We start from the raw sequence: 62649 nt of genomic DNA, 5'->3' as shown, positions 1-62649 counted from the left end.
TTATTTTTACTTTAAATAGGCAAAGAAAAATAAAATGGACAAGACAACCAGAGTGGGTAATTACTTCAATGTAAAATTGAATCAAAATGTTTATAGAAATTAAAAAGGGGAGAGGGTCCACCTAGAGCGTGCTCTGGGAGGAAATTATAGCTGGGGCATCCTTGGTTACTGCTACTTGAGATGGTGGGTCTGGGGGATTGTGGATAGTCCCATGGCAGGCAAGACGTTGATGTTTTGGCCTCCCAGCCACAGAGGGGTTTCTTCTCTTCTCCTTCGACTCTAGAGATTAGCACTAAACCTCTGCCGGTATCCATGGTGACCCACTGGGAACTCAGATTCCTCAAAGTAGCTCGCCAGATGATTCAGGAGGGAGCAGGAGTGAGTGGTAAACTGGAAAGGAAAAGTGATGGTTTATGCTGTCAATCCAGTATAGTGAACTGTTTGCAGAGATGTGATGTTTAAGTTCCAGTCACATATTACTATGCCAGTTTACTATTACGCATTAAGCTTGTTAATAATTTGGAACTAAAGGTTGCATCTGACAGATGCACTGAGCCTCAAGCTCTTTATTGTCATTCACACAGGGTGGTGAGTTACACTAGCTACAATGAAACTCCCTTGACGCTTAGCTCAAATTGCATACAGAAGAGAGAAATAAATATTGAGAGTTAGAAAATAAAAAAAATGAATTAGGAATAATTCATAAATATATATGTACTTGATATTTTTTTGTCTTATAAATTAAGTATGGAAGTGTGTTGCAGTGCAAATATTTTTCTGAATATGATGAGATGTGCAGTATGTGCCATATTTCAGTTCTCGTGGTGCTGTTAATTGCAATATTGCAGTTGTGCAAAGTCTATGTTCTGCAACAGGAGGATGGCCTTAGGGTGGGAAGCTTTCACAGTGTTTAGTAGAGGAGAAAAGGTCACGGAAATATATACAGTAAGCTACACTACTTTTGTATTTAAGGAAATAATATTTTAATTCATGCATTAATTTGAATGCATTTATGCATTGATTAAAGTTTGTAAATTGATTAAAAGTAAGGTACAAAGCCATCATTGCAGTACTGTAAAAAGTGAAAAAGTAGGCCTACATATTTGTACCTTATTTACCCCTAAATTATAAATAATGGTAGTTCTTCAAAACTACATACTCCCTTAAGTATACATATAGTGCTTTAGGTGTACATATTAGTGTGTTATATCTTTTGTACCTTTTACTGCCCCAGTGATAGATTTATACCTTTTTTTTCTGAGAGTCTTAAAGACACATAAAGAATTTTAAACAAATTCAGTTCTGATGAATATTCATTTGAGAATGATGAAAGCCATGTATCATGGTTTTTACAAAAGTATTAAGCAGCACAACTGTTTCAACATTGATAATATTAGGACATGTTTCATGAGCAGCAAATCAGCATATAAAAATTTCATACGAATCATGTGACATTGAAAACTGGAGAAATGGTGCTGAAAATTCAGCTTTGCCATTAAAGGATTTTAAACAAATATGTGTGTTAAAATAAAAAAGTTATTTTATATTGCAATACTATTTCTCAATACTGTTTTAACTGTAGCCTTAATCAAATAAATGCATCCTCTAAGCATAAGACCCGAAACATTATTCTGAAAGTAATAAAGAGATAACTGACAATAATAAGAATCAAATTTCTAACCTCCCGCCTTGAATTTGAAAAAAAAAAAAAAAAAAAAAAAAAAAACTGGTCTCCCAGACCGACTGTCTGTTGCTGTTTAAATAGTTTTGGGCACTTTTCAACTGGTTAGGCTGGGAGAACAGCTAGGTCTAAACCAGCTGAGATCTTAAAACCGTTTTAGGCTGGTTTTGATGTGTTTCAGCAGACCAAAGAAACCAGTTTCAAATGTTCAAAGGACGCCACCCTGCGGATCACATAAGAAATGCACTAGTCTGAAAAAAAACATTAACAACAGACAACATATAACCTGTCTAATAACGGGGTAGCATATTGCATTTTTAACATCTCAAAATAAATAAATAATAATAATAATAATAAAATAATAATAATACATATACATAGGCTGCTAGTGCTCATGCTTTTACCCTCACACCGTGGACTATTTTACAATATCCTTTCATTGAAACGGCCTCTCTCTCTAATCTCTCATTATAGGTCTCCTAACAAATGCACTCAAGATCTCTCTGTTATTATGACACATTTGTCATGCAAAGAGCAGATGAATGCAGTCCACATGCAAAGCAGGATCCGAAGCAGACTGGTCACAAACAGCTGTCTGTGCTGTGATGTCATCTGCCGGAAGATGCAGGTTTTTGTGCGCTGACTGTATTCCAGTGAAAGGCGTTTGACAGCTTGTCGTAAAGGAAATGGGAGCGAAGCGATAGCACTCATCTCCATGGAGCGCCATATAATGCGCCATCTCACAAATAAAACGTTTTAGAGAAAATGGTTCCCAGTTCAACGACTGGTTGGTAATAGACAGCCTACCCCCCCCCCCCCCCCCCCCCAATTACAATCATATTTCTAAGAGCATCGACCTTGCTGGTGTGGCCATGAATCCAGCGGAACAAACGGTTACTTGGCTCATTACGCTCGGGGTTTTGGAATCACCAAAAAAGACCATTTCGGACCCCGATGGATTTCTGCAGTCTTCGCTAAAGGATGGGGTTGTCCTGTGTAGGCTGCTGGAGCGGCTACGTCCAGGCACTACTGATAAAGTAAGCGCGCATCCTCCCTTTGGCGCACCGTGTTTCAGTGTTCATTTTACCTGTAATCTTCACTCTACACACGCGTGGATATGTGTTATCGCACAAGTGGCCAATATAGTGTATATTTTGTAAGCCAAAACAGATTTATGAATGTAATATATGAATGTAAACGCATCCCATGCAGCAGGTCGGTTGTGGCGTTCAGGGCGCTAGTGCTGCTGTTGCTCCGGGCAACAACATTGTCAGTCGTCGATTTTATTGTGAGATTTATACTAAACTAAACGTTTGCCTTTGACTGTCATATTTCACTGGAAATCAGTAAAACATTAACCGACTGTGTGTAAGAACACAGTCTGTAATGGAAATCTGAGGATAAGCGCGTGCAAATCGCATTATATGGCTGTGAATAGCATCTAGTGTTATCAAGGCTAGCTATGAATCCCTGTTTATATTGCTTATACGGGAAATTGGCCGCCATTGACAGTTAATTGACATAGAGTAGTAGGTTATATTTGAAGAAGCAGTGTTTTTTTTTTATTTATTTTTTTTATTCACATAAGCGTCTGCTTCTTTCCAATGCAATGCAATTCAGAAAACCAAATGGTACCAAATGCCATTCATTCAACTATAGTTCAACACACGTTTTTTTTTTCTTATCTCAAATAAAGTGCACAAAAGTAAAAATAATGCAATGACATTAAATCACACAATTAATTAAAAACAGTTCATAGTATCAGAGAGTAAAAACAAAATATTCCACTAAATAAAATGGGGGCAAATGCAAATATATAGTGATTTAATATGCCTGTAAGGCCTCTCAGAAGGTACAGATTTCAAATGTATTCTTTTTTTTTTTTATAATTAATCTTAGGTAGTCAGGACATAAGGACTCAAGTAGCCTATAATTATATTCATCTTGTTTTCTAAAGCAGTTCATCTTATCCATAAATAATGCATGGACTCTGTCCTTCTTGGTTTGGTATACAGAGGGGGGTGCGTTTTAAGAAATCAGTCATATTCAGGGTCAGCTCTCTGACAATGACTATGACAGCAGCAATAACCTCTTTTGAAGCTCCATCTGGTTTGCTTACCAAATTTTACACTCTGACTGTGAGCATAATAGGATGTTTATAGCAGGTGTATTTCCTGGCAAGAGGGAATAAAATAAAATCTAAAGTTTGTATATTTAAAGTGGAAAAATAAATATTAGTGCACTTGACTCTTCGCTAGTGTGCAGGCAACATTATCATGTTTCTGTAGGGACTTTCCAGCTAGTAATCTCTATGCGAGTAAACCTCACTCCTCTCTCACTCTGAGGGGTTACATATACATATATTTATATTACTTGTGTTATTCATGTCACTGCCTTTATTATCATCAGTACATAATGATCCAAATATCTATCACAGTATTTGCGACTATCAAAATATAAAACTGATCAATAATTGAACAAAATTATCTTAGACACTTGGTTCTTCTGGTCAATCCTCTGAGCAATAATGAGAACAAGACTGTTTAACTCTTTCAGGGCAGATTTGTCTCAGACTTGGACTGCAATGATCATGCAGTTACTGCCATTTCTAGATTTGTTACTCCATTTTGTAGCTCTAAAGAACATAAACCTTTTTAAAGAACACTTGAAGGTATTCAAACATAAATTATCTATACAATTCACTACAACACATAAATATATCCTTGCTTCAGCTGTTAGGCTCCCTGATTTAAAAGTATCCATTACCGTCTTAGGTATCCTTTGCAGCTCTTAATAGGATGACACTGCAAAGAAGGAAAGATTTATAGACATTGCAATTTGATTTGCTGATTGTGAACATCTTTCAGTAAATCAACTTGCAATCTAGACAGTTGCCTTAACAATAACTTAAAACTCTTACTGTTGCTCTTTGCCGTCTAAGGCCCTGGTATTAAGATGTGTTTTAACCTGGCATTAAAATGTGTTTTGGTCGATCGGTTCACAAGTATATGAGGGACACATACCTGGTTACATAATCCGTCTCTTTTGTCCACTTTCAACCACTTCTGTCCTGATGGGAGGGTACTGGTAAATGTATGTTTTTTTTTTTTTTTTTTTTTTCACTATAACTTCTACTTCCAATGTTGTGGAACATGTCGCCAAATGTTGTGGCACCTCCAGTGACTGACAGATGAGTTGAGGAGTTATACTGTCATAATTGTGGCACAAAATCTTAAATAAATATCCAAATTATATATATATATATATATATATATATATATATATATATATATACTGTATATATACTGTATATATACTGTATATAAATAAATAAACTAAACATATTTACAAATCAGTAATGTTTTAAAAAATGTAGTCAGTTTGTGGCACACCTGTATTTTAGTGGCACATGCATGGTGCTGAATTTTATGTAATATACCAGTAGTATGATATTTTGTTGATCACGCAATCTGTCCATAGAAAAAACACAGAATAAATATATCATGGGTCACTACGAATACCGCATTAACAGTCACATCCATTACTGTAAACCTTTATTTTTGCATGCTGCTGTATGCACGCCGGTAGGTGTCAGTATAAGTAACATTGGTCAGAGCAAGATAAACCAAAACTTATGACAGTTGAGGAAGATCCACAGATGTGTATTTAGTATTTGTTTGTGACTGTAGCAAAAAAAAAAAAAAAAAGTAATAAGAGTCTAATAAGAGACACTGATCTAAATAGATAGGCCTATAATTTAATGTGTGCTTAGTGGCTATATAATCTATGACATTTGTAATGTTCCACAATGAATTTTATGGAATTATATTATAAGAAATACAACTTTTTAATTTTAAACAGTGGCAACATGCATTCCTTCTGGAGATGCCTGAATGTTTGCTGTAGGGAAATTAAAATAGACATCCAGAAAAAGTTGTCTATTAACAAAAAATGTTTGTTTATATTATTATGCGAGTTATCAAATCAACTGTGTATTTACAATGCAATATGTACAGGTGAAACTCGAACAATTTGAATATTGTGCAAGTTCATGTATTTCAGTAATTCAACTTAAAAGGTGAAACTAATAAATTAAATAGACTCATTACGTGCATAGTGAGATAAGCCTTTATTTGTTATTTTTGATGATTAAGGCTTACAGCTAATGAAATCCCCAAATTCAAAATTAGAATATTGTGAAAAGGTTTTCATATAGCTGTAAGCCATAATCATCATTATCATCATCAATTGAAATATTTCACTTTGAATGTAATGAGTCTATATAATATATTAGTTGTACCTTTTAAGTTGAATTACACACTACGCACCGTGTCTTAAGAATTCTTTGGTTTAAAAAAATATATCTTAATTTGTGTTTTGAAGGTACGAGGGTTAGTAAGTCTAACTGTAAATTCACATGTAATTGTTAAATAAAACTACAATTTGTTATAAAGAAATAAATGTGTTATTTGCATGCTAATCGATTTAGGGAAACAAAATAAAACACAAAGAAAGGGCCCTAAAAGAGGGTTTAGACACTACAGGCTTAAACTAAAGATATTGCACTGCATTCTTCTGTAGGCTATTCATATCATTATTATTTCACATAAATAATGGGTGGGTTGGCAGACGCTTTCCATGAAAAATATTAACAAGGATTGCGTCCACTCCCTGTGGCCCAATCTGATAAATTTGCACTGTACAAATGAAAAGAAACAGATTGCCACACTGGTGGAACCCTCTGGAGAACCTCTGGGCATAAGGTCTCCAGGGAACTTACAAAATGGAGCGAAAGAACTCGAAAAACAGTAACACCAGGAGAAATGTTTTGAGGTAACACATTCAAGCTATTTTCAAAAGGGTACCTATTGTCAAGAAGGTCTCAACAACATGGTGACAACCAGTCAGTGCAAAAATGGTCCTTCGAGTATTTTATTCAACCATTTTTACAATTACAGAACATATTGACTTCATTCCATCTGGTTTGACCCCAGTCCAGACACATTTCAGTGGCAATCCACCACGTGTATCCCTTTTGCAACTTATGCTGGTCTAGTGAGTTGCTCACAACACTTGACAACATGCTTTCTTGCTGCTGTATACACATCCCATGACTGACATTAATTCTGAATTTCTGAGGTTTCGTTGATTTTGAATCAACCACCCGCCCCGAACCCAACCAAAAATGTGATGTTTTAACTGTTGTAAGAATGTTTTGATTTACATTATCCTCTTTTACCTCTCAAAATACCTGATCTGAACGACGGATCGGTTTTGATTTCCCCCGCCAAAGTAGGAGACAGGGGTGTGTTGTTCACGTCCCGTTTGTCCCATTGTGTTCGTTCGGTGTCCATCTGAAAACGTCACTTCCTTCTCCTGCTGTCCAAGCCTCCACGGTGCTAACTCGCGATGTAGTTGTAGTCAGTCAGACTCAGTTAGCCCGTGGATTCTCGTGCCGGATAGCTACCTGAGCCAATCCTTCACTCTCAAAGCGTTCACACTTTGCCACCACTCTTTCCGTTTTCCTCAGATCTTTCAAGATCCCAAGAACAACAGCGAGTGCTTGAGCAACATCACGGAGTTTCTGAAGGGCTGCGCGGTGTTTCGCGTCGAGGTAAGTTTGTTTTTCTATGGTATTTTGACTGTACTGTATGTTGCTGCATTGGCGCCACAATGAAAACAATCAACAAAAGAAACGTGCATTAGACAGAGGAGACGCAACTCTGGACCGGTGTGAATGAGATCATGCCTCCCTGCACATAGATTCTTTGCCGTAGTCTGATGGGACAAAAGCTTTGTAATGTTCTGAAAATGTCCCTAGGGTTTATTTTGGGGTTATTGTACGGGTTATTGTACCGCATTGTCAACAAAATATCTAGATTTTGTGGGCGATGTTGTGCACTACAGCATCGATAGTGTTCGCTCTGTCAGATATGAATGGCGTTGCTTTGTCCATTCATGTAACGGCAGTTTGTCGTACAGTTTCAATTGAGTGTATGAATTTGAGTTATTGCTATAAATTCTTTGATAGAAGCTTTGTTTTCTGCTTGGTTAAGTTTAGCAGAAATGACTTTTATAATGCGTTTAAAAAACTTTTTAACGCCAAGTAACGTTAGGCCTAACCCCCAATATATTGAAGACGCATATTAATGTACAGATTTTTTTGGCCCATGCTCTATATTCAGTTAATTTAAATTATTTTGTTGTATTTGTTTATTCTAAAGCTGTTTATAATATGTAGTATTGATTGTATTATAATGTGAATAAAAATAGGCTATATCTGAAATACTGTCTTTTTTTTCCTACTAAATGTTTTTTTTTTTTTCTGTCCACAATGGGTAGACGGTTTATGGCTTGATTAGTTAAAATGGCTATTAACATGCCAGTTCTGACACAGATATGCACAGAAAGACATACAAAGGGCTAGTAGGATTTTGATCTATGCGCATTTATTAAGGAACAGATGGTTCAGGGCAACACTAATGTATTGTCAAGTGTATCTAGATGTGGTGAGGTTGAGGCCCACGTCACATATGGAGCTCTTGGTAGACGCATAATGTCAAAAGCATTATCTAACCATGTAGCCTGCTGACAATTTCTTATAACCTTTTCTCAAACTCAGTATCATGCTCCATCTTTGTGAATAATGTTTGTGTCTTGTGTGTCATTGTGATTGTAAATCTAAGATCGCTTCTGCACCATTATCTAGGTATGAAAATGTCTAGAGATGTAAATATACTGCCAGTGATTGTGTTAATGAATTAATCTAAGGGTTTGTTTGCATACATATTCTTCAAAATAAAGGTTATTGGCATCCATTGTTTCATGAAGAACCTTTAACATCCATGGAATCAATTTCACCTTAATCAATAATCACCTTGTGCTTAATTGAGTTTTCTCATATTGAGTGTTCTTGCTTTTTGTGTTTGTTGTTACACCCCTGTAAAAGTAATTTGCTTCTCTCTGACCTGTTAAAAGGTGTCCGGTTGACATTCCAATGCCCAAGGCTCTATTGGGGATCAACCCTGTCATCACAGCATCACAGTGCAGCGTCACAAGCAAATTTTGGAATAGAAATAAGCTGTTAGTAAACACTTATTTATAGGATTTTATGTGAAACTATTACATCTGTGAGCACTTGTCACAGAAATTGCAAGGACATGTTATTGTCATTATGCCTCAGGAATGTCTGCCATTCCAGCCATGATTTGTGTGCACATTCCCAGATGACATCCCTCATCCCATGATTTACATCATTTACATGATATGATTCAACTATAGGCCTGATTGAAAAAAGGCTTTTTTAATCTTCTGAGAGTTTGATTGGCACTTTTTAGTATCAAAGTAGGACTATTTTGACCTCACGGGATGAAAGCTTATTACCTTTGCTCTAAATTTGTTGTTTGGGGGATTTTCACTAACTTGCTCAGTGTCCAGTTTACTCTGAACAGCCTCTTCTGAAGCTGCTTCACCGAGCATTGCCTGAGCCCATTCAGATGTGATGTGATCTCAAGCTTAACTACATGATGACATTTTCAGATCTGCAGTCTATTTTCTTAGGAGTCCATCATGCAACTCCTATTGTTTTTTTGTTTTTTTTAAATATTTGATTTCACATATTGAATCACTCCACATAAGTATTGTATTCGTATTGATCGTATTGTTTTCACTGGAATTATAAATCGTAGTGTTTTCACTGGAATTATATTTATGTACAGCCTAAACCAATTTTATTGTGGTGGTTGTGTCCACACACTGCAAAGACACATTTATATGCAAACACCATATAAAAATGAATTTTACATCCGATGACCTCTTTAAGTTAAATATGAAAGATTTTAATACATTTTCTGTATTCATTTGTATTTGTTTATTTTGCATTATGATAGAATGATAGAATAGATTTTTTTATTATCATAGTTTTTTGGAAACAGTGATATATTTCAGGATTTCAAAAGAACATAGAGTTTACTTTCAAAAGAGTTTATTTGAAATATAAATCTTTTGTAACATTAAAAATGTCACTTTTGATATATTGAATCCTTGCTGAATAAGATTTAGTTTCTCTTTTTTTTTTTTCATCTTACTGTCCCCAAACTTCGTAAACTTGTTTCTGAAACTGCTTTTTAAGTCTGGTCCAGGTGTGATTTGTTTTTTAATTTAATTCTGAAATGACATTTTCCATGGAATTTTAGGAGAACATAAAATAATTTCCATAAAACCATTTGGATATCCTTATATGTTAGGTTTAGAAGTAGGACATTATTTTCCAAAGAGATAGTGATGTATTAAAGCACTGAAGGAGCAGCATTGCTTTGAAAGCCAATGCGCTCAAGATGATGCATTGTCGATGTCCACTCATACACATACACACACACACACACACACACACACACACACACACACACACACACACACACACACACACACACACACACACACACACACACACACACACACACACACACACACACACATTTGTTTTTACTTCTCTCAGGGCATAAACTGTAATCAGAGCGGAAAGTAAAGTGGAAGCTGAAATTTTACTCCCACTGAAGTTCACATGCACACAGCCACTGTCCATTCACAGAAGTACACATAACTGTCAATCAAACAGTTCTAATGCTGCAAAATGCGGACACTAAATTGCATAGGGTTAAAGTTGCATCATCAGTGCCCCTAGCTGTCTTATAAGCAAACTGCAGGGGGTCTAAATTATATAAGCAATATAAGCAAACTGCAGGGGGTCTAAATTATGCACATTATATATACAACCTGTCACTCCCATAAGATCATGGTAAGCAAAGCCTGATGTATTGGACTAGAGAGCAAACATGCCAGTTGCCCACTGCCTAAGTCATGCAGGTCGGCACAAATACAATCTACGTAATTGCTGTGGTTTAAAGACAGGCTACAGATCCTTTGGATTCAAATTGGGAACCTTTCTGTTGTTGCTACAGTGTAGCACATAATGATGTTTACCATTTCACCCAACGTAACATGCGCATTGTGAGCTACTGGAGATCAAGAATGAGAGACAAAAGAAGGTTCACCCAAAAATGAAAATTGTCATTATTTACTCACCCTCATGTTGTTCCAAACCCATAAGACATACAGAATTTACATTTTTGAATGATTGAAATAGGCTAGAGTCCTATATGGCTCTTTCACTGTTTTAACTGACTTGTAGGTGGTCTAGATTAATGATGTTTTATATTGTTTTTCTCTCTCTATAGCCATTTGAGGCTGGTGACCTGCTTCAGGGCTACAACTTCAGTAGAGTCCTCACGACACTGGTTGCCCTCAATAAAGTGACTGCAGGTAAGTCTAGTATCTTAAAACATTATTCTTATAAAGGTACACTATGTAATTTTTGGCCCACTAGTGGTTAAAAAATAAAACCATATGCATTTTGCTGAAGAACATTGTTTTGGTTGTGCTTTGGCTCTGCATGACTGCGGATGAATATGGTAATCCTACTGCTCATAAAACATTTACTACTAAGCTTAAGAGATATAACCAGTTTAGATGGAAGGGATCTCAAGGTGACTAGCTGGAGACGTTACTGTAGCTTTACCTATTATTAGACACGCGATACTTCCTGGAAAATAAACTCCAGCACTGTGCTACAAAAACCATAATAAAATTACACTTCACAATATATAATGCTTGACATTGAACTCTGAACTTTTCCTAATAAACCATTAATCAGGGTAAGAAACAAATACGTTTTGTAAGAGGTTTTGATGTATAACTTTGTTAATTTTGAACAAAAAGTTACATAGTGTTTCTTAAAAAAAAAAACATTTTAAATGTAAATCCCAAAGTACAGAGTTATTAACAGTTTGAAATGTGTTCAAAGTTCTGAATTTGCTCCTATAATAATGTGTGGCACTGTTACAGATGTTCCCAGTGGTTGTTACTCTCTTTTGTGTTCTCTGTGTTGGTGTAGATATTGGCATTGGCAGCGACTCTGTATGTACGCGACACTCTTCCGCCCACCGGATCAAATCCTTCGAATCGCTGGCCTCCCAGTCTTCACTGGGACGATCTTCTAAATTGCTCCATAACCAGTTCTGCAGCCTTGTGAGTAACTTTGGGGTGAGACTTCTCAACCAACCTTACCAGATCACAATGGAAATATCTGCATAACATCTGCACCACTGTTCCAAAGTTTTTCAATGCTTTTTTAAAGAAGTCTCTTAAGGCTCTCATACTGAGCGTGACACTTTAAAGCTAAATGAATCGCAGACAAACGGAGCTTTCATACTGAACACAAAATGTTTTTTCTTGTAGGTTTTCCCATTTGGCTTTAACCTCATCTGCTGCACAACATACAACAGTAAATTAATATAAATAAAGTTTGGTACTACACAGAAACCATCATCGATTGCGTGTAATAACTTCAGACTGTGATCTAAAGTGTATTTTGATTGAGTAATGAGCAGATGTGCATTATTTGTAGTGTTTCATAGTAAACTAAACTGCTTAGCATTTCTCATGTTAGCATTTCTCATTCTTTATTGTTATCAAATACTCCAAGCATTTATTTAAAAAATATTTCACTTTTGATACATTTAATGCATCCTTGCTGAATAAAAGTATTAATTTCTTTAATAAAAATTCTTACTGACACACCAAACTTTTGACCAGTAGTGTATAAAACTGTCCATGTGAGAAGCTTGTTATGTTGGCATATATTTTAGATGAGTTTCAAAGGCAAAGATATCTTTCTTTTGATGTTTGTAACTTAACATATTGGTTTTAGAAGCAGTGCCCTGAAACTCTGTCTTGTGCAAACATTTATTAATGTAAATGGGTCAGTTTTGATTTTCTGATTCATGAAGCTGTATGTAAACACAAGTACTCTCTCTCTCTCTCTTATAGGACATGACAGAGAACAGTAACGCTCAGTTAGTGGTTAAAGCTCGCTTCAATTTCCAGCAGACCAATGAGGATGAGCTTTCTTTCAGCAAGGGTGACATTATCAATGTTACCCGCACAGAAGAGGGGGGCTGGTGGGAAGGATCCTTCAATGGCAAGACAGGCTGGTTTCCAAGCAATTATGTCAAAGAGATCAAAGGGTCAGGTATGTCTCAGTTTGCCAGTTTGCTGTAGACCATTATATATATATATATATATATATATATATATTATATTATATATATATATAAACACGGTCTTCTCTAGCACATCACTCCACAGTGCACATTTATTAAAACATCCATGTGGCCTTACAGACAAACCAGTGTCCCCTAAATCTGGAACTCTTAAAAGCCCCCCCAAAGGTTTTGATACCACAGCCATCAGTAAAACCTACTACAACCTGGTAAGTACATTTTAATCAAATATCCTTTTGTAGTGTCATCACCAGGTTGATTATCATAATTTAGTAGGTTTTGTGCATAAACAACAGTAATCAGACTCAGTTGATTTGTGAATGAGCGCAGCTGATTAGTTATCATTGTGTTAAAAATATCTGTTTGTTTGTCTTCAGGTGCTACAGAACATTTTAGAAACTGAAACAGAGTATTCAAAGGAGCTCCAGAACCTTTTGGCCAACTACCTGAGACCTTTACAGATGACAGAAAAGTAAAACACTTGCTATCCTACAAATAACACAATCAATTTAGGTTTAAAATGAACATTATTCTTTCTTCTCTGACTAGGGCTGCCAATTTTACGGCTAGTTTTGAAGATAAAATTAGGACATTTAAATAGCTTTTATAAACATGGCTTAGACATAAAACATTACTGATGTGCATTTTGAGTTAAAACAATGGTACTGACATATTTTAAGATATATCAGTGCAAGTTAAGCCTTGTTTTTGAAACCGAGCATTAGTGTGTTAATCAACTGTGATTAAGAAAATATTTGTGATTAAAACATTTAACCAATCCCATTGAAGTTTTTTTCATTATTCGATTGAAGTACAGACTTAATGTTTAAGCATTGACTTTTCTCATCGTTTCTCATAGACTGAGCACCTCAGATGTGAGTGTCATTCTTGGGAACCTAGAGGAAATCAGCACTTTCCAGCAGACTCTGGTCCAGTCATTGGAGGACTGCACCAAGTGAGTTTCATTCTAACCGTGAACAGCCGTGTGATTCCTGGACTCTCTTAATAGCCACTGAGTCATTTACGACAGGAGGGACTAAGCACTTAGTGAAACTGAGAGTCAATCAAATGTATTGAGTTTCGTCTTCTAGATGATGAAAATAGTCCTGGGCGGTAACGTAAACCTGAGGTCCATTAAAGGGAAGGTTGACCCAAAAATATTTTTTTGTCATCATTTACTCACCCTCAATTTGTTCCAAAACCATATGAGTGGCTTTCTTCTGTTGAACACAAAAGAAGATATTTTAAAGAATGACGGTAGCCATCGACTTCCATAGTATTTTTTCCCCCCCCTATGGAAGTCAATGGGTTCCTTCAACTGTCTGGTTACCAACATGGGACAACATGAGGGTGAGTAAATGATGACAAAATATTAATTTTTGGGTGACTATCCCTTTAAGAGGATTTGAGTATCACTAGAGTTGTCTAATGTTTACATTGACTTCTAGTGTTTAAGAGCTCAAACAGGAATAAGTCGAAACTTATGCACAATGGTTTAACACTTTAACACAATACACATTGTGTGATAATGAACACAAACATACTCAAAAGACTCCTTCACTTTTCCTTCTCCACTTACCACAAGCCCCAAGCCCCTGCACAACGGCCTGTCGCTCGACCTAATAGAACCTCTTGCCACTCAGGCCAATGCCTGGGAGGCCATCCCCTGAGTGTCAGAATGGGTTTTGGGGATAGTAAAACAAGGTTATGATCTACAATTCGCTCACAGATCCCCCCGCTCTTCAGCGGTATGGTTCCCACCTCAGTAAGATGAATACCCAGGTGATGAATTTACTGATGAAAGGAGCCATAGAAACAGTGTCGCAAGGACAGAGCGAGTTAGGCTTTTACAGCCTTTATTTCCTCGTCCCCAAAAAAAAGATGGTGGACTCAGACCCATCTTTGGGCTCAGATGCCTGAATTGCGTTCAGGATGATTACCTGAAAGACACATACTTTCACATCCAGATAGCCTCCCATCACAGTCGGTTCTTCAGATTCGCCTTCAGGTGAGTGGCATTTCCGTATACGGTCCTGCTGTTCGGTCTGTCTGCTGTTCGGCCTTTCATGAGTGCATGGATGCGGCCCTCTCCCCTCTGAGACAGATGGGAATCCGCATTTTGAACTATCTTGACAATCTGGCTTGTTTAGGCCCAGTCGGAGGCAGAGTTAAACGATCACAGATCTGCGCTCCTTAGCCACTTGGAGTGCCTTGGAGTACTGGAGGCAAGGTCAATTGACTCTGGGTCAATTTCGCCATGAGCTCACTGTCCCCCAGTGAGGAATCCTGATTGCCGGGCGAACCAAGGGGCAGACATGCTATCTCGAAGCAATGTCCCCTCAGAGGAGTGGATGCTTCACCCCCACATGGTTCACAAAATATGAGAGATCTTCGGGAAGGCAGAGATTATTCCTCTTCGCTCTCAGTTTGTCGCTTTAGTTGAATTTAATCTGAGTATCCTATGCCAGATCACCTGCTTTATAGCCAGATTCCACGCCCAAATTGGCGCACTCTGGCGGGCTTCTCTGCCATAGGGTCGTGCAACTCTGCTGTCTCGCCATTGGTTCGTTTTATTACTCTGTACGAACCAATGGCGTACAGTTTCACTGTGTGATTAAAAAGGCTTCAGAATTCGGAGAAAAAAGAGTTTTCCCCATAACATAAAGTATCAAAAGGAAACCCAAACATTTTTGCTGAAAAACTCGTGTAGTATTTTCCAGTCTTGTTATCTCTACATCTGTTGTGTGTAAGTTTTGACTTATTCCTGTTTGAGTACTCGTTCCCGTATTTCAGGAAACCAAGGTTACGCAAGTAACGGAGTACGTTTATACCTGTTAAGGAAAGTAAGTGGTTTATTTTTTTTTGTAAAGAATACATATCTGAGATCTAAGAATAAAAACATACTGCTACATATTACTAGTTTAATAAAATAGTGAAAATTTTAAATATAAAGTTTGCGAAAAACAAAAATGAGTAGTGAAGACTTTGAACACTACTGTTCAAAAATATGCAGTGGTAGGATTTTAAAAATAGTTTGTTTTTTTCATTCTAATTTATTCCTGTTGTGATAAAGCTGAATTTTCAGCATCATTGCATCAGTGTCACATGAACCTTCAAAGTTCTCCTCTGGCCAATGAACAGAACAAACATGGTGGTGTGATTATTTTTCAGGCTGCATCACAAGTAAAATTCAGATTGTGGAATATTTTGTTTCATTAAAATATTTCATCCGGTTCCTTTTGCTTCATGATTGGGTTCATCACTTCAGTATGGATAAGCTGGTCATAGGTCTGTGCAGATAACTTGTCGGTTTCTTGTGGTCTTTGCTGAGGATATGTACCAATCAGTGGTGTTCTGACATGAGGCCTCAGTCCTCACCCAAGTCCTCAGTTTTTAATGTTTATATACATATAAACACCACTGATTGGTATAGAGAGAAAATTCTGTTTAATTCTTTCTAAAAATTCGTTTTAATAGTCAACTCATTTTCATCGGTTATCATGCTCGGTAAACACTGATCACAGACAAAGATGTACCTTAAATTTCACAAAGCTGATCGCTTACTAAAAAAATCCCTACATCATGCTTTCAGTCCAGTCAAATTTCAATTTTGATTTTGATGTGACATTAAGCGGTGATATCTAAGTGGATGAGTTGTTTACTTGCTGTTTAATTAGTCTTGTTCATTCAGACAGATTCGCAAATGGGTTTGAAAACAAGAGGCGGGATTTATCGCATCAACCTACCATAACCAATCAACCAATCTACCTAATAATAGCGCGATGGAGGCATTGCCTCCTTTCACGTGACTTTCCCCCATTCATTCTTAATTACCCCTATCAGCCCCACCACACGCTTTAGGAGTGTGTTAAAACTCAATGGGCTCAGGGGAGGCACAAGAGGATTTACTGTCATTGTCACTGTTGGACAGTGGTACTTTCTATGATTCGATTTCTATGATTTTTAATGACACTTTTAGTAAGATTTGCGTTGTTTTATTTTTATAATATGGATTATTAGGATTTCTCATCCAATTTTTTGAGGAGACTCTGCCTCCCTTGCCTCCTCAGAGGAAACGCCCCTAGTGCCGATGGCTGTCATGTTGGCGAGGTCTTCACAGGGGATTGTCTAGTTGGCAGGATCTCTGCTGACAATCAGGGCTGCATTGTGGTCGTGTCTAGGTGCAGGTCCACCATCTTATCTGGATATCGACAGGATACGTCTGACTACGGTAACCTCGGCATAAACGGAGAGATTAATATTAGCATAGTCTGCTTACGATGTAACAAGTAGTGATGGGCGATTTCAAAACACTGCTTCATGAAGCTAAAAAAACCTTATGAATCTTTTTTTTTTTTTTTTTGTGGGGGTTATTGTGGGTGATGATCTGTGAACCCATGAATCATGCGAATTCCCTGAGATCGCCCTCCAGCGGCAAAACATTGAACAAGCGTCTATGGTGTTTTCCTGATCTCTGATCAGTTTTATACATTTGTAGCTGTTTTAATGAGACATGAGTATAATTAAAAGGACTACTAGTAGTTAATAGTCTCTTATTGGCATGTTTAGCTGAGCCATCTATGGAACATACAAAACAAACCATGAAAACTGATAAAAGAACACTTAATATTAAATCTTAGTAGATGATTAGTTAATTGCATTTGAAAAATGTTACTTTCAATAAAACATTTCATATGGCTTTGTAATAGCTTTTTTATGCATGTTTGGCCTAATGATTTTGTTGCATTTACACTGTTCTGACCAGCAAGGGTAACAAGCGTTTTGAAATCATTTCGCGAAGCAATTAGTTCGTTTCTCCCATCACTAGTAATGGAAGTGTTCTTGTTGACCTCGTTTATGCAGCCTAACAGTCCTTTAATGGATGTGAATTATAGAAATATGAAAATGTGTTTGTGTATGCCAGGTTAAAGAGATGTGTTTTTAGTGTAGATTTAAACTGACAGAGTGTGTTTGTGTCCTGAACAAGGCTAGGAAGACTATTCTAGAGTTTGGTTCTAGGTATTATTAATGGTCAGAATTTTGAGATTGCAATAGACATGAAGGTCTATAATGTGCTAAGAGCTCGTTCAAGTACTGAGATCAAGTACTGATTTGTAAGTAATTAGCAAAATTTTAAAAATGTTTTATAGGCAGCCAATGCAGTCTTGACAGAACCGGGCTGATATTGTCATACTTCTTAGTTCTAGTAAGAACACATTTGTTTTGTTTATTAATTGTGCAGGGCAACCACCCAGTAGAGTATTACAATAATCTAGGTTTGAGGTCACGAACGACTTAACCAACTTTTCTGCGTTTTTCATTGTTTAATAATTTAGATATTATTACGGTTTTACAGATGCTAAAAACGTGACTTTTCAAAGAGAAAAAGACTTTTAAAAAAGACTGAGCAGCCATCAAGTGTTTGACAGTATTCTAGCTTATTTCATGCTGAGGTTTTTGGTCCAATAATTAAAACATTTGTTTTTTTCAAAATTAAGTTTTAAGAAATTACTAGTCATCCATTTTTTGCTGGAACTGCATTCCTTTGATATGTCCTTGCTGAATAAAATTATTAATTTCTTTCTTAAAAAAACAAACAAATCTTACTGTATCCGAACTTTTGAATGGTAGTGTATCTACTAAATAAGGTTTGAAATTAAATCTGTGAATTTAAATGTTTTGGGCTGAATTAATTACAGAATGTGTTTTTAATATTGGAAATTAAGGATTTATGTCCTAGATTGAACCCTGAGCAGAATATTTGAGGAACATCAGTACAGTGTGTGTAATAATTCTTCCCAATGTTCTGTGATTAAGGCTTCCAGAGCTTCAGCAGAAGGTCGGGGGGTTCTTCCTGAATCTCATGCCCCAGATGAGGTCTCTTTATGTGTCTTACTGCTCCAACCACCCGTCGGCAGTCAGTATTCTCACTGATCACAGGTACTGTGACTCATCTATACTGTGTTTTGATTTCACAGAGAACCTATTCACTGGTTTGATAGATGAAAACTGGTGATGACTTCTCATTTCTGTGCCTGCAGTGAGGAACTTGGAGAGTTCATGGAGGGAAGGGGTGCATCCATACCAGGTATTCTCACACTAACCTCTGGCCTCAGCAAACCCTTCATGAGACTGGACAAATATCCCACATTACTGAAAGAACTGGAGAGACACATGGAGGTAGAAGAGAGAGTGTTTGTTTGATTTCTGTTGAGGTTTTTATCGTCCTCAATGTGACACTGTCGTATTTCCCTTTCAGGAGGGTCATCCAGACAGGATAGAAATTCAGAAATGTATGACAGCTTTCAAGAATCTCTCTGTGAGTGTTAACTTGCCACTGCAGTTAGGTGTGGATCATTCCCATGACAACCAGCCTTCTTAATGTATTGTGTTGTCATGGTTACAGGCACAGTGTCAGGAGGTGCGGAAGCGTAAGGAGCTTGAGCTTCAGATCCTGACTGAGGCGATTCGTCTCTGGGAGGGGGAGGACATCAAGACCCTGGGGTCAGTGCTGTATATGAGCCAGGCCATGGTCCAGAACCATCGTTGTGAGGTGAGACAGCACAAAGATCTCAATAGCTGACAGACCTGATGAATATTAGGGTAGGCGTAATAAGCCACGGCTTCAGCCTACACCTGTTCGGTTACCTTTTTTGTTTTGTTTGTAATGAATTTGATGTATATGTATTCTGTTTTATGTTTAGTAACCGAATAAACCTTTATTCATTCATTCATTCATTCATTCAATATATTCTCCCCTAATAGTGTGAATTTGATTTATGTGAAAAGAAATAGTTTTTAAAGAAATAGTTCACCCAAAAATTGAATTTATCCCATATTTTTTGCTCACCCTCAATCCATCCTAGGTGTATATGACTTTCTTCTTTCAGCCGAACACAATTGGAGTTATAGTAAATAATTTCGGATTTCGATATAAGAGAAGAGGATCGGACTTGAACAGAACTCGACTTGTGAATACGGCTACGGCCATTGCAAAAACACAGTGATTATAGTTTAAAAAGTTTTAAATATGGAAATTTTTCCTACTAAAACCCACCACTTCACTTCAGAAGGTATTTATTTAACCCACTGAAGTTCAATGGATTATTTTATAATGGATGCGCTTTTTGGATACTATTCAATGTCATTACAAAGTTATGAACTTTGATTGTATTCGGCTATAAGAATAAAGTCATATACACCCAGGATAGCTTGAGCGTTTTAACAATTTGTGATAAAATTAAATTAAAAATATTGTTGGTGCAAACACGACTATTGGTAGTGTTCAGGAAACCTTTTATTATTACAGTTATTTAAGAGATTAGAGTAAGTAGTGATGTGTTTATCAAGTGGGTTAATAATCTTTTGAATTGTTACAAGAAAAATCAAGATTTTTGAAAAAAAAAAACAACAACAAAAAAACAAGATGCCAATAGTTTTTCTACTGTGAATTCAGTTCTTCAGTTACAATGGCTGTGTTGTTATTATTTTTTTATTTTTTATTTTTTAGGAGAAGCAAGAGCGTTACCTTCTGCTTTTTCCTCATATTTTGCTCATCCTATCTGCCAGTCCAAGGATGAGTGGCTTCATCTACCAGGTCAGAAACCAGCTGCTGTCAGAGCTGATTAATGCACAGTCAAATAAATCTCATTGTTTCACTCCACCACTCCACCCTAAAATACCATCAAGCTTTTCAACACGCACATTAATAACCCTGACATGGGGTTATTGTATTATTTTATAATGTTTCCTGGGTTGCCCTTATAATCTTAGTATGTTTTTTAGATCACAAATAGTCATAATTTAGAAATAAAAGGCATTTTTCCTAGCCTGATTTTTAGCCTCTGATTTGAACGCTCTGTTTGAAAGGGCGTGTCTGCTGTGAGATTCAGTGTAGCTGCCCACTGCTGTGATTGGCTGACATGCATATGCATGACTTGCATATGAAATAGCTACAAATCACATGTGAAACTCAATGGAATACTTTTACTACAGCTATTATACATTTTTACTATTACTGCTATCGAGATTAACAAATCGTGAGAAGTTTTTAAAATATTTAGATCCATTCCCATCACATAAAATGTTGCTGTGATGAGCATTGAGCAAGCAGAGGACAGTCTGTTGATCGCAAAAATGAAGATCTTTTTGCAATGCAGTTTCTGCACTCTCTCTAAGGCTTTCACCAATGAAAATATGTTGATACAGTAAGAGCTTTGTTACTTTCTAGCTCATTTTCTCATGGGCGAGCCAAATTCTCTTCGCGATAAAGCAGAGAAAGGGGAGGTTACCTTTCCTCCGTATGACATCATACGGAGGGGATTCAAGATCAGTCTGTCTGAGCTTTCATTTTCTCAAAGGCTGAGAAAGATAGCCAAAGCTCGGTTTACACCGACTGAAAATTCTAGCCACTGGAAGACCATAGAAAAGCAAGGGGACTCATATTAATGTAAAAAAAAAAAAAACTCAGAAAGTGAAAATTTCATGTCATGGGACCTTTAAATGGATACTCCCCCCAAAGATTAGAATTCGGTCATCCTTTACTCACCCTCAAGTTGTTGCAAACCTGTATGAATTGAATTTCTTCTGCTGAACACAAAGGAAGATATTTTGAAGAAAGATTGGAACCAAACAGCTGTTTGGTACCATTGACTTCCATTTGGAAGTCAATGGTGGCAAAGTTCCAATCGTTCTTCAAAATATCTTCCTTTGTGTTCAGCAGTAGAAAGAAACTCATACAGGTTTGCAGCAACTTGAGGGTGAGTAAATGATGAAAGAATTTTTATTTTTGGGTGGAGTATCCCTTTAAAATAGAACTTGCAGCTCTAGCACAAAAAGAATACACCTGCTTTGTTTCTCTTAGGGCAAGTTGCCTTTGAGTGGGATGACGGTGACCCCATTAGATGACTGTGAAACTCATAAAAATGCTTTTGAGCTTTCGGGTAAGGACAAACTGACTCACATTTCTTTGAGTTCAAGACACAATCAAGTGTTTTTATCATTCTTAGTCATTCATTGACTGTGCTTGTGTGTGTCCATCCCAATAGGAAGCATGTTTGAGAGGCTTCAGGTGATCTGCTATAACAAACAGGATCTGCAGGACTGGCTCGAGCATCTGAACCGACAGACCAAACACACCACCATGGCGGCTCCTAGCATGAAACCCCTCGCTGTTCCCTGCCATACAGTGAGTCACCTGTTCAAAGTCACATCTTTGAAAACCAAACATATAGTATTTAAATATTCATAAATATAAATATTAAAGTTTTTAAATATCTAAAAGTATACAGTTTACATTATTTATTTATTTATTTATTAAAAGGCTTTTATATCCACTGTGCATAAAAGGCTGTACAAAATCTTAAAAACACACAATTTGTAAAACTGGCAAACAGCTTTACACAAGGTAGTCAAGAGCAAAATAACACAATGTATTTTATTTACATATATTTGTATTTACTTATGTTTTTATTTATTTTACTAAATTTATTTAGCACTTTTATAGCTGCTATGCAGAAGAGTTTTCCCAAAAAAGTAAAAACAACACACACTTGTGTTTCTTTTTGAAAAGTCACACTTGTGTTTTGTTAGTCCACCCAAAAAATTCTGTCATCATTTATTCAACCACATTGTTCAAAACATGTAAGACTTACGTTTATTTTTGGAACACATATAAAGATATTTTTATAAGCAAATTAATTTAGATTTTTTTTTATTCATTTTAAAACTAATCCAAATGAATTAAGTGGTTTAGTCCAAATTTGGTGAGAAAAGACCTTGTTGGTTCTTGCAGAAGCTAAACAGTTCTTCGTAATACGGGAAAGAACCTCATTGGTTCTCACACGTCAAGTGAACATGCTTGAGATTTATGAAGGTAAATTAGTAGCAAAACTCGAGAGCACGTTGATGTGAATTTGAGAACTTGTATAATAAATATTTGTTCGTGTATGCACAGCTCCAATGTAAAAACCTTTAAATTAAAAATCTGAACACTGAGATTTGCACTCGCAGACAACAGTCACAAACCTGTATTCTGAATTTGGAACTGCAGGTATATACTGCAGAAATATAAAGTCTGAAACGCTCAACTCTGAAACATCTCAGCGTTCAAGTTCAGGTTTTTATTTTACAGGTTTTCACATCGGAGCTATGAATATTCATTGTACAAGTTCTCAAATTCACATCTACGTACTCTCAAGTATTGCTACTCTTTTACCTTCATAGAGATTCCGTTGACCACAACTGATGTGTGAGTTGGTGAATGTTTATTTGTGAATATAAAAGTGATTGTCTCTTCATAATAAATTGAGTAAACTGCTCAATTCATATGGATTAGTTTTACAATCTCTCTTTTAACTTTTTGAAGCATCAAATTGGTGGTTACAAAGTTGTCTATGGAAAGACTGAAAGCGCTTAGATTTCATTAAAAATATATTTCAGGGTTTGGAAATACCAGAGTAAATAATGACAGAATTTTCATTTTTGGGTGAACTAGCCCTTTAAGAGCTTTACACAATATAAAGTCAAGCGTAATGTAACACAAACATTTATATTTTTATTTTGGGTTGAAATGCGACCTGTCAATTATCTTCAGCTTAAATGTCAGCTTAAATTTTACCCCCCCAGCTCCCGTCTCACCCTTTGACGCCATCCAGACATGCAGAAAGCCGGGGCCTGACAGTTGCTCCTGCCTACCACACCTTACCACATCCCTCCTCTCATGGGGCCCCACACAGCACCATGATGTGGGGCCCCCTGGAGCCCCCCAAAACCCAGAAGCCCTGGAGCCTGAGCTGCTTGCGTCCAGCACCCCCACTCAGGCCCTCAGCAGCTCTCTGCTATAAAGAGGTATGCAGCATACTGGACCTCCTGTTACAAATATTGTGGAAATATTATATTATTACATACATCATACATCATAATTGTTGATTATTTCCCTTGATATTGTAGTCAGTATTATTTTGAGTGTTATGGCTCTGTAAGTCTCCTCTTCACCTCTCATATTCTTTCCATTCCTCTTCCATTTTCAGGACCTCAGTAAAAGTCCCAAGACAATGAAAAAGCTGCTGCCCAAAAGAAAGCCGGAGAGGAAGCCGTCCGATGAGGAGTTTGCACTGAGGAAGAGTAAGTCGGCAGGTTTGATATGGTTATTGAAATCGAGAGATTCTAAAGATCATGTGTCTGATGTAACCTCTGACCTGTGCAGGTACTGTAGCTCTGGAGGAAGACGCTCAGATTCTGAAAGTGATTGAGGCCTACTGTACTAGTGCCAAAACCAGGCAGACTCTGAACTCAAGTAAGTCTTGTATGCGACCCCGTCCACCTCCGTCTCTTTTCTTTTAAAACTTTCCTCATTCATATCAACTTCTCGTGTGTAACATAGAACCGCAGTCCTTTATAAACTAAAGTCTGTTGATCTTAACATGTTTATTCTTGGATCTCTTATAACAATATCCTCTCTCTTTTTTCCTCATCATACTTAATGTTCATTTGTTTATCCCCCTCCCCCCTTTCATTTTTATTTAATCATTTCTTTATAAAACTTATTTACTATGTCGGTATTATTGGTTCTCCCACCCATGTCCATTCTTTTGGTCGGCCCTCTTGTTTTATTCTCTTCCCCTTCCGTTTGCGATTCTCCCTGCCTCCCCCCTTCCCTTCATTCATATGATTTGATCCCCTTCTCATCATCTGTGACTGGACGGATTCTTCAGCATGGCAAGGCACTGATCTCATGCATAACCATGTCTTGGATCAATCCAGTGTGGACTCTCTGGGCCGCCGTAGCAGTATCTCAAGGCCCGAGGCCACCTCAGACCTCTCTGAGGACTCTGACTATGACAGTATATGGACGGCCCACAGTTACAGGATGGGCTCTGTTTCCCGTAAGAGCTCCTACATCTCCCACCAAAATTAATCTCCCCTCACTCCTCTTATTTTAAATGACTTTATATTTATTTGAAACTATTTATGTATTTAATGATGTCACTCTAATACATATTTATTTTATTCATTTTTATTTATTTATTTCTCAGTGTTGTATTAATCACACCTCATCGTTTTCTCCATATATATGCACTTTCCCAAAGCAGTTCCCTGTTGCCTTGACATTTAAACTCCACCTAAAACCACCAACCTCCCTTAACTCAATGTTTTTTTTTTTTTTTTTAACGTTGTTTGCCTCGCATTCAAAATTGATTTAAGTGTCCTTTAAAAAAAAATGTTGTTCTTATTCCCTCATTCCCAGATGTATTTAATTATTAATGCTGTTGAAGGTACAATGCACTCCAAAGGCAACAAGGACAGGTTCTGCTGTAAAAGAAAAAATATGCTAGCATCTAACATGTCTGTAAATAGAGTATTGTCATTCACCTGAAATGTTTGGTATTACCTTGGACTTTGTTTACTGAATGTGAACATTCGAATTCCGCTCTGTTGACAGGAGGAGTTGGGTCTTTATCAGAGAACTTCATGAATAAGTGTTCATGAAATTCATAACTATGATTCTCAGATGGCACCACGGACAGTATTATTGGTGACGTTTTGTTCATACTTATGTGATATAAATGTATTTATTTTCAATTTGTAAATGTATTTTGAATGATTTTGGACTTTTTGTATGCTTGTATCTAACATGTAAGTTTATAGTGGTGTCTATAGTGAAAAGTATGAAAATTTACAGAAAAAAAGTTGAATTTAATGTTGATTGAAATTCTATTAGAATCCATTTAAATCAGGTGTGTGGATGGTAATAGTCAAGAGTTCTTCACCATTCATTCGAGACTGTCAAAGCCTCAGTGTTTGATGCTTTTCCTCTTTTATGTATGACGTGTTTGAGACAAACAAGAAAACCAACTTGCCAATTATTTCAATAATGACAGAGTACAATTCCTCATGTAATGTGATTTCTTGTGACCAAGTTCTATTCTGTGGTTAAAAAAAAGAATGAGAAGAAAATATGTATTTACTACCTTTTTGTTGGTCGTTTACGGCAGATATTCTTAAAACTGTTCAACAGAGATGCTTCAGTGCCGTTTCCGTGATTTGAAACCAAGACATTATTAATGTGATTGTTATATATATATATGCAGAGTCAAATATATGACAAAATACCACAAATGTTGTAATATAAATTTTGAATAAATCTTGGGTTGTTTTGTACTGTATGCTTTCAGGAATTGATCTCTTACAACAAAAGTTTTTTTTGCAAGTTTGTTTCTTATTTTCGTTTAGTGGGTTGTTTGTTGTTTACGGCTGTTTTGTATGTGTGTGGTTTTACCGTCCTTCAGGAAACCCTTGGTGCTCTTTTTGTTTTTTTTGAATGCTTTTATTTATTTATTTTGGATGATCCGATCCCTCTCTGCATGACTAATTCCTGTCTCACTCTCTCACAGTCCTGTGTAAGTTTGATCTAGTCCAAACCATTCTTTGAGGCAGAGTGGTCCTGTACTGAGCCAATCAATAAATCCAACTGAACTAAACCTCCTGAAATCAATATGCGGGGCTTCTCTTTTGGAACAGGACAGTGGAAAGATGCCAGTCCAGCACTGATAGTTCCTGGGGAGGAGAAGTTCAGTGTAGACGAGTTGAAGAGTAATGGTCAGACTCTTCTGGAGGAGAAGTAAGACTGCATATTTGGCCATTCTTATGAAGAGCGTTTATAACAATTGTTAAAAAAGGTTGTTGTCAAGAGCACATTAATTGAATAGAGCTTCAGCATTATGGTATTATTATTGAAGTATGCACTGATTTATTTAATGATGTCCAATGTTTCCTATAGGAGCCTTGTGGATGTTGTTTATGCTCTGAAAGATGAGGTACAAGAACTTAAACGGGTGAGTGAGGCATGAGGAAGCTTTTCTTAATATTTTAATTAATCTTGTAGAAAATAATAATATTTAGTAGTTTACATTGCCTGGTTACATGATTTTACCATTCCAACAGGACTATAAAAAAATGAAGAAATCCTTGGAGGAAGAACAGAGAGCCAGAAAAGATCTGGAGAGGATAGTTAGAAAAATGCTAAAGAATATAAATGATCTTTCTTGGGATGAGACCAATTTATGATATGCCCCCTTATTATGAAGTCCCTAAAGTGGCAAGGTGGTGGAACAATTATGTGATGGGAGGTAAAATTAATACATTTTTCTTCCATCTAATTTATTTATTTTTCTATCACCAGGTACCTTTAGGGGCACCATACCTTACTCGTATTGTTACGCTATGGTTAGGTGACCTGGAAGTTCAAGTTCAACATTGAAATTTCAGATGTTGTCTTAGCTTGAAAGCACCATGGACATCCAGGAAGTCTGTAATAACATAATGAAACATAATTGGCCTAAAATGGCTCATTCCAATGTTTAAACTCTAAAAGACTTTAGGTCTTAGGTCTTTTAGTGCATCTTTACCAAGCAGAGTTTTTTATTTAGTTTGAAAAACACAAATTTTATAGCTGAACAATCATGACGTGACTTGTTTGCTCGAAGTCGTAGCTAAATCAGGTGCATCTTCATCTCTTCTGATGGCGTTAATGTTAGTGTGAATGTCCCTGACAAGTTCGCCTTTCACCTAATGTTATGGTGTTTCGACAGACAGTACCTCACTCTTCGCATTCCACCGATGTCTGGGGTTGTGAGCATCCTGTTTTTCTACAAATCACTTTTGTCATTACAAAGGTTCAAGAGATTATTGTATTTTTTAGTTACATTTTTTTTTAGATAACTTTTATGAAGATGCTCTCAGATTTAAAATGCTGAATCTGTGAATATTTACATTATGTGGTACCATGCACCTTTTCATTCCATTTAATTATTTTTTACGAATGATTTAGATGTTTATACTTAAACATCAATTCAACACTCATACAGACAAAAAGGTATGCTGTTAAATGAGGAACATTAAGCTAATGCTCATATATGTTGTTATGTTTAATACTTGTTTTAGGTGCCATTGTAACTCAAGCTGTGACGGGACATTATTTTAATAGCTTCTTTATCACAATACGATACACATCATGCCTTCATGCGAGACGAGTTAAGACTATTCATTTCAGTGTCACTTAGTGTGACCAAAGTGAAAGCCAAAGTGAAGTTATCTATGGACTTCACTATCTGTGACTAATTACTGAACTTGACATTTATTCCTATAGCTCTTACACAACACTTGTAGAATAATCTCATTTGAATTCATGTAGAATATTTATTTAGTGTTCATCTCAGATCCATGTTACTGTAAATTAGTTCTGTAAATAAAGAAATTTGTTTATTTGCTTTAATTCAATGGCATCAGTTGGGTTTAAACAAAAAAAAAAAAGAAAGAAATACTCACTTTTTTCCTCACTTTTTTCCTCACTTTTTTTAAAGAATCTTATTGTGATACACACTCACTTAAAGGTGCAATGTGTAAAGTACAGAAAAAGTGACAATGTTACACACTCTTGGCTTACTCTGGCTATTCTCTGCTGTCTCAGCCGACGAGATGTTTGTCCCGTTTTAGCAACCGTAGCTTCTTCGAAAGGGAGGGGTGAGCAGTGGGCTGAGCCCTTAGTGCAAACCTGGTACAAACTCACAACCGAACCGCTAGATATCGCTAAAAATCCCACATGGCACCTTTAAAGGATTATTAGGAACACCATACTGATACTGTGTTTGACCCCCTTTCGCTTTCAGAACTGCCTTAATTCTACGTGACATTGATTCAACAAGGTGCTGAAAGCATTAAATGTTGGCCCATGTTGATAGGATAGATCTTGCAGTTAACCATTACACCACAACCACCAGCCTGCACAGTGGTAACAAGGCATGATGGATTCATGTTCTCATTCTGTTTACGCCAAATTCTGACTCTACACTGTAAAAAATATTTTCAAGATTTGTTCTCACAACATATTTTCTTTTGTCAAATCAACTTTATAATAATTTATTTAGTTAAGATAACTTATTATTTTGAGTTTCTGATGGTTAAATTAATCTACTTCATTGTATTAACTCACTTTTTCCAGTTCAATCAACTTAAAATGTTAAGGCAACCCAGGTTACTTACTTTTTTTTAAGTAAAACAATCAATATTTTTTTTACAGTGTACCAACTGAATGTTTCAACAGAAACCGAGACTCATCAGACCAGGCAACATATTTTCAGTTTTCAACTGTCCAATTTTGGGAGCTCTTGCAAATTTTAACCTCTTTTTTCTATTTGTAGTGGAGATGGTTGGTACCCGGTGGGGTCTTCTGCTGTTGTAGCCCATCCGCCTCAAGGTTGTGTGTGTTGTGGCTTCACAAATGCTTTACTGAATACATCAGTTCTCTGTAAAACCCTATAAATGGTTGTGCGTGAAAATCCCAGTAACTGAGCAGATTGTGAAATATTTAGATCAGCCTGTCTGGCACCAACAACCATGCCACGCTCAAAATTACTTAAATCACCTTTCTTTCCCCTTCTGACATTCAGTTTGGAGTTGAGGAGATTGTCTTGACCAGGACCACACCCCTAAATGCATTGAAGCAACTGCTATGTGATTGGTTAATTAAATAATTGCATTAATGAGAAATTGAAAAGGTGTTCCTAATAATACTTTAGGTGAGTTCACACTGGCTGGCTAAAAAATGTCACTTGACTTTCTTTTACAGGCAGAGTATATATCATGTTGATTATATCACTACCGTTCAAAAGTTTTGGGTTAAGATGTTTTTGTAAGAAACCATTTTATGCTCACATGCATTTATTTGGGAAGTAAAAAATGGTAATATTGTGAAAAATTATTACAATTTAAAACAACTTTCTATTTTATTATATATATTATTTTAATGTAATTTATTCCTGTGATTTACAGAGCTGAATTTTCAGTATCATTACTCCAGTCTTCAGTCACAGTGTCAAATGATCCTTCAGAAATCATTCTCCCGTAATATGCTGATTTGCTGCTCAAAAGAGTTGCTTAATATTTTTTTTTCAGGATTCTTTGATGAATAGAATGTTCAAAAGAACAGCATTTATTTAAAATGTAAAATTAATTCAAATTAAAATGTTATTTTAAATGTCTTTTAATGTCAGTTTTGATCTATCCTTGTTGAATAAAAAAATATATATTTTTATTTAAAAAAATAAAATAAAAACAGACCCCAAACCTTTGAGGAGAAATATGTCATTATATAAATATCATTTATATATATATATATATATATATATATATATTCCATTAAAATTATAAATGTACAGGGCATTTTCCCACTGTAAAAACCATGAACCTACAACCCTCAAACTGAACTCCTCATATTTATTTACCACATGATCAATATGATAACACGTCTTAACTGTGTATGAACAGCCATTTGGGGTGCTCAACTCAGAAGTTTAAGCTTTAAGTTTCTGTACTCTGTCAAAGGGAAGGGCATGACAAGGATGACTTTATGCCCTTGTCTTTCGTCTGCACACAACAGTTCTGGTGAAGGTTGTGCATGCACCAGGCTCTATTACAGTGACAAGGCAATCTAGTTCCTTTGTGGGCGATGATTCTACTTCATTGATTTACAATGGAAAGGATATAATTTTGCTGGTGTTGGCAAAAAGCTCAAATGTCAGGCTTTTCAGAATGCCAGCATTGCCTTGTTCACAGATGAATAAGGAGAAAGTCACCTTTTGTCTCCTGTTAAATATTCCTGCATAAATACAAAGGAGCATAATGCCCTCCTGATAAAAGGAAGCCCTGATTTATCCTGATTTATCCTTTAGTGTATAGATAAAACCTGCAGATAAATGCCAGGTTGGCCTTTTCATTTTTGTTCTCTGTGGGTTCGCTTCTCTTTTTACAGCATATTGAGTTTGGAAGATGGGTGCCGCTTTCAGTGACGCTTTGTGAAAAAGGCTACAACTTGCACTGCCTTGCTATTATCAGTAAAATATATCACAGTTTATCACCAAAGATGCTTCAAACCTGCACTAATGGTGTTTACATTGGTTTGAAGTCTGAGTTTAGGACATAATGGGTAGTAATCGGTTTAACAATCTGTTATTGTTGACAAAAAGTTGACATTTTCCAGAGACTCCCAGTCTTTTCATGGTAACAGTTAAAGTGCACTACCTGTCGTTGAAATGCAAAAGGAACGGCAGGACTCTGTGGACATGGAATCAATTAGCTTTTGACCAGACTACACACACACACACACACACTCGCTTGTCTAAGACCCTGTCTTTCCCTTTCTCTCTCTCTTTTTTTCTATTCAGTAGCCTGTGATCATTTAGATTTGACATGCATTGTGACTGAGCTGGTCTCTCTCTCTCCCTTTTTTTGCTACTGTCATTAATTTCCAGGCTTTACAATTTGCCAAAAAAGAAAGAGAAAAGAGTGAGTGGTGGAAGGATAAGAGCTCAGTGTCCTTTTGAAGGGGTTTGTTATTGCACAAAAACAGCCGCCCAATAATTTTTCGTCAATGTTTAACTCTAAAAGCTTTTCCCCGTCAGCTTTTGAAAAGAAGAGCAATAAAGCCCTATTCATACGGACTGAATAAAAACAGTCCTCTGGGGGCTATGACCGAAGGGCTTCTTTTCTTCTGCCTCTAATCAAATAGGAACTGAAATGAATTAGAATTTTCTTATGAAAATAGCCTTTGTTGTCAGGCAGGCCAGTAATTCATAAACAATAAGCAACGTCATTGTGTGGCAAGTAATATATTCATGCTGTGGAAAGAAGGTAGTGCAGGACTATGGCTCTGTGAATGAGGGGAGGGAAGGATTGGTCCAGGACTCTTCATTTGCAGTCTGCACAGTGGGTGGTTCTGGTAACCACCAGTTTCTCTCTGTCTCTCTCTATTTCACTCATGCTCCTGACATGGTCTCCTCATTTTCCTCAAGCTCTTCCTTTAATGATGCTTTCTTTTTCATCTGTCTTCTTCCAACAATTCCTGGGTGAGTTCAACCTTATTTGAAGGCCTCCGCTCTTCCCTTGTGTTTTGACCTGTCAGGTTTTTCATTTGCTTTCACATTCCCCTCCCCTCTTCTTTCCTCTGAGCAAAGCTATATATTCTTGAGAACTTCGGGACGCCGTTGGATTTTGCTCCCAAACTCGTCTGTCTTGGAAAAAGTAGTGGATTATCTGATGTAGGACGGTGTGCGTATGAAGGTATGTGGTCTGAGGGCAAGTCGGATCTTGAACTTCAGGACAGGATTGTCACTCAACACAAGTGTCTTCTAGATCATTAAGGATTAGCGTTACTCTTTTAGTGGACCTGGAGGTCTGTCATGTTCGTTTTCCAACTTAATATGTGAACATTTGCTGTCATCGCTGGTTAGAGTTCATCACTTTTTTTCTTGCTGTTCTACTTCGGAACTAACAATGGAGATAAATGTCTATGACAGATTTGTCAATCTAGCTTTTTCCAAATAATCAAGAACTTAATATTAAAAAAGATATCCTTTTGGCATTAAGTTTTCAACTGCCATGTTCGAAAACTAGAGGAGCTCCTGCAACTGGTGCTATGAAGACTTGGGTCATTTTCATCAGTGGATTTTTTATAGCCTATAAGAACTTGAAACCTGCTTGATGACACTCAAATAAATCACCAGCTATCAACAGTACGTGAGTCTTTCTGCCTTTCTTCCTGATAATATTGAGTTTTGTCGGGCGTATAGCCTAGCTAGCCTTTAGCCTACTTGACAAACTAATTTGAGTTAGACAACTTCTTGAGAGATTTAGAGTCAATGATTGAAGAAAACCTGTTAAGTTCACTTTACTTCTAATGAAAAACGCTATTTAATTAACGCGATTAAGTAGCCTATTATGGCGCTAAGGCACTGACATAAGCGCCAGCTCAACTCTTTCTTTGACAACATGCTTCTACCAAAAGATAATTTCTCCGCCCACTCGTCTAGTTTCATATATTTCACAACGTAGCAGACACAGTGACATTAGTAAAACATTCAATCGTTTGAAAACTGAAGATATTTAACATTCAAATGTAGATCAGAATGCGTGTAGCATTTAAGAACAGATATTTACCACCGAAATGTAATTTTCCTGTCATAGCTTAAATATGTCAGACAGACGATCACAGTTTTGTACTCATTAAATATGTAAGCTGGAGTCAATGTCCACGGTCAAATCATTTGTTCTACAGTGTTAATAAGTCACAAGCTTATTAACACTGTAGTCAGTACTGGAGCTCAACAGCAGGTGGCAGTGTTGCTCCATGAGAAATTCGAGGACGTATTTAGCCAAGCGCTGCAGGTTGGAAAATGACCGGTGTCATAAAAACAACTTGAGACGTTTTTACACAGACAAGTTACTGCTGTCGAGCAGGCTTTTTACCCTCTCCAAGTTGTGCAGGCGGAATTTCATTAATCATAATATTTTATAATCATTCATTCCTGCAGTTTCTGTGTTCTATAACAATAAACAACAATGGTTGTCGGCGATTAAACCCAACCTTACGAAAATGAATCATGCTTGTTTTATAGTATAATTTTTGTTATATTTGTTACCATTTAAACAACCACGGTTTTACTACAAATACCACGGTTAAACTATTGTTAGTGTTGCAAAACCATAATTTGTGGTTACTACAACCGTGTTTTTTTTTCTATTTATTTGGTTTTTTTTATTAGTTGGACACAAAAATGATCATCACTAACACTGATGAAGGAACAGTAGGCCTAAGGCCTATAAGGTATGGCAGTCCCAAACTAATTTTTCATTAGCAGCTACAGTAAAGTTGGTATGAGCCACCACAGTCAATTGGAAATAAAGTTGTATTTTGGGTTAAGATTACGTCACAATTACCATGGTAAATACATTAGCATGATAAAGCTATAAGACAGAAATTGTGTAGGATAAGTTCAAGTGTTTTAATTTTTATTTTTTAAATAATCTGGTTTTAGTTAGTTAGTTGATGCTATAAAAAGGAGTGTGTGATGTCATGATTTACAGCTGCGATTGACTAACTTTTTTTTTTTTTCGGGAGGAGATTTGAGCTTTAACTTAAATTTAAACATTTTCATAACAGTTTATTTCACCCCGAAATGACGAGTTGTTCCGCAGTAGAATTTACGAACCGATTCTGCTGAAGTGGGACCTCGATAGCGGCTCCACTTCATGTTCACTACTGCGCAGACTCGAGTACCGAATCAGCGCTAGAAAGCGCCATATTGGGATTTAGCACACTTTTGTACAATGGAAGAGAGTGAAGGTGCGTTGTCCATCTTTTACAGTCTATGATTTAACCCATCAGTTAGTACACACACATTCAGTCAGTAGTGGAAACACACACCTGGTCGCGGAGCAGTGGGCTAGTGAGGTGTCTTGCTCAAGGCCATCATTAGCCATTTCCTGCTTGAAATTGAAAATCGAACTTACGACCTTCGGGCATGCCTTCGGGTTACAATATTGATGTTCTAACCATTTAGGACTAATTGAACTCATTGAAAACATAACAAAAAACAAGGCATGTATGTTTTTGCCCTTATATTGAGAATGAGGAGTTGACGTCATTTTACAGTGCCCCTCCCCTTTCCGCCATGTTGGTAGGATTCCCACGGCAAAACAGTATTGATTAAGTGTGTTTTTACCTCGGTAGTAGATGAGTTTCTCGCAATACTGCACTGTTTTACCATGCCTGGAAGTAACTGCTGTGTTAACTTCTCCAGTAACTCACACGACACATATGGAAAACATATAGGAACAATGGAATTAAGTTTTTGGGGTTACCGAAGTTGACACAGCAGGGAGAGTCTGATCTAACGAGGAGATGCCGGATTGCTAGGTTTGCTGATGCCTTTAGTATACGATTTTCACTGTTTGCTGTGCCTTAACGAACATATGCAAAAGTGTTGTTTGAGTGCCCAGCCCATTCTCACCCCCAAGGCGTCACCTAACTGATGCCTTGGGAAGCATTTGACCATGCTTCAATATCTGACGCTTTAGGCGCCAGTTAGATGGCGCCCTAGGATCGCGTGTACCCTACCCCCACCCCAGACCTAAACCTAACCGCGTCCTCTAACTGACGCTTTCCTTTAGCGTCAGTTAGATGACGCCGTAGGATCGCGTCATGTATGTGACGCTAAAGGGCGCCTAAAATGTCAAATATTGAAGCATGGTCAAAGATGACGCCTTGGGGTGAAAATGTGTTGGAGTGCCTTGTTCATTACTTTTTTATTTCATTGAAATAAATGTTTGAAACAACTTGATATGGCTTGACAATATTTATTGAGAACTGAAATATAGGCTATAGGCTATTTGGACAACATAAGTAATAATAATAAAATAATAATACTGTTATTAGTGCAAAAGAACAAATATATTGATGCTGCTTCTCCAAATACAGCTGTTTTGCACTTTGTGTGAGTTTGTTCCTGTAAGGTCCCTTTTCTTTCGCCTTATCTTTTAGCATTGCTTTACTTTCTTCCTTTTTTTCTCGTATTCTTAGGTCCGTCTCTGTCCTGCCAAAATAATAAATGCGCGAAAATTTAAGAGCTCTGGAATGTTTAGTCGCGTCTATGGGGTTCTAAAGGCGTTGCCCCTGGTAACCGATAGCGTCTCCTACCATCATGGCCGACCGGCTCAGACCCCGCCCAAATCGGCACGTGACTCCTCATTCTCAATAGAGAGCCTAAGTCCCGCCCCTCCGCTTCCGGCTCATGGGACCTTATTTCGGAAAAAAATATGAATGGTAGTCAATGGCGAGAGACAACTTATCTTTTTATTCCGTCTGAACTGTGCCCTCAATTACACATATGATGTTTGTCATCTGTCAGAAAGTCAAAAACGTCGCAGTTTGTCATAAAACAGAAGAGTAACATTTAGTTTTATGTGAAAATCGCTCTATGAACTACATCTATGAAACGAGATCCGCTGCTAGTGTGTGTGCAGTCTTGTACAAAACACTCAGGTAGGACGGCGTAACGTTACGATTATAACGTAAGACTGTAGAAACAATGACAGACAGCCTCAGTAAAGTTAGCTTCATTCATTGGGAGAAAATGTGCGCCTTTGGGGTTTGTAGTCTTTGTAATTACGTATTTTCACAGTCTTATACCTCAATGGTTTTACATCAAACTGCGACTTTCTATACTTTAAAATGTATCTTTTAAATTGACAAACATCATATGTGTAATTCAGGGCACAATTCAAACGAGATCAAAATATTTGTTGTCTCTCGCCATTGACTACCATTCAATATTTTTCCGAAATAAGGTCCCATGGTGGTCGACCGGAAGGGGAGGGACTTAGGCTCTCTATAGGGTTCTTCGCCCGTGACGTCACGACGCGGTTGCCCTTATAGATTACGGGCAAATTATTGTATTTTCTTTGATACATTTTTACGTATGTTGACCAATGTTATATATCAGAGGTAAGATAATTTTGATTCAAAATATAGCCCATGGACAAATTACACCTCTATTTTACTCTAGTTGTAACAAATTTACCAGTTATCCATTTAACACAAGTAATATTCGTAATTATGACTTATGGGCATCTAAAGATTTGTACGCCTTCATTGACTCTCTCTGGTACACATAGAGGGCGTGTCGATGAGATACAGGTAGATGTCGCCGAATGTCAAATCTGGCCATGTGTTCGGGCTTTTGCTCCAATTCTCATTCAGGTGATATGGATCAGGCATAGAACATGATCCCTGGTTATATAAAAGCTTTAGGCCTACCTTATATCTCCTTTTAGCTTTTTCGTACAAAGAATTATCATATGCTGACAGAACACATTGACTGCTGCGTATGTTTTGGTTCTTTCTGCCAACCAGTTCGCGCCCACGCCCATTTCGTGACGTCACATATGACGCTGGCGAACATCCCAGAAGTAAATGAATAGTTGAAATAAACAAGTCGGCATTTTTTTTTTTTTTTTTTTTTTTGCGCACAAAAAGTTTTCTCGTCAATTGATAAACTTAAGATTGAGCCACTGTAGTCACTTGGACTATTTTAACAATGTCTTTAATGACTTTTCGAGACCTGCAAGTTTCAATCCCTCAAGAAGCCTATGGACTAGTATGCAGGAGTGATCCAGCTCTCGGATTTAATCAAAAATATCGTAATTTGTGTTCCGAAGATGAACGAAGGTCTTACGGGGTTGGAACAATATGAGGGTGAGTAAATACTGAAAGAATTTTCATTTTTGGGTGAACTAACACTTTAAAGCTGGTTTTGCAAGCTGCTCCTGAAAAAAGAATTGGTAGGCTACCAACTATGTTCCCTCTGCACCTCCAGAAGTAGTAAGTGTAACGTTTTATTAACCTTTTTATTAATATTAGAAAAAAGTTTTCATAGTTGTATCGTCAATCTGTCAATGAATTAAGGCAGTGATCTCAAGCTCAATTCCTGGAGGGCCACAGCTCTGCACGGTTTGGGTCCAACCAGCTCCAACTCACTCCTGTAAGGACGTTTCTAATCCTGAAGACCTTGATAATCTCAGTGGATCTGGATCAGGTGTGTTTGATTAAGGTTGGAGCACTGTGCAAAACTGAGCAGTGGCCCTCCAGGAATTGAGTTTGAACTAAGGTATACATCAATAAACACACCAATCTCACTACTCTACCCTGCCAGTGAAATACAAAAATGGATCAAAGTGATATTACCTTAACCAACCATTCAGAATCGTCCTGTTCGAGCCTTAATTGTTGAACTTCTTTCCGGCTGTCATCTTGTTCCGGCCGACTCCAGTTCAAACTGCACAGATGTGTGCTCAGAGAGTCCCGCTGCCATTCTCTCTCCAAAATAAACCCTCAACTGTTGTCAAGGCAACACTCCACGTGCGTTGTGTCGAGGTCAAAACGCCAGCAGAACAGAGGGGCGGAGTGAGCGAAGCCAAAGTGGCGAAGCTCATTATCATTTACAGGCATATATGCACTGAAACGGCGTGCTGAAAACAAGAGCTGTTTTTGACCAGGTAAAATGACTGTTTTCTTAAAATACTAATGAGAATTTTTAATAAATGTATTTTACAAAGTTTCCATTTAGACCCTAAACATATTAACTTGTACAAATATGCCATAATATGACCCCTTTAATAAGTAATGTGCAGTAGCTGGCTTTATCCCGAAGAGGGCGCGCAAGACTGTTATAAGAGACTGTTTACATGATCTAACTGCGCTGATAAGACTCGCTTTATTTAACAGTTGCCTATTTGTTTTGCAAAGGCCAATTTGTTGGACTACATGCCGAATACACTTTAAAGACATTGTAACTAATTAACTCAGATTTAATAAAAAAAAGAAGAAAACAAACTGATACATGATTATGTTGCCCAATAATTAATAAACAGAGTGACTTTCTTTCCCTTTGTTTATCCTGCAAAAATAACACACCATACCAAAAGTGCAAATGTCATTATTGTGGTTAATTAAGATTAGATTTATTTTACAATTAAACATCAAAAGCTGAATAAATCCCCCTCCTCCCATAAATAAATAAATTATTTGGAAGAGTAAACATTGCCTTAAAACAAATGAACAGGGGAAAACAGATTTATAGAACTTTGGATTTCAAACCTTCCCAAGATTCAACCATGCTTAAGCAATGGTTAAGCATGTTTAACTCTAGGTAATATTCGTTCAAAAATAACATTTAGTGTCAGGAAATTCTCTCACCATTATAAGTGCAATTGTTCACTGCTACCTCCCTTTCTGAGAGACATAGCCACACACACACACACACACACATATATATATATATATATATATATATATATATAAGTAGATGTGACATACAGACATGGGTGAAAGAAAAGACTCTTATGTTTCTTATTACATATAGATGGGCGTTGGCATGGGAACACACCCCTGGCTGCTACCTGAATGTGGACGCAGGGCCTTGGCAAACTGCACATTTTCACCTACAGCCGTATCCACGACAACAAAGAACCGTGCCCACTATCAGACTCTCTGCTATTGAATATTTGATTGACAGATGTCCAAATGTCAACCACTCCCTCTCAGGTAAACAGTCCAGGCTTTTTTTCATTTTTTTTTTTTATTTACTTTTCTTTTTTAAAATCCTTTCCTTTGCTTGCACACACTATATATGCAGCTTGACAGGGTCACCGGTCATGCAGACTTTTTTTTTTTTTTTTTTTTTTTGGCATGAGTGTTTGTATGTGCTTTTACTTCTTTTTTAAATTGACATCAGCTCTGACTGCCAGTTCGCTGCTTTACTTAGTGTGTGTATTTTTATATGTGATGCGCATTAGCCGAGACCGATCCGCTATACAGAGCTGTGCCATCTTTCATAGCAAAGAGACTGTATTAATCCATCTCCTCGGCCTAAAAGAGGGGCTGTACTTAAAGTACCACAGTCTCTTCCATATTAGAGCATCAAAGTGGAGATTCAATCACAGTAATGGTCAGCGTCTCACAGCGCATCTCCATCGATCCAGGGGACAGTGTATTGGCTGCATTAGTGAAAAGGAAATTGAGTGCTATTTTCTAGTCGTCACAATCTATTTGTCATTCAGAATTGAGACATGCGGGTCTATGGTTTGAATATGAATGTCAAAGCTGCCCTGAGGTATGTGTGTGTATATGTGTGCCTAAGTGAGATAATTCTTTGTAAATTATCCTATTTTTTTATAGTATTATTTTATGTAGGCTACTGATATACTATACGAATATGTAATTATATAAGGTCAGTTAATAATACATATTTCAATAAGTAGTTATTCATGTTTATTAATATATTTAAAAAACAACTTGAATATTAAGGTATTTTATAAATTATATACAGCGTATACATAATACTTTTTACTAAATATACTATTTATACTGCCTTTGTGTGATCCTTCATGTGCCGCACAACCATATGGACCATTAACCCTCACAGTTTTGTCTAACACCAGTGATATATGTAATACACACACACACACACACACACCAGATGGCTATATGCGGTAAAATGCGATTCATTATATAATGTTGCTTTACTGTGTTTCAAAGCGTATTATGCATGATTTATCTTTGGAAGGGTTATTTGTTTTCTTAATAACGGTGGGCAGCACACAGTGTGGGCAAACCCTTTTGTTGTGAATCATTACGAGCACTGTAAATTCTCTTATCTCCAGCTCTGATAACCCATTCACAATCTGGCCATAAAGAATTTGATAGGCTAATTGAATAGGGCTTCGATGCACACTTTTGTAATAGAGCGTTATAAATCTGCAACGAAGGTGACAGGGGCACAAAAGAGAGCGCTTTAGGGCGAGACTCCCTCCCTTTCAGCCGCTGACTTTACAATAAGTTTTGCAGCTTTGAATGTTGGGCTGTAAAAGAGTGCTCTCTGCTTGAATCGATTGCCCCCACCTAACAAGTCCTCTGCCCTCCAACATTGAGAGAGCGAGAGATGGATTTGTTGAGGGCAGTGATACAGAGGCCTGGCTGCTATCTTGATCCTTCATGTGCTGCACAGCCGTATGGACCATTAACCCTCACAGTTTTATCTAACACCAGTGATTAGCGTCAAGACCTTGCACTACTATTGACGGCATGTGTATGTAAGGGAAATGATGCATGACTATTACCTCTCTAACATTTATCTCCTTTTGTCTGTCTTTTCACATTTAGGGAGAGAATTAGTGGAGGTCTGCTGACTTTCTGATGTGATGTTGATAGCATTATTTGCCAGTTTGTGTGAATTGCTTCCCTAATTTGTCTCTTCTCTTGTGGTTGAGTCAGTATTGGATGAGGTGGTCTAGTTCTTTCTTCTGGCTTGTAGAACAATAGGTTACAGGTTTATCTGGTTTTAGCACACATTTCATGTTCCCTTTTTTTCCTATTAGTGTTTTAAGAATTGTTCCAGTGTGTGGTGTAATTTTCCATGCAAGTCAGTGATTAGTGTGGCCACACAGTATAATAATATTAATTATCATGGCATTTCTATCTTTTTAACAATACTTTGTGCATTCAAATTAATGTAATTGTCCCTCTTATGAAATAAGATATATTTTAGCAGATTTGAAATGTGGTTTTATAAATATAAAAAGTTATTTAATATATCTGTTGGATATATGAGAAAAAAGATTGAAACCCTGGATTAGGTGCAGAAGTTTGAAAATATCATATAGCTGAAAAGTTGAACAATATATTAAAATGTGCTTAAGTAAATATTATAATTAACAAGTGTATATTTCTTGGGGATATATTTGTCTTGCTTATATTTTGACTACAAAACGAAGCTATTAAATATTTCCACCGTCATTGAAAGCAGATGATGCATGTTGATATAGCAGGGGCATGTTGTCACACTGTATGGAGTGTATAGGATTTTCAGCAATTAATACATTACAGCAGTTCTAAAACACGAAACAATTTATGAAAAAGCAAAATGTAAAAGATAACGGAAATTTTAAAACATTGTTTTGGACAAAAATACTTGGTTACACTTTATTTTAAGGTGTCCTCCTTACATTGTAATTATAAATATAAGTACTGATGAGCTACATGTAGTTACTATAGGGTTAGGTTTAGGATTAGGGTTAGCTAAAAGTAATTATGCACAACTTACTGTTACTATATGTGTGTGTGTGTGTGTGTGTGTGTGTTTTGTATATATATATATACTGTATATATATGAAGAGTTCAGATGCAAAAGCCTCTAAATGCCATTTGAAATTTTCTTCTTTAATGATGATTTTTATCAAACTTGTATATTTAAGTTCAGTAATTTCACTTAAATAACAATTAATAGGTAATTACCATTGCCATTTAGGTGAAATTACTGAACTTAAATATACAAGTTTGATAAAAATCATCATTAAAGAAGAAAATTTCAAATGGCATTTAGAGGCTTTTGCATCTGAACTCTTCATATATATATATATATATATATATATATATATATATATATATATATATATATATATATAGCGAATATATAGCGAGAGATCAGAGAGTCCATTCATATTTTTTTTTTTTTTAAATTAAAGAGTGAGAACAAGAGTGGTACATTTTCTAGTTTTAAATGGCACTTGCCTTTGCAAGAGTTTTAAAATTATTTATTTTTCAAGGACAGTCATTTTAGTAAGAGCTCACACAAAGGTGTTAATATTAATCATGTTTTCTCCACTGTCATTCACGCTATTTCTGGTTAATACCTGCTCCCCTTTGTTATTCATGTTAGAAAATACTACAGCAGCCTGACACCAGTGTAAGCGTTTTTCTTACTAAAATCTTTCTTCTGTTCATCCACGTTAACATTGAATCCAGAATTCAAAGTACAGTCAATTAACCATTTTGAAGTCAGACTGGAGTTTACAATCAGATCATTAGGCAAGTTTTACAGCTGGTCAGCCTAGATGTCTTTTGCTTTTTTTCCCTGAATGTGCTTGTAATATTTTTCCCTCTCATGAAATTTGATATCTCTCAGCAAATTTGAAAAGATATTTTTAATACAAATGTGGTTTTATAAACCGTTATTTCTTTTTTTTTTTTTTTTTTTCTCAGCTTGCCTTTTTGGGTATGTGAGAAAAAAGAAAGACAGCCTGGATTAGGTGGCAGAAATATTAACTAAACCCATATCAAATGGCTGAAAAAAGAAAATCAATGTAAAATAGCCTGATATTGTTCATAAAATGTCACTATATATTTCAAATACTGTGTCTGCCTGCTTTGTTGACCATTGCTGCGCTGCACCCACGACACCCACTGAAATTGACCCTGACCTGCTTAATGAAACTAAGCTCAGTACGACATTTAAGTGAGGCGTTTTACTCGTGCGGTCCTCACAGTATGCCTGTGTTTTGTTTCAGGGCACTGGGCACCCCACATACACTCACACTCACTGCACTAATATTTACGTATGTTTTATCTGTAATGGTGTTTAGTGTGCTCTTGAATGCTGAGGGTTGTTGACAGTGAGAGGGTAGGTGTGCGCTGCCATCACTTTACCTGTCAGAGTGAAAACACACACACACACACAGACAAACACACCAACCTGTTAGAGAGTATGCTTTGAGTCAATGGTGCTACATGGAAAGAACTGTAATGGCGTCTATTTCGACACAAGTGCTGTTCTCTTAAATTGAGTGACACTTACATTTCTGTCACTGCAGCACAGACAGTGCAATTTACAGGATTTGGTGACTCGCTTAATGTATTTGTTTATCTCAAAACTGGTTAATCAACATGGAGTTTAATTGATGCAGTGGATATTTCACTCACATGAATGGCTTTGGTTAGAGAGGTTGGAGAACTTGTGAGTCTTAAACCTAATTGTTCTGGTCAAAGGCTTAATGACACTTTCTGTGTCTTACTGTTCACGAAAGAACATTTAAAAATAGTTTTTTTTAAATGTACTTTTCTTCATGTTGTTGTCATATGGTTTTGAAAAAACTTATTTTAAGGAACTACAATTGTCAAAATGATTTTTAATATAGAAATGGAAAACATGCTCATTATAGAATAGATTAATTCAGGTCTTTGTATGTGTGAATAGTATTTTAATGGTGTTTTAATATATTAATCAATCAGGATCAAGCATGTGAGTTATTGGTCAGTGATTGGAAGAAACTTCAAGTGCACTTGTGGGAACATACAGAGAGGTTGAAGAAGTAGCAAAAGAAATATGTGAAGATGATAACTCAAGTACAGTTGTGCAGTTCTCTTTTCTGTTTGTAGGTGGTGCTTTAGCTGTGCATTTGGCCTGGAAGACAATTCGACTCCATAATGAAAATCTAAACCATGGCAAACTGAAATCAAATTTCAAGGAGGCCTTAATTTCAGTTCAATTTGTCCTACCTCAGATCACATTTTCTTCCTATTGTTTGTGCAGTCATTGCCATATCCAGAGGTCTTCAGTTTTTGAACGCTAATCAAATTCAATTTGACCTCCAAAGAAAATATACACTCTATTTTAGTATACACTTTCTCATTACCCCTCCCCCTTCTCTCTATGAAGGTGTATGAACATCCTCCTGGACCATGCAGATCCAGTCGACGACGCCTGTTTGTATGTTTCTACAGTATGTGTGCGCCTGGGGTGTTGTGTGTATGTGAGACAGGGATGCGAGTGATTTTGGCAATTGCTGAAGTGGGATGCGAACTCATCTTATTTACCAGAGAATAGGCCAATTAAGGGCGAGTTGGGAATGAGCTGTGGTGCAGGAAACCAAGTGAATGTTCCATTGATTAGCAGTGTTCACTTAATCACAGTCTCTCATAAGCTCATGTGCCGCTGTCAGCTGGGGCATGCTCTTCACTCCTTTTCGAGGAGCAAAGGTTCGGGTGTCAGCGTAGAGGTGACACAGGCCAGTGATTACGTTTCCGTCTCCTCAAAGACATCAGGATGTCATCCAGAAAAATGAGGCGCGATTAGCTCCAGCAACTTTTCCTGCCGCATGAAAAATAAGAATTCCCAATTTGCAGGAAATGGGAAGTTTTCATTTGGGGAAAGGCTCTGAATGAGCGCTAATGCTGGCGTTGTGTGTGTGTGTGTTTGTGTGAAGCGTAATGGATGGTGTAAAACATCAGCGCGTATTGACGCTTTTTCTCCTAAAGCCCTGCTTCCCCTTTTTTCTAGCCTTGCCTAAATTTGCGCAAATTGAAAAGCGATAAAGAAGCAGACTCGTCTAATAAGCATTACTTATCATATTAATTAAAAGACGATGACACAATATGGCTGACAGCTGTGGGTTTTGATTTGTTGTGTTGCTAATGTGACACTCATTATACAGGTCATGGTGAGACAAAGCCGCAGGGGTAGCCGTGGTAACATGCAGATGCAGAGACTGAGGCCTGCTACACAAACACTGAGGTCTCGACTAAACAGCCCATAATTACCTCAACGCGCAGACAAACCGTAACCATGGAGAGGTGAGAGGCAGTTATGACCTAAGAGCGGGACATGGATTCAATTCTGTAATTGTTTTTTTAATGGAATTAGTTTTCGCCAGATTTTTCGAGAGGATCCGTCTTTCTGCGCGAAAGCTTGCATTCAAAGGCGCCGGGCTTAATGACGAGATGAATGCTGAACTGGCTGTGCTCAGCTCTTTATCTTCCATCTCTCTTTCATTTTATGAGGTTTGTTGAATATGTAGAGTAGCACAGAAAACATATTAGCGGTCTGACCCATGAGGTGACTATCTTCCCGTATTGCACCTATCCTGTTTTATTACCAACCAGCCTACCATTCATTTGGATTATTAAAGGAAAGTCTTGAGTACAGAGGGAGGTTTTAGTCAGTTGGAGAGTTGTGAGTTGCTGGAATTCGAATATGGCGTTTCAAGTTATACTTATTAATTACCATGTTGATGTTGATTATCGCAAAATTAATTTAATTTAATTTCTCCTTTTCTTTATGAAACAAAATCTGGGTTACAATGAGGCAGTTAAAATGGAAGTGACTTGTTAAAATACTCAAATGTCTCAATGGTGTTTCAACAAAACATGAACAATGTGCCTGATTTACTTGATTTTAGTAAGAAAAAATCAGTTATTACCAGGTTCTATGTAAATTTATATCCAATTTTACAACTTCACAACCTAACGCCTAAAACCTTAAAAGAACCGTAAAACCATGAGCTTGGGTCTCAGATAAATAATTTTTTAAATTTTAACAGGAGAATGAATGTAAGCGCTTGTAGAAAATTATAGCCTATGTGTTACGCTTCAAAAATTGTCCCCATTCACTTTCAATGCAAGTGTCTAACTGTAATTTGTTTGCGGTAATCAACATAATGCTATTGATTGATATTAGTACTGAATATAGTCACTAATAATCTGAAGATTTTTGAAGTTAAAAACATTGACAATAAAACATTGGAATCCATTTCCTTGCCCATGAAAATGTTGAAACGAAACTGCATTATGCAAATTTAATCGTTCTATATGCTATATGGTAAACCATGGTAAAAAAGGATTTTGAATATTTATACCTCCAAATGTGTGTGTGTGTAGTTTGTTATGTTGGAAACATCTGAAATGACTGACAAAACATTTCTGCTTAATACAGTGAAGGTGGACAGGACTTAATGAAGTGTAAACCAGTGTGTGGCTGATCATAAAGTCCTCTCATGCACATTGACTGTTGCGTTGGCATGCAGATGAAAATTATGTTGTTATGGCTGCATACTAAGAGGAGGAGGAAGAGGAGGAGGAGGTGGTGTGTGTGTGTGTGTGTGTGTGTGTGTGTGTGTGTGTGTGTGTGTGTGTGTGTGTGTGTGTGAGCGAGCATGTGTTTAGATGAAAGACAAAATAACTACGCGTAATGACTTTTCTGTGTGTGGCCCTAGAGACGGGACGTTTTCTGCCTATTTGAGCATTTAGGAAACCGCTAAAGAGGGTTCATCAGAGCTGTGGTGTATTAGATGTGATCTGACAGGATCTTATGGAGATTCAAGCACAGACCAGACAGGGGAAAGAGCGAGGTGGCGACGAGGGTCAGGATTGGATGCCCTGAAACGCCAGAGGGCACAGAGAGCTGGAGGTCACCGTGGTTGGGTCAGCTCAGAGGTGATCCAATTCCCCTCTAGTTTCAGCATTTCTAGATTGTGCGAGATTGTGTGCGGGTCCTTTTGAACTCACTCCGCTCAGAGGTCAGCAGAAAGAGATGAAGAACCATAACGTATCATAACAACATTGTGTGTTTGTATGCTGTTTTGTGTTTGTGTAGCTGTGGTCGTTTTTAAATTGATTTTCCGCGAGATGAGTGAAAAGGCTCTGATTTCAGTGCACATATAGAGTATATACATTTATATGTTTTAATGCATGTGTGAATGGCACATTAATGTTGCCGCTTGTGAATCTAAGTGACATTGACTGGGCCAGACTGTAATTAGGGATCGGGTTGGATGGTTTGTGAAAGCAATGCATAATGGGATGTTTCCTCTGACACTGAGCATTTCCCAACAGCTGCCTGTCAGTCTGATCTCAGCCCCTTTAAAAGAGGACACTTTAATTAGTCACAATCCCTAGAGGAGCCTCTCATTTACAGTCATGCCCATCTTGATGTAAATCAGCTTTCTACCCATCACTCTTTTCTTCTTTCACTCCTTTTTTTATCTAGAGTTACCCTCCATCATTCCGTGGCTCCATCATTATGTCATTTTATTCCTCGCAGCACACCTGTCTCTCTTTCACTCCATATTCAAAGTTCATTTTATCTGCCCTTACCGTCCCACCTATTCATCTACACCATTTCTCATTTCCTTCATCTCCATTTCCATTAGCTCTGCCAAGATGACTTCTCTAACTTGACCACCCAGACTTACTTTGGTCCACCATTATTTTTTAATCCTGGGTCAGTGACATCACACACACACACAAAAAAAAAAAAAATATATATATATACATATATATATATGTATATATATATATATATATATATATATATATATATATATATATTAAAAACTAGAACAATTACTCTATAATTACATTTCACGTTCATATTTTAGGATGCGCACAATGATAAATGTCAGGGTGATCCGACTGTCCTTTTATGATAATGAAGAAAAACGGCCTCGGTAAAGGCCGATAAGAAAAACAAAACGTAGTAATTTGAGTAATCTATTGAGTAAAGTAATTTGGCATAATGTTTTATTATTAATAATTAGAAAAAATATATATATTTAAAATAATGCTTTCAGTGCTTAGTTCAGTTCAGGTTTTAAAATGTTGTGTCTCCCCAAAAATGTAACAATTGATAAAACTTAATTAACAATTCATATGATTATTTTAATTTATATATTAATATAAATATTATATAATTTTCATTTTTGGTCATTAATTTTAAACTTTTCTTAAACTGTATTTTTCTCCAAAACCAACATGAATACAAAGAGTAATTTTCTCATTAGAGTAATGTTTTAAGCTTGATGTTCCTTCTCGTTATTGTGGATACTCCTTTTTTTTTTTTTTTGTTTTTTTTTTTTTTTTTGATCCATTAACCAACATGGACCAATTTAGATATTCAAGTTGGTGTAATGTTGCTTTCATACTCCACTCCATGATGCCTTGCTCATCTCTGTACATGTATGCTCCCTTTCTAATGTGCTCAACTTTCACTGACTTTCTCTTGTATTTTTTAGTCAGACAACATGTTGGCCAGCCCGGTGTATTTTCTGCTGACCCCAGGAGTGTTTTTGTCTAGGAGGTGACATTGTTTCCTGACCCTGGGGAGATCCTGTCACGATGCACACTCATCTGGTCTCTGATTGCTTTCTATTTCTCCTTGTTTTTCAATAGCACACTATATCTCTCCCTTCATCTCAGCAGGCTTTGCCTCATGAGGAACAGTTTCACCTTGAGCGGCTCAGAGTTTGATCCGAGTACCGCTTTGCCCCATCCTTAGAAATACGGTTTGTTCATGGGTCAGCAGACTACTAATGACTGTTATTTAAGGTTCTGTTTTTCCACACATCTACAAGCGAAAACGTCTTTGTTATGTATTATAAACATTCAGCGGTAACCTTGTTGCAACGTTTTGTCACGGTCTTGTCTTTTACCTTGGATTAGATTGTACATTAGAGTTGTTTTCTGGCAATTTTGTCCTCTTTCTTTTCTGTTGGTTTCTTTCCATTGTTCATGCTCTATTGTGAGCTCTGTGAATGGAACAACATTGCTGCATGTTTCCTGTCAGTCACGCTGGTTTTAAAGGAGAGTGTGAACTCATCGACTGTTGACTGTTGTGGTGCCGTCAGAGCTGTCCATCTCTCAGTGTCAGCCAGTGAAGTTGTCATTTCCAATGTCATTCTGACATGGAAATAATCAAGCAGAGTCAAAAATGGTTTACCCTCCTCCTCCAGCACCCACTTTGAAAAATGTTTGTGCTCCTACTCACGCACCTCATGTGGCTTTCAGCTTGTTGATCCTCTTTATGAGGCTTTGCGACTTTGGATCTTTTTTTTTTTGAAGCGTCCTATTTTGAAGTTATGGCATATGATCAAACAATTTAGTGTGTTAGCAAAAAAAGTCAATTTGCTCATCCCATGGCTTTTCACTCCAGTATGCCATGGTTCAAGGCTAGAAAACACTACATGGCTTCAAAATCTGAACAGATCTCAAAACACTAAGCATCATACACTTGTTGACTTTGTAAATGGTTACAAAGAAAAACTGGGCACCACACACTAGATGACTGGGCATCACACACTACCATTCATTCCGAACACAATACACTTATACAGAAATGTCTTGTTGCTAGGAGATGGCGACGCATGACAAATGAAAATAATGTGTGTTCTAAAATCAGCTCAAAATTGTTTGCTGTCCTCCGGCTGGATGGAATCATGGTCTGCCCATCATACACCACTATGTCTACACAACTTTCTCAAATTGCAGAATTGCGCAGATTCTTTCAGAGACACAAATCTGGGCAAAAATCTGTTGTGTATTTAGGCTTTTAAAATGAATATTTCTACCTTACTCTTCCCAGCAGCATACAGAGTTAGCAGACTTGTATATAGACCAATATATAAAAATCTTGATCATTTTTATGTCTGGCAATAATGCACCAATCGTGATGTTATGGAAAACGTCAGTTTGACAGTGTATGTCCATTAGACTGGGGTCAGTTTCACTTAGAGAAGGCTGAGGCGGAGCCCTTGAGGCTTTGGAGTCAGAGGTTGAAGGTACATAGAGAGGCTTTTTAGATCTAATCCTACTGAGGTACTGTAGACTCTTCATCTTCAGACAGATTAGGCTTGATCCAATATAGCTGCCAGAGGGATTACTGGCGGCTCTGTTTTTGTCATGCCCCTTGATCTCTTTTTTGTTAGGAAGTGTCCCCCTGAGTCTCACGTCAGATGTCTGGGCTATGTTCACATTACAGGTCTTAATGCTAAGTTCCAATTTAATGTTTAGATCTGATCCTTGTGCTGCTGCTCACATATTTATCCGTGTTTGTCACCTGCCCTGCTCCCGTAGCATCTCTGCACTGACTACTACCCACACACAAGTTCTCCTATTGTTTTTAAAGCACTGCTATCACTGTCAGGGTAGCGTAGTGGTTAGCTTATGTGCTTAGACGCATTTGAATTTTGGTACATATATGGGTGTCTTTGGCTATTACTAAAACTATTAAAGTGATAATTTTTGTAACAACAACAATAAATGATAATAAGTAATATGGTCACACATTAGTTTAGGGTTCAATTCTCAGTATTAACTACGACTTTTGCCCAATGTAGTTGATACGTTTAGGTAGTATTAAGGGATGTAGAATAAATAATATAATTATATATATATATATATATATATATCCACAAGTTTCCTACGCCCCATGAGGCCTTGCGTCAAAAGTGGGCGCGACTTCCGGTTTGAAGTAAACAAAGCGCTATTTGACATGCTTGACACTCGTTCATTCAACAGTTGACGGTCATTCAAGTTATAGCGATCCAAACTAGCTAACGATGTGGGAACACAACCTCAACGAAATTCAAAAGGGTGAAATAACAGTGCCTTTACCCTCCGCAGTAGTTGATTGGGAGTATTATAATAACATTATTAATAATCAATACTCATCAAGGCATGTTGACAGACAGTTGTGCGAGCTGACAAACAATTAAAATAAAAAATACACACTTAGTCATTGTGCTTTGGAGTTTATTCAAAATTATAAATGAATGTGCTACTTGAATACATTAACTGGCACATTTGGTATTCTGTCAACACAGGCTTTGATCCTGAGTTTAGCTGTAACATCAGTAGCGAACAGCCAAACACATGCTGATAGAGTTTATAGAATATTAAGAATTTAAACAAATGTACACAGGATGATTCGTCGTCGTTGGTAGGATCACTGTGATTTCGTTTTCAGCTTATGTTCAGAACAATCACGTTTAAGCCACTGAATTAGTTTAGTCCGGTTATACATACAACCGCGAGCAGCACATGTTGTCCCCGAGCTCCGTAACGACATCTCTCATAAAGATTGGCGTCTTTAAATAGTAAAATAATTCTCAGAAAAACAGCTAGCCTCTTCGCTAACTAACACACAAAATACCATTGGAATGCTACTTCCGCCGCCTCACCGGAAGTTTCACCCACTTTATTTTTTACATGAGCGCCCCTCGGAAACTTGTGGATATATATATATATATATATATACTGAGGCATAGTATACTGAGGCATATATACTTGCATATATATGATGCAAGCCTCAGTGGCTTGCATCATATATGTGTGTATTTATTATATATATATATATATATATATATATATATTTAAAGAGTTCAGATGCAAAAGCCTCTAAATGCCATTTGAAATTTTCTTCTTTAATGATGATTTTTATCAAACTTGTATATTTAAGTTCAGTAATTTCACTTAAATAACAATTAATAGGTAATTATCATTGCCATTTAAGTGAAATCACTGAACGTAAATATACAAGCTTGATAAAAAATTATCATTCTAGAAGAAAATTTCAAATGGCACTTAGAGGCTTTTGCATCTGAACTCTTCATTTATTATTGCTGCTCTTGCAATAATTTTTATTGACATCCTTTTTTGTTTAAAAGTGTTTGTTTTTAATTCGGTGTCTTTGCTCTTATGTTGGGTGTTGACGAATGTTAGGGGAGATCCACCATCTGTTAGTGATGGACTGAAGGACTTCAGTGACATCATGTTTGTCCTGTCATCCCCAGCTGCATGGCTCCACCTGTTTACGCCATCTCACGCTGACAAACTTGTCACAAAGCCAGTACATTCAATTTCTACATTTATTTATGGATGGCACCCTTTTCATCCATTGTCAGGTGTTGGTTGAATAAGAATGAAAGAACCACACTGGATCATTGAAAATTCTGCCATTTACTCATTGACTTGTTTCCAATCCCATATGACTTTTTTTCTTCTTCTGTAGGACATAAAAGAAAATAGTTTGAGAAATATCTACCAACATCTTCTTTTGTGTCCTGCAGAAGAAACAAAGTCATATAGGTTTGGAACAACATTAAGGTTAAAAGGACAAATCACCTTAAAGTAAGATTAAGTGTAACCACGGAGCACTGATGTATGTCTAATCATCTCTTATGAGCCATATGTGCTGGATTCTAATACAGCACTGTGTTGTTCAGAGCTGATGTCCCATGGGTCTCTGCAGAACCGTCAAGCTGATGAGACAGCTTTATTTTTTTCTCTTCTATTAAGTGATTTTTAATCAACCCAATGTTTGCATGAGGATGGCCCAGGGGTCCTGACCAGAGAGGATGGGTTTTGGAAGGGTGGACCCTGGGGAGATCAGCTTTAACTGCAGGAGGTCTGGAGATGCTCAAGATGAGGATGTCCTATTGGAGACGCCATAATTAAAAAGTTAAATATCTTGCATTAAACCTCATTATTGAGAATTACATCAAATCTAGATTACTTCTAAATTTTTATGTGTGCTCATCAGCGTTTTATGTGTCCTCATATGTGTCCTGAAGCTCTTTTGGATGGATGTTGCGTCACACAACGGTGGACATCAGCTCTTTTTCAAAAAGAAGGTTGCTGTTTTTCATCTCAGTTTATTTAATCTGCGCTTTGCAAACAGACCTGCGGCCACTGCTCTCCATCTCACTTTATTGTGTTACAGCCTCAATACACTCAGCCAATTCATGGTGTCCCTGCTTGGAGAAAAACACACACGGGCTGCCATGGCCCCTTTGCCATGTTCAACAGTGAAGTGATGTTGTGCTGATGCTTTTTGAGGGACATTCATTGAGCAAGAGGACACTTCTGTTTCCCTCTATGCTGTAAACCAATTATTGTGTCAGCCCTGGAGAGCACAGCAAGGTAAATATCAATACGTTTTGTGATGCATACCTGAATTTCTCCATCTATCCACTTCAGCCTAAGTTACACGCACGCATCCTTCCACAGTGCGCGGGCGCGTGCACGCGGTCCAACAGACAGCGGTGGGAGATAACTCCTAACTTTGTTTTGACACTTTTGATTAAGGACCATTGAAGGGACACCTGTACTGCGGAGATGAACAATAGCTGGGCCCCAGGAGAGATTGATTTTCTGCATGAGAAGAGGAGTCTTTGTCTAAAGCCACACGCTCCTTTCTTATGCTAACGAGCCATGGAAGATTTCCAATTCAATTTCACCTGAGCGCTGGTCAGCTCTCCGCTCTTTTGTGTGGCGTCCCTCGAGCCCCCCAACACACTCGCACACACATGCCCAGCTGCAATTTGGCTTTGGTGGGTGGGGAGTCCACAGGGAGGTGGATGGAAGATTGACAGGTGGCTTGGAGCTGTGATATCTCTCAGCCGTGTTGCATCACAGAAGAAGCGGTGTCAGCGTCCCATGCCTTTACCTTAAAAGGCGGATCAGGGGGATTCTGCTGGGATTGATCTGAAATACCCTGATGCTTACAGTGTGTGCGTGTTTTTACAAAGCTATTAGTGTCAATTCTAATTTATCCGCTCTGGCATGATTTATACCGCTGCACCGACTTATCATGGACAACACAGAGATATCAAGACGAAACGATGACAATAAGATTCACTTATTTTCATTTTTATTCATGCTGTTAGTGTTCCTGTAACTGGCAAGCTTTGTTGGTGATGCAACAATTAAACCCAAGCAATAACAATGTTGTAATCCTCCATGATGACTGTGCCTTCATACAATCACAGGACTCTGAAGCTCAGCTCACTCTCTTCCAACAGTTATGCATTGTGCCTTTAACTCCTTAATGTTTATTAATGGGGTCCTATCATGCTTTTTCACTTTTTCAACTTTATTTTGTGTGTATAATGCTGTTTGAGGATAAAAAAAGATCTGCATGGTTAAGCTCAAAGTCCTCTCCAAAGAGATATTTTATTTACAGTATTCTCTTTCTTTCTTTTTTTTTTAAAGAACTACAACGTTTTTTTTCCAGATCTTGTGAATTCACAATGTTACTCATTTAAACAATCCGCGGCCACGGAATACGCAAAAAACGAGGGGGACGAGGCCTGGTTGAGCTGCTGTTATGTCAAAGAGACGCTGGTTTTTCAAAACCTCTTTTCCAAAACCTTTTTTTTTTTACCTTCCTTAGGTTGACAAACATAGTTAAAGTTCAAATGTATTTTAACCACTGTTCCTGAACATTATAACCTCAACGTTTATCTGTGTGCTGCACATTTTACCTAGAACAGATTCTGGAAAAGAAGAGAGTTCAATGCAGGCTACGCACAAAAGCTTCTCCTTAAACAACGCGTTCTCATCCCAAAGTGCCATCGGGCTCCCTTAAATGGAGCAGTTCCCACTTTGTCTGGACAATCTGTTGTTCAATCTATTAAGCATGAAAGCATATTCTAGTACACCCCAAACACAAAATCAATACTTCATAAAGGGCATAATAGGACCCCTTTAATATTTACCTTATGAACCTGTTTTTTTTTTTTTTTGTGTGTGTGTGTAGTAGTCTATATATCACAAATTAGATCACTGTTTCATAGTTTCTACAAGACTCCTGGGCAGTTTTGTCATAATTTACCTACCCTCATGTCATTCCAAATCTGTTGTATTGTTATATACCTGATATTTTGAAGAATATGTTTGCCCACACAACTCATTGGTCCAAAAACCACACTGGACCCCATTGACTTTTATTGTATGGACAATGTTTGCATTTACAGGAATACCACAGTAATTTCACATTCTGTTTGTCTCTTCTGAAATATCAAAACTTCTCAACAATGTCTCAAATAGCGCAGATTTGTCAAAATACCAAAATACAAAGTCAGAGTTTTCAAAATCTCTCATCAAATTCTTTGAGTTTCTTATAACTCTACGCTATTACCGTATGCCAGAAATTCTCATTTTTTCCCATCTTTTCTTTCTCCTACAAAATTTTAATGTCGGAGACAACTGACATGTTAATTCCTAACATAACATTATTTTTTTTGCAAAAACAGACTTGAGATACTAAACATACTAAATATTTCTATTTTCTAGTTCTTTTTTTATTAATGTGTAGATAAGAAATAAATTATCTGCCAACTTAATTGAAAAATTCCCCTCTTAAAGATGACCTTAATTAAAGCATAGATGGATTATGTGGCTAAATAGCACATCGACTGATTAAGATTTTGTAGTGACTGAATTCAGGCAAATGATAGAAAGAAATGCTCTTATTAATACAATGCTGAAAATTAAAATGTGATATCTAATACTTGAATAGACTTTTTCAGCTCTTTTTCTGTTTTTAATGTTGCTATAGAAATTATTTAGAGATTTGCACTGAGTTAGTCAGAAAAGCAAGTGCTTTTTTTCTCAGTTGATAGAAAAGCAGTGAGCACATATGGATGAAACTGATCCAAGTAGTACTTTGTTTTGGATTAATGAGCACAGAGCTCTGCGAAACCTGATGACCAAGTCCCTCAGATAATAATTGGTCTTGTTCCAGATGTTGATTTTGTGTTGAGGGGAAGTATTAAGGTTTCACACATTGTTTTTTCTTCTAGATTTCGTTTACACGATTTAGTGTAACTATTTTAAACATTTTACTTATGTGTATTTTTACTGAAGTGTTGCCAAGACTTCATGGTGGCACCTCAAATGGCTTATAAAACAAGAAATTTGTGATGCAATAATCTGCAATTATGTTGTGCTATCATGCAAGAGTGACTCAGCTATTAACGATTTCCCCCATCGCATAGCGAACTCTTAATTAATTTGTTGCTTATTTGAGCGTACGAGTAGCTGGTTTTCTTTCTGTATCGCACGTCTTTATTAGGTAATTCGATACCTCAGCTAAAGCAACATGTAATCTTTGCCCAAGGAAATGATATATTTAGTGGCAGGGGTATTGTTGGGCCTGTTACTGTGAATATGAAAAATAATTAAGGCGGTTTGATCCTGAATAGACGCATGACTGTTCTTTGAGACGTGCTTTCTTTGGACTCAGACTGTAAAATCGTTTGAGTGCTGTTTCCTGTGGCTCTTTGCACCATCCTCTGAGCGCAGTCTGAAACATGTTCACCTCCGAAGCACACATGGGGCCCTACAGGCCCCTCTCAGAGAAAAAGGGAAATGACTAAAAAGAATAAAGGAAAAATTGAACAAACACCGTTCCTCCTGGGTTTAGTGTCTTGGTAAAATCCCAAATCCCCTCTTTTTAATTTTTTTTAGACTCCAATACCAATTCTACGCCTGCCAATCTTAAGAACAGGATTTCCTTGGTCTGCTTCCCATATTCCTGTCTTTCTGTCTCCCTCCTCCTCTCTGCAGTGCTGGAGGCATGATTAGGGGTGTTCAGCTCCTGCCCCCGCATGTTGGTTACAAGATGCCCCCCTCTCCACTTTAACTCCCCCGAACGCACAACTGACATTTCTTACCTCTGACTGGAGCACTTGTTTTATTAATTCGGTTTGATTCACGTCTTCATCACCTTCAGTCATTGATTACTAAATTCAGGCTTCTTTGGCATTTTTAGGATGAGAGTTGATTCAAGGCTGCCGAATCACAGGACTGTCATCATCAGAGCTGAGAGGAGAAACATGAACTGAATAATAAATCAGCTCATGAATGTCCAGTATACCATAATTTGTTTAGCATTTTTCTTGTCGTGCGGCAAGACACGTAAAATAAGTTTATAATTAGTCAGTATACAATTCAGACATTCCTGCATGTGAGAATGACACATAGATTTAATGATCCCATATTTTTATCTGATTTCTTTTTTTTTGATTTGTCATTATAGAATGTTGTTGTTGTTGTTGTTGTTATTATTAAATCTAAGAAATGTTTGCTATGTGAAAATGAAATTCAGTCAAATTTATTTTTTTACAATATTTAACAAAATTTACGCCCAAAATGCTCTACAATTAAAAAATAAAATAAAATAAAAACTTTACTAGCAAAACATCTAATACAAAGGAGAAACAGGTGAAATTTAAGTAACAACAACAACAAAATGTAAACAATGCAACAGCAACAATGCTTGATTTTATCTGGAAGCATATTTTTACAGTTATCTGAATGATTTCATTAATATGAAGCATCATTTTTCATAACTGACCTTTAACAGTTTTGGGACTGAAGAGGTTAACAGTGCGATGTGCTGGTTTTGCCCCTAGTTCTTGTCCACTATGAACTGGAAATAAGTCTGTGGATCAGACACATGACCTGTCCTTTGCTTTTCTTGAGTTTTAGTTCCCTAATGACCATTGGAGCTGTCATTCAGTGACTCTGGTTCATACATCAAAGTTAGACTTACCAGACACTGTCCTTTCATCTATGGAAGATGAATGTAAAGCTGTTATGCGATGCCTATCAAGTTCACGTGTAAGGTCAACAGTCACCCAAGGGTCCATTTGAGACAGGTAGAGGAGATGGTGTAAAGTTACACTTGTTAGAGGAGATGTGTGCTGCGTTAATTAGGTTTACTCCTCCTACTCCTACCCCCCCCCCCCCCCACCCACCCACCCACATTTCAGTCATCTCTGTCCTTCTAAAAATCTACAACCTCATTTTCAATTCCTGTTTCATTACCAGTACTGTACATGATTAGATTTGTATAGCAAGCGGTTCATATTATTTGTGCGAGGGCTTGTAGTAAATAAATCCGAATGGGGCATGTTTGTGTGATGGTTAAATGGTTTATTTCAGAAGCGTCATGCACATGCCCCATGCACATGATGTTTGAGCCAAGTGGATTTTGATTGGTCTGACTGATTAACAATAATACAAATAATATGAAGATCAAAATTAATCTGCATGATTATTGTAGTTTGAAAAGTGTTTGTCTAAAAACCTGCGGCAGAAACATCCCATATTCACATACATTTGGTCTGACTGTCAGATCATTAGACACTACAGGTGATTAGTGTAACATTTATAATGAATAGATAACACCATACTTTCTGCAGCTGATTAATCACAGTAAATTAAGACAATTGTTTTGTATTGCAAGTTTTCTGAAATATTGCTTAAATATGCAAATAATGCACTAATTTGCATACATTTCTAGAAGAGAACTCTGCCTTGTTTCATTTTGTTGACATATTAGAGCTATTGGAAAAATTTAACACTTGAAATGTATTTTTGATGTTTTCTGTGACTTACCTTTAACAGAAAACCTAACATAATGTTACTTGAAACTCTCTAACATTTCAAAAAGAGTTGTTATAAAAATATATTTTACATTTTTATGTGCTTTTATTTAAATGCTTTTCTTAATCCAGAAAAAAATGAAGAGTTCAGATGCAAAAGCCTCTAAATGCCATTTGAAATGTTCTTCTTTAATGATGATTTTTATCAAACTTGTATATTTAAGTTCAGTAATTTCACTTAAATGGCAATGATAATTACCTATTAATTGTTATTTAAGTGAAATTACTGAACATAAATATACAAGTTTGATAAAAATCATCATTAAAGAAGAAAATTTCAAATGGCATTTAGAGGCTTTTGCATCTGAACTCTTCAAATAATTATTACTCAGTACATATAATTACACTAACACAGACACCTTAAAATAAAGTGTCCCAACATTTGTATTTTTTTTTATCTCGAATTGGACGAAGTGACCCAAGAATGCTGTTGGCAGTCACATGACTCGTCTAGTTTATATACATGTTAAGTGGCTCTATTTCAGTGCCAGATAATGCAGTGAAGAAAAGTAAAAATGAAAAAAATATTTTAGGCCGTGCAATCCCTAATAGGTGCATGATGTCTTTTTGAGATGAGCTTTCTTTCTGCAAATAACAGTAGTTTGAACTCTGTGTCCTAATGTGACTAGAAGACCCCTCGTATACTGTAAGCGTGTTACTTGACCTTTGGTGTATATACTTCATAAGCATGCTGTAATTGTTGACCAGAGGAGTTGTTTATTGGATAATGGGTTAGTCCAGCAGAATTTATTGGCATAGAGTGGCGGGGTATTGGCGTATAGTATGCTGTAATTGTGTAATGTGGTTGCTGTGGTTGTGTATTGGTCGAACTGTTCATTGGCGTGTAATGGGATCATCCCTCTGTGCTGCTGGATATCATAAAACACCATCAGTGGAGGGAGTGGATGATGCACCGGGAGATGAGAGGGCCTAATCCTCTGCTTTCTGCTGGAGGGGGATCTCTCTCTCTCCCTCTCTCTCTCTCCCTGCTTCTCTCCATCACTCTCTCTCCCTCCCTGTATTATTATCCCATGCTTGGCGTCCTTCCCCTGCTTCTCCCAGTGCCAGCCAGTGGGTAGAAGAGGCAGCAGGGGAATTTAGAGTCTAAATATACTCACCATGGGTAAATATGTCCGCTCACACTGAGAGAGAGCAGAATAATCCTACAGGCCTGAGAGAGATTAGAGATTTCCATGTTTAATCCACTCTCCCCCTCCCTCAGGTTGGCTGTTAGCAAGTGGGTCCTCTCTGCTTGTCATGTTGTTCATTTTCCTGGCATATGATCAGGTCTTTTTTAAAGTTGGCCTCAACGTTCAATGTTTTCCACATACAGCAAGAGGGAGAGGACAGGAGAAAAATTGAAACTGTTGTTGTCATGACTCGCTCTACTTCAGCCAACACATTGTTAACCTCAAATGGGAAGATGAACAAAGGTTGTGAAAGTCAAGTCAAGTCAGTAAAGTGATTAGTTTATATTAAGAGTTTATATTTAAAGATATATTTAAATATATTAATTAACAGAACATGAGCTAACTATGAGAAATACGTCTAAAGCATTTATTAGTCTTAATTTCTACATTCACTGATGCATAACATGAACAATGCTAACATGAACTAACAATCGTCAGTTGTATTGTATTAACCAAAGTTAATAATGCACTGATCATTGTTAATGTTTGCATTAACTAACATGAACTAATGGTACCTTATTGTAAAGTGTTACCAAAAAGATTAATAATAAACTTATAACTATAAAAAGAGAATTAAATTAAGTTAAGAAAGTAAAAGAAAAATAAGCGAAGAGCAGGAAAATATAAAAGTACTGGATTTTTATCATAAGTTTATTATAAAATTTGATGTGATCTTTAAGTTACAGCACAAACACGTTCTGCTCAGACTAATAAAACACAAACAATGTTCAACACGCGTGCCTTTTTTGAACACAGTGTGTGAACAACATTTCCTTCAACTGGAAATATAATGCATAAAAGTTAAATTTATGCATCACTCTGTCCAAAAACAAATATGCAATGGCAGGTAAACAAATGTTCTGACAAACTTTTTAAAAGCATATTTATTAATTCATTTGGTTTTAATTGCAGATATTTATCATGTATTCCATTTGTCTATTTTGTTTGTTATTGTTGTGAAGGACACTATTATTTTTATTTAGATTTCAATTATTTTGCTTTATTTGATATTTCAGGTTTAGTATTTCACATTGTTGCTAAATTGCAGATTTTGCATTTACATTTTTAGCAGATTTAATTACTCATCTGCAATTTGAGATCCAGCAGCAGCACCCATTGAATCCTCAGTCCTGGGGTCGTGAATGTGTCTCGTATGATACGGATGCTGCTGTGCTCAGTATGCAGTCAGAGTCAAGACTCTGCGGTGGCTCCTCAGTCAAAAACAGCCGCCCCTGTTTTTATGCAGACCTTGATTAGTTTACTGTCGCCTGATTAGAAATTAATTAAAATGATGAAACAGACTCCAGAGGGGAGGTGGAGGGACGCTTTAAAGGGGGGGAGGGGGCTGATGACTTTCATACAGCCATTGTGCCTCAGTCCGAAGGGATGCTGTGTCTGTGTGTGTGTGTTTGTGAGCACAATAATCAGAATACCACTTATGGTTGTAGAGTAAAGAAGAACGCCGGTTTATGCCGTGTGCGATCCCTTCCCCCATCGCTTTGTGTTCTCTCTTTCTTTTCCCCACTCATTTTCGACATTTTCTCACAGATACTTTGCTTTCGTCTCCCTGTTTCTTCTCGTTTTTCTATAAAGCCTCTTTCAGTTTTTCCAACTCTACATTTTTAAATACCATTTCAGTAGCTGTGGCTGTGTGCAACATTTTTGCAGTCTAATAAACGGCAGGCTGAACTCCTGAAGCACCAAAACATGGGCAGAGATAGAGCTGGAGTTAATTGTCACAATTGCTGTGGACAACCCCACTAACATTATGTAATGATAAATACTGTGCCATATTAGGGCCTGATAACATCAATGTTGTGGATAGCAAGCAAATTGCCGCTCCATAAGCGGTTTATACAGCTGTTGCATTTCTGCATTTCACAGATGAATGAACCTGTAATTGGAGACTAATGAAGCCCGGAGGGGCTGTGTGGCACGGAGCGCTCACTTCGCTATTTATTTAACTGTGGACTCTTCAGATCAAAAGGCTCCTGTGTTTACCCCATGGCTCTGTGGATCATCTTTTCAATTTAGCCTGACAACCGCTGAACAGCAATCCCTAAGAGACAGACTCAATCTCAAATAGGTGAAGAGAGAGAGTGGTTGGAAGCAAGTGTGTGTTTGTGTGTAGGAGAGAGAAAGGGAAAGGTGGAGGAGACGGCTGTAGTGGGTGGAGAGAGACACAGAGAGTATTGTTTTATGACAGGAATTTATTTGATAGAAAACACAGGATTTGTCTTGAATTGTCTTGAATATGGACATGCCTGTCATGGTGTCAGATTCTTTAGTGGTACACTCGAGTGCTATTCTCTCATCTGTTGCATGAAGTGCCACTGACGCAGAAACCACTGGTTGCAAACTTAACTCTCAGATATTGTCTGTAGAAACATTCTTCAGAATATTGCTGACGGAATGATGTCTATTTTTTCTCTCTCTAATTTATTTCTTCAATGATGTCACTTGTTGTGATCACAGTTTAGATGGCATTTTCCCAGGGTTAAAGGAAGGGTTAAAGTGTTTGGGAAATGGCCAGTGTAAGTGCACAGATACATTCACAGCTACACACACTTGTGTACACTCGTCCCTCCATGAGCTGGTCCTGACGCATGGTGGTCTTTTTTAATGAGTGTGTAAAACCTAATTGGAAAATGCTTTAAATAATTTCTAATTAGATGGAGTGTGGTTGTAATTGGTTTGGTAATCTCTGGATTAATTAGCAGTGCTGTATAATGTGTGTATGTGTGTCTGTGCATGTATTTGTATTTTTGTGTAAATGGACGAATGAAGGGGTCTTGAAGGTTTCTTGTAGACGTCCAGCCACTCAAGGGCTTCTGTGGGAGAAGGAGGCCCCAACAGAGGCATCTTTGTTTGGGTGGTTGTTCTGTGGGTGGCCCTACTGTACTGAGAGAGACACATTTATTAGTCAACATTAAACTGGGCCTATCAAAATGTCCCAAACCCAATCCTCTTGTCTTTTCTTCCTCCATACCTCACTTTTGCTTTACAAAAGTCCATCTGAAATCTGCTTCAATATGAGATGAGAAATGGAGAGTTTTATAACCGATCCCCCCAACCTCTTCGAATTATCTTCCTGATTCTTCTGATTCTCATTGCCTCTCTCTCTCTCTCGTTCTTCTTCTCCTCCTCCAAACTTGGTACCCTTGTACACAGTGCTAAGTGGCCACTCGTGCTATGGATGGAGGAAATGAGGTGAGCTCTGGATCTCTAAACCTCCCCCTCCTCTCATTACTCCATTCTTATCTCACTAAGAAATTCAGTAGGGGAAGAAAAGGAGTGAGAGGCCTCTGGACACTTGTTGCCACAAGGCTCTTATTTGAAATATTGCTTCATGAATTGATTCAAGGTTATGCTGGAGCAGAGTATCTAGAACATTTCAGGAATTAAACTCTGCTGTTTTTAAGGATGATTTTCATTTAAATTCAAGTGGACTACAAGTGGACTTTATTGTGTATATCTACATTCTCTGGAAAAAGGTCACATAAGTAGTACCATATTTGTACCTTTTGAAAGTGTACCACCCCAGAAAAGGCTTTTGTAGGTTTTTTTGTTGCATTTCTTAATATTTGTAACATTTTAAAGGGGATCTTTTCGTTACTGTTTTCTGTTTCTCTGTAATGTAATTCTCAAG

General features: G+C 37.3%; 1 protein-coding gene across 6 annotated transcripts; it reads left to right on the top strand.

Moving 5' to 3' along the window:
* The first annotated feature begins 2259 nt into the window (after window positions 1–2259).
* Window positions 2260–28075, top strand: arhgef7a (Rho guanine nucleotide exchange factor 7a). Of its 6 annotated transcripts, none has more exons than XM_039655919.2 (22): window positions 2260–2718; window positions 7212–7295; window positions 10918–11002; window positions 11634–11767; window positions 12569–12770; window positions 12922–13010; window positions 13179–13273; window positions 13661–13756; window positions 18619–18741; window positions 18843–18981; window positions 19061–19120; window positions 19208–19354; window positions 20312–20398; window positions 21665–21743; window positions 21849–21988; window positions 23428–23649; window positions 23832–23925; window positions 24008–24097; window positions 24516–24686; window positions 26323–26422; window positions 26582–26636; window positions 26746–28075. In XM_039655919.2, the coding sequence occupies exons 1-22, from the start codon at window positions 2554–2556 to the stop codon at window positions 26866–26868; spliced, it is 2580 nt and encodes an 859-aa protein (XP_039511853.2). In that variant the 5' UTR covers window positions 2260–2553; the 3' UTR covers window positions 26869–28075. The 6 variants fall into 6 exon arrangements, with proteins under 6 accessions (XP_039511853.2, XP_039511852.2, XP_039511848.2 ...); XM_039655918.2 differs by having other exon boundaries at window positions 11634–11782; XM_039655914.2 differs by lacking the exon at window positions 24516–24686 and having other exon boundaries at window positions 11634–11782.
* Window positions 28076–62649: the final 34574 nt, after the last annotated feature.

This window comes from Pimephales promelas, chromosome 7, assembly GCF_988280905.1.
Source record: "Pimephales promelas chromosome 7, fPimPro1.hap1.1, whole genome shotgun sequence".
NCBI lineage: Eukaryota > Metazoa > Chordata > Actinopteri > Cypriniformes > Leuciscidae > Pimephales > Pimephales promelas.
The sequence above is the reverse complement of the archived record's forward strand: the minus strand, read 5'-3'. Positions and strand labels throughout refer to the sequence as shown.

Excerpts from the sequence above, each read along its gene's own strand:
- arhgef7a (XM_039655918.2), top strand. The coding sequence starts at position 2,554 with ATGAATCCAGCGGAACAAACGGTTACTTGGCTCATTACGCTCGGGGTT. Across the intron at positions 12,771-12,921 it reads CAAAGAGATCAAAGGGTCAG|ACAAACCAGTGTCCCCTAAA; the intron begins GTATGTCTCAGT and ends GTGGCCTTACAG. Across the intron at positions 18,982-19,060 it reads AACTGGAGAGACACATGGAG|GAGGGTCATCCAGACAGGAT; the intron begins GTAGAAGAGAGA and ends TTTCCCTTTCAG.